Source organism: Dromiciops gliroides, chromosome 1 (assembly GCF_019393635.1).
Source record: "Dromiciops gliroides isolate mDroGli1 chromosome 1, mDroGli1.pri, whole genome shotgun sequence".
Classification (NCBI taxonomy): Eukaryota; Metazoa; Chordata; class Mammalia; order Microbiotheria; family Microbiotheriidae; genus Dromiciops; species Dromiciops gliroides.
Window position 1 is genome coordinate 191250504 of NC_057861.1, and position 60948 is coordinate 191311451.

At 37.9% G+C, this 60948-nt stretch overlaps 1 protein-coding gene and 1 pseudogene across 2 annotated transcripts; one reads left to right on the forward strand and one right to left on the reverse strand.

Moving 5' to 3' along the window:
- Positions 1-35778: 35778 nt before the first annotated feature.
- RBFA (ribosome binding factor A) lies at positions 35779-59834 on the reverse strand. 2 transcript variants are annotated; one of them, XM_043978924.1, is made up of 7 exons: positions 59503-59834; positions 56891-56933; positions 55742-55918; positions 54114-54226; positions 46191-46275; positions 42906-42976; positions 35779-36959 (listed from the first exon to the last, which is right to left on the reverse strand). In XM_043978924.1, the coding sequence occupies exons 1-7, from the start codon at positions 59745-59747 to the stop codon at positions 36524-36526; spliced, it is 1170 nt and encodes a 389-aa protein (XP_043834859.1). In that variant the 5' UTR covers positions 59748-59834; the 3' UTR covers positions 35779-36523. The 2 variants fall into 2 exon arrangements, with proteins under 2 accessions (XP_043834859.1, XP_043834860.1); XM_043978925.1 differs by lacking the exon at positions 59503-59834 and adding an exon at positions 58480-59487.
- Positions 49028-50464, forward strand: LOC122736593 (annotated as a pseudogene).
- Positions 59835-60948: the final 1114 nt, after the last annotated feature.

The following is a 60948-nucleotide window of genomic DNA, read 5'->3' on the forward strand; positions in this document are numbered from 1 at the left end:
ACTGAAATTACCAAATACCTTAGGAGTAAGAAAACTTAAAGATTTTCAGCATAAGTTAATAAATTGACAGAGAAAACAGCAAGAGCAGAAGGAAATTTGGCTTCCAAATCTAGTGAATGAGTTCAGGGTGACTATGGATAAAATTGCAAAACAAAGAAAAATGATCTAATATTTGATGAGATAGAGTATCCTGTAGAATTTGAAGAGAGCATGGAACCTCAACATGCAATTCTCAAATGGTTTAAAAAATAAGAATTGTGGGAGAAGAATATATGGTCTTCACAGCAGAAATAATTGGAAAAATAGAAAAACTCATCTGTCACCAAAGAAATGAAAGAGAAGACAACTGATTGGGAAGGCAAATACACAGAAGTAAAGGACAATCCAGATGAAGAGAAACAGAAAGCCATAACATTCTCTATTCAAGAAAAAACATGTTCATCTTAAAGACAGGATGAGTAGAGACAACTTCAGAATTAAACATCTCCCAAAAGAATATGATAAGTCAAAAAACCCAGCATAGTATATTGTAAGAAATGATACAAGAAAAATGCCCAGAACTTCTTAACACAGAAAACAGAATATTAACAAACAAAAGATTATTTAGATCACCTCAGGGGATATTGAAAATTAGAAGAGATTAAATAAACTAGAAAGAATCAACAATGATAAATAAAACTAAAAGTTGATGATTTAAAAGGACAAATAAAATGGATAAACTTTTGGCTAATCTGATTAAAAAGAAGAGAGCAGAAAATCAATCAATAAAATAGCAAATAAGCAAGGTGAAATCATGGCAAAACAAGGAAAAATAAAAAGAACAATCAGAACTTTCATGCATACTTATTATATATTAACAAAACTGAGAACACAAAAGAAATGAAGGAATACCTTCAAAAATGAGAAATACACAGAATGTCAGAAGAGCAGATAAAGATCTTAAATAATCCAATCTTAGAAATGGAACTAGCAGTAAAATAACTACCCAAGGGGGAAAAAACCCTACTAGCCCTGCTGGATTTACAGGAGAATTTTATCAAATTTTAAAAGAACAATTTCCATCTTCTTTGTTGAAGTCTCTACAAAACACTTTGTTCTAGGGAATAGCTTGCTAGAAGGAAGAGGGATGCTGGGGGGAACTATGATAATGTAAAAAACAAAAGATAGTGATGAAAACCTTCTGAAAAAAAATCAAGTCTAATTCCTGTAGCTTTAACTGATCATTTGCTCTCATACTCCCCTACACATTGCACTGTGAACTTCAGAAATGATAGGCTTGTTTGACAATTATACACCAGTACTGAATACAGAATAAAATTAGATAAAAAATTATTTCTTTCATGACCCAGGTTAAAGTAGGTCATGAAAGCCTGAAGCCTGAGATATGACATGTTTGTAGGCAGTAGGAAAGGAATAAGTAGATAGGAAGATATTGAAGATTAGTGAGAATAGGGATGATAGAGGGGGCAATCTACTGGAGAGGAAGAGATGAAATAGCATCACTTGTGCATAAAGAGGGGTTTGCTTTGGCAAGGAGAAGGTGCACCTTATGTAAAACAGGAGTAAAGGAGGACACAGGAGAAAAATATATCAAGATGATATGAGATGAGGATGGGAGAAAAGGAAGCTTTTGGCAAATGGCCTCAATTTTTTTCAGCAAAATATGAGTCAAAGTTCTTAGTTGAGAAGTTAGGGGTAAAGATAACCATGGGAATTTTGAAAAGGAATTAAAAGTTTGGAAAATACACCAAGGAGAGTGGGACTGTGAATCAATTAGGGAGCTATAGGATTGCCTTGAGGATCCAGTTGAGATTATGTAACATATATTTGTAGTGAACACAGCTTTGTGATTTTTTTCCAGCTTGTTCAGCAGCATGTGAGTCAGAACAAAGGCATGCAGATGGTGGGAGTAATACAAGGCTGAGGCTTGGCAAAGCAAGATCAATAATAGGATAAAGGATCAGGAACTCAAAAGAAAAGTACAGTGTAAAGTTGAATTGGTTCACCAAGAAGTCAAGATAGGGAAGTTCACCTCTCTTGATGTTCCTCAATCATTCTTATCACTTTTTACTTCTCTATCATAAATAATTTGCTCATTAACTACTGCCCCCCTTTCACCCATCCTTGGAACTTTCAATCCCTCGCCCTTGGGACAGTATTAGAAAATTCCCACAAAATGAACTAGGCAAATTCCCATGATGGTAGGCTACTAGGCAAAGGTTTTCAATTATCTCTGTTCCCATCCCTTCTCTTCTCTTCCTTTCCTTAGTTTATCCCATAAAGAAATCAGGCAAATGCCTGATTATCCTTTGGGGATCGTCAGATCTTTTGAAAGCTGCTAACTAAACTTTGTGTACCTCACTTTGAAACACTGAGCAGGGTGTGTGTGTGTGTGTGTGTGTGTGTGTGTGTGTCTTGTTCTTTCCATTTACATTGTTGTAGTCATTGTCTATACTATTTTCTTGGCTATTCTCACTTCATTCTGCATCAGTTCATGTAGATCTTTCCAGGCTTCTTTGTATTCATCACATTCATCATTTCTTCCACACAGTAATATTCCATTATAGTCACATATCACAGTTTGTTCAGTCATTCCCCAAACAATGAGCATCTACTTTGTTTCCTAATGCTGCTATAAATAGTTGGTATATATTGGGACTTTGTTCTTATCACTGGCTTCCTTGGTGGTATAAGCCCAGTAATAGAATCTCTAGTTCAAAGACAAAGTGTAGTTTAGTCACTTTATTTGCATATTTCTGAATTGCCTTCTTTTTTTTTTGCGGGGCAATGAGGATTAAGTGACTTGCCCAGGGTCACATAGCTAGTAAGTGTCAAGTGTCTGAGACCAGATTTGAACTCAGGTCCTCCTGAATCCAGGGCCACTGTGCCACCTAGCTGCCCCCCTGAATTGCTTTTCAAAGATGCTTGTACCAGTTCCCAATAAGTTTGATATTATTATCAAATAATATATAAAAGGTATACTCATTATATTCACCCTCTAATAGCACCCATGGCAGAAGAAAAGAAGCCTTTTTTTTTAGTATTGCCATTGGTGACTTATACAGAGATGAATACCATGGTACATAAGTAAGAAAATGAAAGCAAGTCAGCATCTTGTATGAGGATTTTGTATGGTTCCCATTTTATTGCAATAATGGAACACTGATTGGCACATCTGCATTTCTTTGTATGTTGGCATAACAACCAGTTCATCACAACGTCTTGGAGCCCCATCCCCACTTTAATTTCTCAGTGGCTTTGGTTTTGGTTTCTTTTTCACAATATGTGAGTCCAGAAGTTGATCACCAGTGCAAAGTACCTTCTTATAAAATTACTCTTATTGTAGGGAGAGAGGCTACTCTGTTGTCCTAGGCAGTATTTGATCTGTAACCTGCAATGAAAAGAAATAGATCACACTGCAAAGATGAAACCCAGTTTTTTAGGCAGGCAGGATCAAATGAATGGCATCCAATAAATTAACATGCCTAGCAACATCTGCAGCTTCCTGCCTTCGTCACCTGACTCCATTCCTTCAATCAGGCTGCTGTTGGAGGCAGGGAAGGCTGTTTCTCAATTGCTTGTATGATATCCTCATCTAAGAGACTGTGCTGGGCTTGATATGTCCACAGAGAGAACTGCAGCATCCACATTGCAGATGGTAAAAGCAATGTTCTTCCTCAAAACAATTCACAAGGAAGGTAATTCTTCTCCCTGGAGAGATGTCACATGCTCCATTATTTTAGCTGACCAGATTATACTGCCATGGTTATTTAAGAATAAAAGTTTTTTATTGGTTGATGACACTCAGAGAAGGGAAATTTCTATCACGTTTGCACAAAACTTCTCCATGCTAGAGTTTAACTAACTTTGCGCTTATTTTTAAATCTTTCTATTCCCGTTCAAGAGCATTTCTGATTAAATGTGCTCCTATTACACTTCTGTTAGTCATCCAGTGTATTGAGACGTGTTCCATCGGTATAGTAGTCAGGAGAGATGTGGGTTTGAAACTGTGCTCTAAAGCTTGCTGTGTGACCCTGGACAAGTCATGCAACCTCCCAAAGCCTCAGTTTCTTCATCCAGAAAATAGGGATGATAATAATAATTCGTGATGAAATAATGAGATTTAGCAGATACTCAAAGACCCACCTGGAGATTAATCTAGACTGATTGAATCAAGTGAGAGTGATTAACTGCTGATTAGCCTACTTCAAGTTAACTGGATTGTAATCACACCTTGAGAACACCTTCAGAACCAATGGATTTGGATGATGCCAACCAATCAGCTTGAAGCAGTGTGTAGGGAACCACCTCTGTTCCAGACCTATAAAAAGCTTCCACAAATCAGCTTGCTAGAGAGTTCGTGATTGAAGCAGGCTTGTGGCAGAGGACTTGAGGAAGAACCAGACCAGGCTGGAACTCTGGGCTAAATAGGCTTTTTTCTTAACTTTCTGAACTCCATGAGAATATCTGTATGCTTTAATAAATGTTTAATGCCCAAGGACTGGTGCTAAAGCTTCTAATTTAAGGCAGCCACAATTTAGATTTTAAACATCACAAATTATACTATCTATCTCAAAGACTGATTGTAAGAAAAAGTGTGTTGTAAACCTATGAGGGCTCTATAAGACATCAGCATCATCATTAGTTTACAGTAGCCAGAGTGAAATTTTGTATGGACTTCATGTGGATCAGGGATCCCTTTTTAATTATGAAGAAAGATTTGCAATTTTTTTCCTGTTCTCAAGGTGTCTGCCTTTCCTGCACCATTATCTCTGTGGTCGTCCCTATCCTCAATTATATTCAGTCAGTAATCATGCAGTTCCAATACTTGATGCCTTTCTAACTTAAGCTTCAAAAAACCCTGCTGTTGTTCTTTGACTGCTTGATGTATTGAAATTTATTGGGGAGTTACTTGCTTTTTTTATACACTGGGAATAACAGTCACCACTAATAGGTAGGCAGTTCCCTCCTTGCCATATTGTAGAAGGCAGTACTTGTACTATCAGCCTATGAAAGGCCCAAATCCTGTGCAGCAAAGCTTCTTAAATTGTGGGTATTGACCCCATATGGAGTTTCATAACTGAATGAGGGGGTCATGAAAAATTTGGCAACAGCAAAAGTTTATGTATACCTGTTTTTATACCTGTATACCTGGGGTCATGTAAAAATTTCTTGGGCGAAAAGGGGTAATGAGTGGAAAAAGTTTAAGAAGCCCTGCTGTATGGCACTGATTTTATTTACTGGCTTTGTAGTGGAAGCATGCCACCTATTCCAAGCTGGGCTTTTCCATGTAGGATTCTGTTTCCCTGGAACAAGTCTCTAGTACTTCTTGTCTCTACTCCCTTCTGAAATCAGGCAGCCATGTGCCATTGCCCACTGCCCACCTCCGCCACTGTTTGTAAATCTCCATCAATGATGAACCCATAGTCTCTCAAGGCAGCCCATCCCATGTTTGGACAGCTCTGATGGTTAAAAACCTTTTCTTGACATCAAAACTCCATGTTCTTCTTTGTAATTTCCATCCATCGTTCCAGATTCAACCTCTTGGGGCCAAACAGAACATCCCTCTTCCATGTAACTTAAAGTACTTAAAGATAGTTATCAATTTCCCCTTGAGTCTTCCCTTCTGGAATCTATACATCCTTAATTCCTTCAACCATTTCCCCTATGACATGCACTTGAGGCTTTACACTATCCTGGTTGCCCTCCTCTGAATGCTTTCCAGCTTATTTATGTCCTTAAATGGTGACACTTGGAAGTGCTCACAATACTCCAGTTGTGATCTAAGTAGGGCAGAATTCAGTGGTACCATCATTCAACTTATTCCTTAGAAGCTGGGCCTCTCAAAACGATCCAAGGTTACATTAGAATTGGGTTTTTTTGGCTGGCACACCACACTACTGACTTACATTGAGTTTTCAGTCTGCTAAGACCCTCAAGGTCTCTTTCAGACAAATAGCTATTTACACATGCCTGCCCCATCCTGAATTTCTGAGATTGACTTCATATTGATATCTATTAAATTTCACCTTATTAGATTCAGTTCATTCTCTAGTCTTTTAAAATCTTTTTGGATCCTGGTTTTGTTTTAGTATGTTTGTTATATCTCCCAACGGTGTTCCATCTGAAAATTTGGTGAACATGTCAGATATGCCAAGTCATTTACATAATGGTAAATAGCACAGGATGAATTACAGATTCTGGGTATATTCACACAACTCATTTTATCAACAAGTATTTATTAAATGACTACTATGTGCCAGGCCTTGTATGCTGAGGAAACATGGTCAAAAATGAAACAGTTCTGTTTTCAAAAAGGTTACGTTCTATAGAAAGAAGGAAAAAAGAAAAGATGGGAGGAAGAGAAAAAGGAAAGGGAAAGGAAGAGAAAGGAAGGGAAGGGAAGGGAAGGGAAGACCAGGCAAGGTAAGGCAAGGCAAAGTATTTATTAAGCACCTAATCTATGCCAGGCAGAATGTTAGATGCTTAGGAAATAGTAAAAAATTAAATAGTCCTGTCTTCAAGGAGCTTACTTCCATAGGGCGTAACAATATATGCACATATAAGTGTAAGAACTTCTAGCAAGGCATTAGCTGATCACAAAACACCTGGGGAATTATAGTTCTTCCCTGCTTGGGAAGAGAGGAAATTAATGTAAGATCAGACTCAAACAGGAAAGCAGAGCTTTTTCATGTACAGCTTTTAGTGGGAGTTTTGAGGAACTCTAAGGAGAGAACAAAAAGAAGAGATGGGAGAGGAACCAGTCACCCCATGATAGCAGTGTGACCATGGCAACCAATGTTTGTGCTATCTGCAGTCCCCTTCTTTAAGACTAAAAGAGATGACCTCTAAATGGACAAGCAGAGTGGTGTATGGCTATTTTTAATCATAGGCACTCACTTGCGAGAAAAGTCAAATATAAGGAATGAATGGTAGTTCTTTACCCTGCCTACCCTGTCCTTGCCTTACTTTTATAACACTCCATTAGATTAGAAGTTTCCAGAGGGCAGAGAGTAACTATCTTTTGCCTCTATTTGTATCCCCATTACTTAGCACAATGCCTGGCTCATAGTAAGCATAACTGTTTATTGATTGATTCACTGATTGCTTATCCTGACCCTCACTGACGAGAAGGCCAGATGGGTTAGATTTTATCCCTCCCCCAAAATTCTCTGGTCCCCTTAAGCAGGGTTGGGGTCAAATCTAACCTAACTGGTCTTCCACAGAGTAAGGATCAAGGCAGTCAGTGTTACATGTGGGGACTTGACTAGGATAAAATTGGAGTCCTTTTCTTTAGCAGAGACTCCTGAATAGAATCTGTAACTGGGACTTTTGATTTTAGAGATACTCTAGACTATGAGATCCAAGAGAATTTGACCTGCCCCCCCAAAAAAAATTTTTTTAGGCTATAAATGTACAGTTGATTTTTTTTCTGGTGTGTTCTCTCATAAGTCAGTTCCATTGGTGAAATTTTATAAACTTTTCATTTGTTGATTACTTCACTGATAGATAATAATACTTTTTCTATTATTGAATTCTATACGAGTATTGCTATATTGATAACTTATAGTAATGTTGTTTTGCATTAATCAGTACTATTACTAAATTTAATGTGAGCATTCTAGAACCACTAGATTGCTACAGTCAAGTAGAAATGTTCATATTGTTCTTTGGCATTTAAACAGACTTAGACTTCTTGTCTTTTGTGAAAGCAAAATGTCCTGCAACTTCTTAAGATAACAATCTTGTGCCTAAGATCCACAAATAGCTGACATTCTTTGCTACTTCTATAACTGAGTCCACTTGTCTTCTTGTTCCAGTGGGTAAGTTGGCAATTCCAAGGAAGAATTTCGGGTGCCCTTTGGGACAAGGGATCCAGGGGAAATTGCCTGGCTCTCTATGAGGATCACCTTTGCCAGAGGGACTTTTGGTGTGCCCTGTGTAGAAGGGGAGACTTTGGCAGATGCTAGGTGAATGGCTTTATGTACTGAGAGAATCATTTGAAGAATTTCCTCCCAGGACATTTTTCTCATTCAAGAATGAGTTGGCCCCAGGTCTCAACTCTCTATGGGGAGTGCTCCATGTAGTTTGGAAAGCTTAGTGTAGACCATGTTTCTTTTCAAGAAGGAAGCCAGTTCTGTCTTTGTTCTTTTCTTTTGCTTATGGATTGAGAAAGAGTAAGGCTAAGCAAGTAGAGATATTTGTTAAACTTCATAAAAATGCTTTCTTATTTGGTTGGTTTATTTGGGAAATTTTGTGAAATATTCTTTGCTTTGTGAATCTATAAAACTTTGTATTTGGGGATAATTGTGATTTTCATCTGTACATGTGGGATTGAAAATAATAATGTAACATTAGCTGTTTTGAGCCTTTACTTATTGCACTGGGGATGCAAGTTTTCCATTGCTTATGCCTTTCCAGAGACCACAGCAGAACTGTTCTTAATTTTTTGCTTGGAAGGAAAATTGCCTGGATAGCAAATTTCAAACAGGGGGAAATGTGTTAAAAGACTTTTGGAACATGCACAGATAGCCTGGTACCCTGTCCTACATGTAGCTAGGAGTAGCCTCCTTCCCCCTCCCCCCCACCCCAGGGGTGGCCTCCTTTGATCAGCTTCCTTTTTAAAAACTGATCAGACTGAGATAATCTATTTCCTGATGTGTCTAGAGGTAGTTAAATCAAATCATCTCACCCACTTAAAGTAAATGTGAACATGCTAATATATGTATCAAAAGCAGAAATCTTGATTATTCATGAGATGTGAACAAGGCCTGGACATCTCTCCAGGAGACAGGAATTCTACCCATACAAGTTAATGCAACTTGGTCTTGTCATCTGTTGCTTATATAAAACCACTGAGTTAGTTGAATTCAGAGAACAAAGAGGCTGACAGTAGAAAGAAGAATACAATCCAACTAAATTCTAGAGAAGGAATCAGTTGGAGGGTGAGGTGTATAATCCTGGACCACAGTCTTGATCTTGGTTCCCTCCCCATATCCTTGGCCAGAGAAGCCTCTTGAACTTTGAAGATTCCAGAGGAACTAGATTTTTTCCTTGACAGCTCGGTAATGTCTATAGAAGAATTGATGATAGTGTCAGCATTGGGAGCCAGGGACACACTGGATGTGATGCAGAAAGGAGATTCCAGGCTCTAAAAATAACCTAGCAAAAAAGCTACACCATACCTAAGGGAAACATGTTGAAGATTCCAGAAAAATTACTTCTGGGAACAATGTTTGCCCTTTGCCATTTGTTCTCTCTAAGCTTACTTTCCTCTGATTCTGTAGATACTGGTGGGAGAGTATGTCACAAATTTGGGGGATGAGGTTTTGTATCAACTCTTTGTACTTTACTACCCTAGTATCCATCCCTGTCTAAAAGCTAACTTTCTGGCTGATTAATTGATATCAACTGATAATCATGGAAGTAAGCACACTGGTAGGGGCTTTTGAGTTATAGCATTAGACAAACAATCCCCAAGACATTAGGAATAGCCCTAGAACCTTGAGGGGATGTAGTATTTGTACTCTGGGGATTCAACTCTTCCATGCAAATGGGAGTTGGGATAGTGGCTCCAGAGCATGTGTTATATGATCCATTCTAAAAATTTTTGGGTAATCAAGGTCAAGTTCACTGGCCCATAGTATAAGACTCCATTAGCTTCCCTTTTTTGAAAATTGGTATAACATTTGTTCTTCTCCAGTCCTTAGGTACCATTTTCATTTTCCACAATCTCCCTGATATCACAGACCTAGGCTCACACATTGACATTATGCACATTACCCTAAGATGCAGTTCATCTGAACCAAGTAACTTAAATTCAGCATTATCTTTGATATCACTTCCCTGTTAGCCATTTTTGCTCTGTCACTTCTAATGTAAAGGTCATTCTCCATGGCAGAGAAAACAGAGATAAAATTAAAATTTAGCAATTCTACCATCTCCCTGTTGTCAGCTATCATCATTTTATCCACCCCTATCAGTGATCTTTCTCTTTTTTGTTCTTCCTTTTTTGTCCCAATATAGTTTACAAAAACAAACAAACAAACAAACAAACAAAAAAACCAACAACAGCAAAACAGCACCCTTTTTGTTGTCCTTGGCTTTCCTTCATAGCTTCAGCTTATTTCAACACTAGTGACATAATATTTATGGGACTGTAACACAGTCTTTCATTTACCCTATTACATACCATTGTTTCAATATTTTTTACATTACTAATAGAAAATTTTGTTGATCAATGTACCCATCCAGCTTCCCAAAACAAAATAAGGAAGGAACTCATCTGTCTTCATCCATCTATGCATCACTGCATATGTGAGGCACAAGCCTGATGAGTCCAGAGCTGTTGCACAAAGGTGATGCTGAATCAACCTATTGTTGACTAGTCCCTAGTTGAGATCCCCATGCATTATGGGTATGTTATAAGAATCCCCTAGGGGATTTGTAGAGTAACCTTTGTAATGATTGGAATGACGCCACCTGCTGGAGACTTACTGTAGAAGAGTTCCACCCATAAAGCGAAGGTCTTTGAGGGCAAGACCAGGAGTCTTTTCTTTGGAAAAGGAAGTGATGCGGGCTAGTGGGAGGAGGAAGGAAGAGACTGGCTCTCAGTCTTGCTCTCTTTCCTGAGGACTCTGGTGGAGAGCGGAGCAAGAAATGTGCTCTCCCTTTAATAGATAGGAATCTAGGCCTTTCCTTCTCTCTTTACCAAATTCTTATTCTCCTTAATAAACGCTTAAAAATCTAACTCTTGCTAAAGCTTATAATTTATTGGCGACCACTCATTAGATATTTTAGACAGACTAGCTAGAATTTTAGCCCTTAACACCTTGAAAGAAGTTACCTCTGGAGCCAGCTAGTCTCAACATCTACATAATTAGTTGAACTCATACAGGAAAATATCCATTCCTAACATTAGTGAGGGTGACAATATCAAATGATTAGCAACCATTTTCACTAGCTAAACACAAACCCAGGAATCACTGAGTAGGTTTGATATTAGCCAATCAATGTGGCTGATACTGACATTAATCAGTTGGCCCTTTACTCATCACATAACATAAAATTTAGAGTATCATGATAGAGAGAAATATCACTGAATTAGTGAATATTGTGAATCTTCAGTAATAAATTATGGATTCTGTTAAAGGAAAAGATCAGTCTCTTGGTTTTAAGTAAACACATCACTGAAGTATTATAAGGGGATAAGTAAGAGAAATAGACTTGGAATCAAAAGTCCTGGATTTTCCTATTTGGTACCTGTGTTACCTACAAGTCATGTCATGTTCATGAACCTCTGTGCCCCCATCTGTAAAAGGAGGATAATAATTGCTGTCCTGCTGATTTCAATAGTTAACAAACATTTATTAAGTACCTACTGTATGGCAGGAACTGTGTTGAGCACTGTGGACACAAAAAGAGGCAAAAGGCAGTCCCTGTCCTCAAGGAGCTTACAATCAAATGGGGAGACAACAAGCGAACAAATATGTAAAAATAAGCTATATACAGGATAAATAGGAAATAATCAAGAGAGGGAAGGCATTAGAATTGAGAGGGGTTGGGGAAGGCTTTCTGTAGAAAGTAGAGTTTTAGTTGGGAATTGAAGGAAGCCCAGGAGATCAATAGACATTGCAGATGAGGGAGAGTTCCAGGAATGGGGGACAGCCAGAGAAAATGCTCAGACATGAGAGATGGAATGTCTTGTTCATGGGATAGCAAGGAGACCAGAGCCACTGGATCAATAGAGTTATAGTGAAGACTAAATAAGATAATTGAAAGTAACTTGTAAACTATGAAATGCTATGTCACCCTCAGTCCTCCATTATACCTGATGGAGATGATTTCCAAACATATTATATATGTGTATACATACACACACATCCATATACAAATAATTTATTATTACATATAACAATTTTATATACATATATGTACGTGTGTGTGTGTGTGTGTGTGTGTGTGTATGTCCAGGCCTGACATTTCTTCTGAGATCCAAACCAGAATTTCCAGGTGTTTTTAGACTATCTCCATCTGGATTGCCATTGGCACCTAAAATTCAAAGGGACTAAAATTAATATCTTATTCTCTAAACCTGCTCTTTCTTCTGACTTTATTGATTCTGCCTTTGATTCTGACCATAACTGCCACAACTGAAAATTTGGGTTTGTCCTTAATTCCCTCATATTCAGCTATTAAGTCCTTTGAATTCTTTTTTCTTTCTTTCTTTCTTTCTTTCTTTCTTTCTTTCTTTCTTTCTTTCTTTCTTTCTTTCTTTCTTTCTTTCTTTCTTTCTTTCTTTCTTTTTTTTGTAGGACAATGAGGGTTAAGTGACTTGCCCAGGGTCATACAGCTAGTAAGTGTCAAGTGTCTGAGACAGGATTTGAACTCAGGTCCTCCTGAATCCAGGGCTGGTGCTTTATCCACTGTGCTACCTAGATGTCCAAGTCCTCTGAATTCTAATCCTCTATCCTCTTTTTCATCCATTACTTCTCTATTCACATATATAACAGCCTACCACACATGGACTATTGCTATAGCATTCTAACAACTATTTCCATTCCTTCTTCCTCCTTGCTTATTTTATTTTTTATGCTGCTGCTATAGAAACTTTTGTTATGCATAGATCTCATCATATATCACATCTTGATCAAATATTTTGAGTAGCTCCCCATTGTCTCCCAAGCAAGGCAATTAAAAAGGTTCAAGACATAATTTCTGGGTAATTTAATCATTTTATTAAAAAGGCCAGCAAGATTATTAATAAAATAATGGTCATTTGGCCATCTCTCTTAGACCAAAGACAATCATGGGGGCCACGATGGCTTATATGTCCTTTTAGAAGAGGAATCTTTAAAAGGATAGACAATCAACTCTGATTGGCTAAAAATTAATGAGAGAATGAATATTACATTGAGGGGCTGGACCTGAATTTTGATTATGTTGTTTACTCCTATGTTTTCCCCAGCCTTGGGTAAATCCATTCAAAGAATTTATGCCTCACTGAATCCTAAACAGAACACAATGGCTACTCCATCTGGGTGGAGTCTGAACAAGAAAGGTTTTTTAAACTTAATAATATTTTATTTATTTTTCCAATTACATGTAAAGACAGTTTTCAACATTCATTATTTATTTATTTATTTGGGTTTTTTTAGTGAGGCAATTGGGGTTAAGTGACTTGCCCAGGGTCACACAGCTAGTAAGTGTTAAGTGTCTGAGGCCGGATTTGAACTCAGGTACTCCTGACTCCAGGGCTGGTGCTCTATCCACTGCACCACCTAGCTGCCCCTTTAACATTCATTTTTATAAGACTTTGGGTTCCAAATTTTTCTCCCTCCCTCCATTCCCCCCACCAAGACGGCAAGCAATTTGGTATAGGTTATACATGTACAATCATGTTAAACAAATTTCCACATAAATCATGTTGTGAAAGAAGAATCAGAACAAAAGGGAAAAACCATTAGAAAGAAAAAAAACACCACAACAAAATAGTATGATTCAATCTGCATTCAGATTCCACAGTTCTTTCCCTGAATATGGAGAGAATTTTCCATCATGAGTCTTTTGGAATTATCTTTGATCATTACATTGCTGAGATGGTCTAAGTCTATCATAGTAGATCATCACACAATGTTGCTGTTTCCATGTATAATGTTTTTCTGGTTCTACTCACTTCACTCAGTATCAGTTCATATAAGTCTTTCCAGGTTTTTCTTAAATCTGCCTGCTCATCATTTCTTATATCACAATAGTATTTCATTACATTCCTATACCACAACTTGTTCAGCCATTCCCCAATTGACAAGCATTCCCTCAATTTCCAATTCTTTGCCACCACAAAAAGAGCTGTTAGAAATACTTTTGTATATGTGGGTCTTTTTCCCTTTTTTATGATCTCTTTGGGATACAGACCTACCAGTGGTATTGCTGTACCAAAAGATATGCACAGTTTTATAGTCCTTTGGGCATAGTTCCAAATTTCAGAACAAGAAAGTTATTCTAATCTCATTATCAGTAATGTTCTTCAAGAGACTAAGCTTTTTAAAATCAGGACTTCAGAAAAAGGGGAAAACTCTGGATCTCCCCAAATCATTGGTTGTTAATAATCATTTCCCTCATTCCCCCATTTGATTCTATTGAGAGGTGTGGTCTTCTCAATGAATCACTAATTGCTATGGTAAACACTTCATCAAAGATTTCTAATTATGAGACATATGAGGGGAGAAAATGTAAGAGGAAAGGGAAAAATGGACAGGCCCTTTGACAAAATCAGGGGGGTTGGGCAATCCCTTTGATAAGTAGATCTTACAGATAAAATGTGCAAAGGGGAAAAGTACAACAGTAAAATAAAATTCTTATCCCTCTGGTTCTTTGGAAACATCTGATGCAGCCCCCTGGTTCAGGTGTAGTCTCAGAGCAGTTCATCTCTGGTTCACATCACTTGTAGATCTTCTCTGCCAAAAAATTCCTATACAATTGGTCTTCACATGATTTTAAATTTACTTTCCCAATAACCAAGTCAGATAATGAAAATTAGCTCAAAACGTATGTCTGTATTATTAGCAATTTATTTATTTATTTATTTTTAGTGAGGCAATTGGGGTTAAGTGACTTGCCCAGGGTCACACAGCTAGTAAGTGTTAAGTGTCTGAGGCCGGATTTGAACTCAGGTACTCCTAACTCCAGGGCCGGTGCTCTATCCACTGTGCCACCTAGCCGCCCCAGCAAATTAAATTTAGAACCTTTTAACCAGGGAATTTATAATTTTTAGTTAACCAAGTGTGTGTACATACACATACACACACAAACATACATACATACATACATACATACATACATATATATATGAAACTCAGATACAAACAGAAAATTAGAATTCAATCTTTATACTTGGCATTATTCATTCCCCGATTAGGAGGATGAAATTCTGCTAAGCAATTTTTTATTTTATATATTTTAAATATTTAAAATATAAAATATATAAAATAATATATAATATATAAAAATATATTTTAAATATTGCTAAGCAATAGAACACTTTTTGCAAGAAGGATGGACTCTAATATAAAAATGAATTCATTTAAAAGTTTCCAGATTGGGGCAGCTAGGTGGCGCAGTAGATAAAGCACTGGCCCTGGATTCAGGAGGACCTGAGTTCAAATCTGTCCTCAGATACTTGACACTTACTAACTAGTTTTGTGACCCTGGGCAAGTCACTTAACGCTCATTGCCCTGCAAAACAAACTAACAAACAAAAACAAAGCAAAACAACAACAACAACAAAAAGTTGCCAGATTAACTTAAATTATAACAAAACATTCTGGAATGGGGTATATAAATACACTGAATAATCAATTTTAAAACACTGCATATCAAGTAAGTTATTTACGATAAAACATTTTCGACTTCTAGTCATGTTCAAATGAATAACCCCTAACAAAAGTGAACCTCTTTAAGGCATTTACAAGATAAACCACAGGCCATTCTTCTTCTAAAATAACTAATTATACTGATAATCTTTCCTTAACACGTAACTGAGACAATTATGATATTCACTAAATAACAGAACTGTGGCCTAGTTTCACAGATCTTTGCATCATTTGTCTAATTATCTCCATACCATTGTGAGAAATTAAAGGACCTTAGTTTACACAGGATTATATAACTAATAACAGATGTCAAGGCTAAATGCTTAATCAGTTAGTTGGAAGATAGGAAGGACTAAAATTCCAGGTCAAAAAGCTCAAATATTATACCTGCATCTTATTATAGTAACTGACATGTGCTCCAGTATTAGCCTATAAGATAAAGACTTAATATCGTGTTCATGCTGATCATCTGACATGAATATAGACATTTGCCATAAAAGAAGAATAGGGACATAGGAGAAAGTGTTCTCTTATCTTGATGTCAATTACAGGGGAAAATTATATAGCTAGCCAATCGCAATGAGCCAGGCTTAAAGTCATCCAGTTGGGATATTTTCCATTCAAGAGGAAATTTCATATTGGGGAAATTGAGTCAGGAAAATCCTATCTTCACTAATGCCAAGAGTTGTTCTCCCAGCCTTTCCTATAAGAATTCCACCTGTAGTTCATATATGTAAACTCCATAGGGTTGCTGGCATCATCATAACGACCAGCCATGGCTCCAGAGGACTAGTGAAGAAATGTGTCAACCCACCTCCTGATGGAGAGATAAAAGTCAGAGTATAGAATGAATATTTGTATGTACATATGTATGTATGTATGTATGTATGTATGTATGTATGTATGTATATGTCGTCCTTCCTTCCTCTCTCCCTCTTTCTCTCCCTTTCTTTCTTTCTATTAGAATATATTGGGCAGCTAGGTGGTGCAGTGGATAAAGCATGGGCCCTAGATTCAGGAGGACCTGAGTTCAAATTCGGCCTCGGACACTTGACACTTAACTAGCTGTGTGACCTTGGGCAAGTCACTTAACCCCAATTGCCTCACCAAAAAAAAAAAAAAGAATATATCGTAAGAGGGTAGCTAGGTGGCACAGTGGATAAAGCACAGACCCTGGATTCAGGAAGACCTGAGTTCAAATCCGACCTCAGACACTTGACACTTACTAGTTGTGTGACCCTGGGCAAGTCACTTAACCCTCATTGCCCTGCCCCCCCCAAAAGAATATATCATAAAATATACATAGTAAATATTCTTTTACACTAGGAGGAAGATATATCAGCTCCACAATGAGAAAGATCCCAATTTAAAATGGGGGGAAATTCCCCAAAGTCACTGACTGGGATGGAAAACTGGAACTCAAGAATATGTTGAGTTGCTGGTTTCCCTACATATCTTCCATTTCCTAAAGTTTTTTCTCTTTTCCCACATATCCCTAGCTGGCAAGAATTTGGAACCATATTGTTTGTTTCTCAAATGAAAAAATAAAAACTGTCTTTTCTCTCCAAAGTTCTCTAGGCAACTGTTTCCCTTATGTAAGTACATGACTTTCCAGGTTTGAAGCTCATTGTATATATACATTCTCTTAGTCTAAAGCTCAGGGGAGTTAATTTGCTTATCCATGGTCACAACACTGTGTCAATATGAGATCAGCATTCAGGTCTTCCTAACACCAAGTCCAGTACTCTATCCACTATAGCATACCTCTTTATTAGAGACAGCTGATGGCACAGAAGTTGGTTGCAGTATATACACTGGGCCCAGAGTCAAGAAGAACTGAGTTCAATTCTAGCTTTATATATTTAGTAGCTGTGTGACCCTGGGCAAGTCACTTAATCTCTGCCTCAGTTTCCTCAACTATAAAATGGGAATAGTAATAGTACCTATCTCACAGGGTTGTTATGAGGATCAATTGTATTAATATTTATAAAAAGTACTTAGCTGGAAGAAAGGGAAAGGGAGAGGCAGAATGGGGTAAAGTAACTCACATAACAGAAACAAGAAAAAGCTTATGGAGTGGAGGGGAAGATGGGAGAGATGTGGGGGAGTGAGTGAGCCTTACCCTCATCAGAACTGGCTCAAAGAGGGAATAACATATATACTCAAGTGGGTATAGTAATATATCTTTCCCTGTGGGAAAGTGGGAGGGGGAGGGGATAAGGGGGAAGAGGTGAAGGAAGGGAGGGCAAATTGGGGGAGGGGACAGTAAAAAGCAAAACACTTTTGAGGAGAGATAGGGTGAAAGAAGATAGAAAATAGAGTAAATATCAAGTGGAGGGAATAGGATGGAGGGTGACAGTTAACAATAGTAACTGTGAAAGAGATGATGAGCAGGACACTATCAGAAGGACTTAAGAAAAATGCAGGGGCAGCTAGGTGTGTAGTGGATAAAGCACCGGCCTTGGATTCAGGAGGACCTGAGTTCAAATTCAGCCTCAGACACTTGGCACTTGCTAGCTGTGTGACCCTGGGCAAGTCACTTAACTCCCATTGCCCTGCAAAAAAAAGAAAAAGAAAAAAGAAAAATGCAAACTATCTATAGAGAAAGAACTTGGTATCTGAATACAGATTGAAGTATAATTTTTTTTTAGTTCCTCTTTCTATTTTTGTTGTTTTTTTGCAATGCAATGGGGGTTAAGTGACTTGCCCAGGGTCACACAGCTAGTAAGTGTCAAGTGTCTGAGCCAGATTTGAACTCAGGTCCTCCTGAATCCAGGGCCAGTGCTTTATTCACTGCGCCACCTAGCTGCCCCCTAGTTCCTCTTTCTAAAGTTATTTTGTCTGTTTTCTTTCACAACCTGACTGAGGTAGAGATGTTTTGCATGACTGCACATGTATAACTTATATTAAATTGCCTGAATTCTTAGGGAGGGGTGGAAAGGGAGGGAGGAAGAGAATTTGGAACACAAAGTTTTTAAAAATCAATGTGAAATTTTGGTTTTTTACATATAACTTGGGGGAAATTGTAAATAAATTAATTCATATTTTAAAAAGTGCTTGGGACAGAGCCTGGCACATAATAGGAATTTCATAAATGCTAGTTCACTTAATCCTTCCCTCCCTTTCTTAAGTGCTTGCTAATTTTCTAACTCTGTGTTAGGCATTATGGCTAGGCAACCTAAACAGAAAACATGGTCCATGCCATCAAGATATTTTGCCTTATTTTCATTACTGAACAATATAAATATGATGAACTATAGGATTTGGGATTGTTAAGTACTGCCCAAGGAGAAGGAAAGTTATAAATTAGTGTTGTAAAAAGAAATAATTTACTCAGTGTGGTAAAAATTATTTGTGGTATAGGCAGCTTTTGAAGGACCTCCCCTTTTGGGGGAGAAAAGATTGAACACTCCCTGAAGGGAGGTTAGAGGGCACTTCTGAAATGCTAGCTCTGGAGTCACTTCCAGAACGCTAGTTCACACGCTCTGTATGGCAACTGTGGTCCTGGTGGCGTGTGCTAGTTCTTGGTCTGGCGGGCTGTTCAGGTGTTTGGTGACTTAATGATGGAAAACCCTGAATTCCTTTGAACTAGCTTAATAGAAAATGGTCTGAGGATTGCATAAGCTAAGTTTAGAGTTAAGAATATCTATCTGTATTTCTATTTTCTTATTTCCTTATCTTTGATTTTTATTAATTTCGCCTTTGTTGTTTAATTAACTTCCAAGTAATACAATCTGATCCTTTTGTGAACTAATGCTTAGAGGCTCCTTTCTTATTGGCCTGTGAGAAATATCTAAAAAGGGCAGTTCAGAGAGGAGGGTTAAACCTGAAAGGTCCCTCATATTTCCAGGACCCCAATATTAAGGTGAGTCACCCAAATAATGCTCCTTATATCAAATTTTGGCCCTCACACTCAGAGAACACTGACTGTATTCCTGTCAAAACATTTGAAGTTTGCATCCTCATGGAACTAGGTTCAAGCCTAGCCTCAGTAAGAAAACCACTTTAATTGGAGACCTCAAGCAGATACTAGATTAGATAACAACTTTTGAGGTTCTTTTCAGCTCTCAGAATAGATGATATACATACTCAAGTAGGTATAGTAATATATTTTTGCCCTGAGGAGAGGGGGGGAGGGAAAAAAGGTGGGGGGGGAGAAGGGAAGGAGGAAAGGGCAGATTGGGGGAGAGAGCAGTAAAAAGCAAAACACTTTCAAGGAAGATGAAGATGTTCTGCATTACTGCGCCAGTATGACATATTGAATTGCTTGATCTCATAGGGAGGGTTGAGGAGGGAGGGAGGAAGAACAATTTAGAACCAAGAATTAGCTCAGGGACCCTGATCTCATTGGAGTGGGCTCATGGAGGGGATAGCTTTCATACTCAATTGGGAGGAGCAATCTATTTAACCCTGCAGGAAAATAGGAGGGGAAGAAGATAAGGAAGGAAGGGTGAAAAAAGGGAGTGCAGAGTGAGGGAGAGGATAGTCAGAAGTAAAACACTTCTGAGGAGGAATAGATAAAAAGAAGATAGAGTAAATGTCACGGGAAGGGAGTGGAATGGAGGGAAATAGTTATGATGATTGATTATAATGGCAAACCGTATGGTACCTATTTTGCTGGGCTTTTATGAAGAAAATTCTCTGTCAAGCTTAAGGTAGGTACTATATACAGGTTATGATGAACAGGATACTATCAGAAAAACCTGGAAAGACCTACATGAACTGAAGTAGAGTGAAATGTACTGTATACAAAATAAGAGCAATAGTGGAGGATGATCTGCTGGGAAGCATGTGGTTATTTTCAGCAAGGCAATGATCCAATATAACCCTGAAGGACTTACGAAGATTGCAGCCCATCTGCAGAGAAAAAACTTGATAGTATCTGAAAACATATGGAAATACATTTAAAATTTTTTTTTCTTTTCCTCTTTGACAATTTCTTTCTTTTTTTTTTTTCAGTGAGGCAATTGGGGTTAAGTGACTTGCCCAGGGTCACACAGCTAGTAAGTATTAAGTGTCTGAGGCTGGATTTGAACTCAGGTACTCCTGACTCCAGGGCCGGTGCTCTATCCACTGTGCCACCTAGCTGCCCTTGACAATTTCTTAATCTGAAGGTTTGGGGGGGGGGTGTTACTGTTTTCTCTCACAACTAGCTAATATGGGAATTTTTCCATGACTACTCATGTATAACTTATTTTGAATTGCTTGAGTTCTTGTGGGTAGGGGGTGCGAATGGAGGGGGGGGGAGAGAAGTTGGAACACAAAGTTTTTTTTTTAATTGATGTTAAAATGTTGTTTTTACACATATTTTGGAAAATAAAATTCTATTCAAAGACAAAAAAAATTTTTAAAAAATGGGGGGGGTTCAACAAGACCTCTAAGATTTCTTTCATCTCTATGTATGGAATATGTATATTCTTGTTAGTGCTTTGCATTCCCAAGTCTGAAATATGGAAATATGACTCAGAATTTGATTCTTTCTCCATGAGATTATGAAATCCACTTTGAGTCATTTTCCAGTCAAAATATTCTTTCTAACCCTCATTAAGTCTTCCTTTCAGTGTTCTCTTTCCTCTACTACCCAGCAACAGTGACCCATCAGTATGCCATCTATATACAGCAGCAAAAGAGAAGTATAAGATGAGGAGGTGAAAAGTACCAGAAAGTGATCCCTAAGCCACAGTTTAGAGGCTACTTACCAGGCTGGGTAACAAGTGTCTTACACATTTCCCTTTCTATTCTTAAAGGCTACAATCATTCTAGACAACCTCATACAGAACTCATTCTGTGAGTTCAGTGATTCTTCTTTTTTCCTAGGTTGACCATGAGAAGCAGCCTACAGGGTTTTGGTGTACTGTCCCTTTAAAGACCTTTTCATGTGGAGCAGGTTGTGCTGGAAAAAAAAAAAAGAACTTTTGTGTAAAAGAAGAGTGAAATAAATCCATAAAGTATATAAAGATATTGCTACTGTTATGGATGAGTCTTTGATTCCAGAAAGGAAAAAAAGAACTTTGGTTTTTAATAAAAACAGCTAAAATGTATGTATGAAGAAATACAGCTTTCAGATATGACTTGAACATTTTTTGACAGAAAGTAGACTGTGGCAAAAAAGACTTAAATCACCTTGTAAAAGATGTAGGATAATTCATTATTTATAGATCAACAATTTAATTGGGTAAAAGGCCAGAAAAAGAACTTTTATTTATTAAAAACTAGAAAAACATGAGTACAAAGAAAGGAAGTTTCATGGACACAAAATGAGATGTTGGTCTGTGTTGGGATCTTTAGAATTGAACCCTCAGTTCATTTGCATATAATTATTTTATTACTTAAAGAGAATAAAATTTTCATCTTTTTTTTTTTTTTAGTGAGGCAATTGGGGTTAAGTGATTTGCCCAGGATCACACAGCTAGTAAGTGTGTGTTAAGTGTCTGAGGCCGGATTTGAACTCAGGTACTCCTGACTACTGGGCCGGTGCTCTATCCACTGCGCCACCTAGCTGCCCCGAGAATAAAATTTTAAAATGAGACATAACATAAACATTTGTAGGCTGAAACATGATTAATGACTGTTATTTCTTAAGGAAATTTGGTAAATTGTTATCTTTTAAATAAAGTAAGTTCATTGAGAGCCAGGAAGTTCTGATTTAACACTTAGAAGTGCAGGGGGATTGGAAAAAGAGTTTGAGACTAAAGAACATGACCAAAAGCAACTTTGTCAGAGCTATTTAAAGAGATCAATAGCAGAAACAGTCAGCCAACTAGAATAACTTTGAAATTCTAAAGAGTTCTTACCAGTGCAATGACCAATCTTGATTCTAGAAAACTACAACTATCATAGATGAACATTTTGATCCCTGAAACAAGAGGGAAAGAATTTTGATTAACAAAAGCTGATAAAAATATATGTATGAAGAAATGCAGCTTGTGGATAGTATGCACCTTATTCAAGACAGTATGTACATTATTTACAAAAAAGAAGGGAAAGAATCACATGAAAACTCTCTGTGTGAGAAAACTTGGTAAATAGCATAAAGCTAGAGTAGTAAACAAGTAAGCACAAAACAGTTTCACTGGAGAAAAAAAGAGAGAGAGACTAATTTAGCAGGGGCTCAAGGACCAAAAGACTAGAGAAAGGCATGAGGGATAGGGCAGTCATCAAGAAAACAAAAAAAAAACACAAGACTTTCCCAAAGCCAAATTGCAGAGTTTGATTCCCCTGCAGTTGTTTTGGATGGACTTGAATGACCTAAAGAAAATTAAATCTAGTTTTTAGTAGTGTTTCATGGTTCATAACATATCTGAACTTAAAGTCTTCTTCTAATCAGCTTTTCCCAATGCACCCCCATCCAGTCAAGCACAGATATTGTCCAGTTTCTTCTCTCAAGGCCCAAGTCATGGAAGAATTAGTTATCAGTGTGTGTGTAAGAAAAAGTGCATGTCTCCATGCTTGCATGATTCTCTTCCTCCCTTTCTAGGGCATGCTCTGGAGCCCCAGACCCCAAGAAAATATCAATCACACTTTAGGTTTTAAAAAACATTCATGGCGGGGCAGCTAGGTGGCTCAGTGGATAGAGTACCGGCCCTGGAGTCAGGAGGACCTGAGTTCAAATCCGACCTCAGACACTTAACACTTACTAGCTGTGTGACCCTGGGCAAGTCACTTAACCCCAATTGCCTCACTAAAATAAAAATTAAAATTAAAATTAAAATTAAATTAAAAAACATTCATGGGGCAGCTAGGTGGCGCAGTGGATAGAGCACCAGCCCTGGATTCAAGAGGACGTGAGTTCAAATTTGGCCTCAGACACTTGACACATACTAGCTGTGTGATCATGGGCTTCAATTGCCTCACCAAAAACCAACCAAACAAACAAACAAAAACCCCAAAAAGCCATTCATGTTCCTAAAGAAAACTACCCATCTCTTGACTAAGATATTTAAGGCTGAAGTATTTAAGAAAGGTAGGATTTGGGGGTGGCTAGATGGTGCAGTGGATAGAGCACCGGCCCTGGAGTCAGGAGTACCTGAGTTCAAATCCGGCCTCAGACACTTAACACTTACTAGCTGCGTGACCCTGGGCAAGTCACTTAACCCCAATTGCCTCACTAAAAAAAAAAGAAAGAAAAGAAATGTAGGATTTGGCTTTTAAGTCAAAATTATCATGAGTTTCTAACCCTGAAAAGTGAAGGTTCATTTTATAGAAGCAGGTTATTAAAATAAACTTGAGTGTATCTGATATTTGTATACAATTCTTGAGTTTTAGGAATGTCCTGAGTTGCCAACAAATGTGATGTTAACTTCCACTTCCTAGATTTAATTGGATTTTCTGTTGCTAAAAGTATATGGTGTCTGGCACTGAAGTACAATTAACAGTATATCCACATTTCAGATTACTTACTTTATGTTTTTGTTTGTGGAAAATTTTAAATCTTAAACTCATTTCCCCTGTTGCTCAATATTCTCCTGCTCTTGCCAAATACACATAGACATGTTATTCTAGCATGCATTCTGTGAATTTAATTAACTTCAGTATTAGACTGAGCAACACATAATTACAAAGGTAAATTTAGTGCTCCCATGAAAGTACATTTCAAAGACTGGTGTAATAATATCCTTTCTAATGAAGAAAACACATTCCAACACATGTTTTATAGTAAAAAACTTAATTATTTGAGGTAAAACTATATGACAAACAGAGATACACTCCAAATGTGGATTCCTTCCTCTCAAACCTCTCTCCCAACTCTATGTCACAACAAGGGTATATCCCTCCTTCCTCTCCTTCAGGTGAGGCAAACAGAATGTGGAAGCTACACAGAGCTTCGACTGGAATGACACCTATGACCCTCCCAGGTGACCTGGTCCTTTTTACTGAGGGCAGAGAAGAAGCCGAGCCCCGTTTCACCAACAAAGGCATCACTACTTACGACATCAATACTGTTGCCTTTTCAGTCACTCCTTTAAGACCCAGCTCTGAGGGGACCAGAGCACATCCCGTTCTCTACAATCACAACCAGCTTAGTTAAAATGACATTTTGTTCCCAACAAATCTCTTAGAAATTGCTTGGAATTACTCTGCTTGAAATTCTCCCTCCACAATCTTCACCTTCTGCTTATCATCAAAAACCCAACTTAAATGCTACCTCTTCCTTCCTCCCTTCTCACCTCCCAGTTTGCTTTATTTTCCCCAAAATCATCTTGTATCTATTTTCCATCCAATTTCTATAAGCCTATTGTGCATGTCTCTCTCCCCTAACTAGACTGTATCCTTCTCGAGGGCAGGGACTCTAGCATAGTGACTAGCAGAGATTAGGTGCTTTACAAATGCTTGTTTGTTTGATTAATGAATGAAGATGTATTCATTCATAGAATACTAGTTAGAAGGGAACCTCAGGGAAGCTAGGTGGCACATTGAATAGAGCACCAGCCCTGGATTCAGGAGGACCTGAGTTCAAATCCGACCTCAAAACACGATATTTACTAGCTGTGTGACCCGGGGCAAGTCACTTAACCCCAATTGCCTCACCAAAAAAAAAAAAAAGAAAAGAAAAGAAAAAAGAAGGGAACCTCAACCCTCCCCCCCCCCACCAGCTTAACCTTTATCTCAATAAGAATCCTTTATCACACCCAACAAATTATTAGAGGTGAGCCTAACCCCAGCACTCCCTTAGTTCAGGTTCAGTGTTGGGATAAAATGAAACACCGTCTCCTTGAACAATTAATAAAAGGAGATTTACTTTGCTCTAACATAACAAGGATACTGTGTCACTTGGCTTCTTTGGACATGTCCCCTTCATTTCCACATAGAAACTCAGCTGGTCATGAGGGCAGAGTACAGCAGTCATCAGGAGAAGGTGTGGTAACTTGTATGGTCTTCAGAAATCTGTCAAGTCTGAGGGACTGGACTCCCAAATAGGTGGGATTTTTTTATGCTCCTAGCTGGCCGGGAAGTTGTGTCAAAAGAGGCAGGAGTCAATCATGTTCTTTTTGTTTTGTTTCGTTTTTTTCAATCAAGTTCTAGGGATTGCTTTGTTACCTTTTAGGGGAAACTGATTCCTGACACAGGAGGGAAAGGGGGAAAGTATGAGCCTTACCTATGTTGTAGGGAAATGAGGATAAAATATTAGGCCTATAGCACAAGTGGTCATACATTAGAACCATCCCTAATCTATAGTCATACAATTGTTGAATTAGAAAGGATCTCAGACTACTTTATTACTTCCAAACTCAAGCCACCAGTAACACTTAGTATAGTGCAATTCAGCTTTGGGTCTTCAATATTATTCTCTTTAGGAAAGAGAAAAAGAATACTATTTCTTTCCTTTGTTCTTACTGTGTTTTTGTTTGTTTGTTTTTTGAGGGGCAATGAGGGTCAAGTGACTTACCCAGGGACACATAGCTAGTAAGTATCAAGTGTCTGAGGCTGGATTTTAACTCAGGTTCTCCTGAATTCAGGGCCAATGCTTTATCCACTGCACCACCTAGTTGCCCCTGTTCTTATTGTTATAGATAAACTCACACTTTAAATGGTCAGTAGGAAGTAGCCTACTTGGGAAAAAAATATGGGATGTATTCAATTAATTCTCACAACCTTTAATAGTCTATCTTTCTGTTTACACACTTGGATGCAGCTGTGTTTTCTGGTTTTCTCCCTTGGCTTTTTAAATGAAGGAACTTAATGCCTGCAACCTATAACCAATTCTTCCAATGCTACTGTGTAAGTTGGTTTGGGGTAATTTATCTATTCCTCCAAATCATCCATGCTACTACTCACCTCCACATAATAACAAAGGCTGGATTACATTGATGTTTGAAGGATTCGCTCCCCTTACTTTTGTTCTACTCTTTGGAAATAATTGATATCTACATATTGCTGAATTTTCAGATGAATATGAATCTCATAGAGGTTGAAAATTACTTTGACCAGGGGAAATAAAAAGTGATACATGAGGGGCAGCTAGGTGGTGCAGTGGATAAAACACTGGCCCTGGATTCAGGAGGACCTGAATTCAAATCCAGCTTCAGACACTTGATACTTACTAGCTGTGTGACCCTGGGCAAGTCACTTAACCCTCGTTGCCCCGCTTCCCCCCCCCAAAGTGATACATGATTCTCAAGTAATTTTTGACATTTTTCCTCTCTGATTAAATTGTAACCTTCTACAAAAAGGTAGTGAATTTGACATTACGCACTTGGTATAAGGGAGAACCTTTAAAAAAAAATAGTTTTGTTCAGTAATGGAGAGTGTTCAATTTAATCTACTGTTGAATGAACTTCACTGGCTTTTTTTGTTGTTGTTTGTTTCTGTTTTTATTGTTTTTGCTTTGACCACAGCAATGTTCTGGTGATTTATATTCTTTCCGCAGTTTAATGTCCATTGACAGGGAAGTTTCATCTTCTTTCTCTAGTGTGCTTTCTGAGTTTCCCAAAAGATACAGCCAATGCTTTCTTTCATCAGGATTAATACAGAAAAGGGCAGATTTAACCTTAAAAAGGAGGCAGGTTTGTTAATAAAATAGAGGTCAATGTCTCAGACTGGGACTATTTTCAGTCATTCTTATCTCTTTGTAGCTCTAAGTCCCTAAAGCCTTGCAATTGAGATCAAGAGATTATATCTACATACCACTTGCCCTTAGCTAGGAACAGTCCCTCTTATCCCCCTCCTTCATATATCTGGACATCTGGGGGTGGGGGAGGGTGCTATTAGTAAAGTAGGCTATTATACCAAATCCTGTCTCAGCAGGAGAGATCCTATGTTTGTTTCTCCCCAATCTATTCACCTGGGAATGTTTAGCACAGAGGTTCCCTGTGGAACTGGGGCAACTCTACTGCCTGTTAAGAGACTAACAGACATTCTCATAGTATTTCTGTCTTTGGGACTTGAGAGCTAAAGTGGCAGGAGATTTCCTGTGGCCCCTGGGGAACACAAGATCAGGCACAAAGATAACATAATGAAATCATGAAATACTGTCTAGTTTCTCCTCCTTCGACCTCACATAAATCCTTTGCTTTCACCTCTATTTGTCATTTTCATTTGTGTCCTAGATCTAGAATTGGAAGACACTTAGAGGTCATTTAATCCAATCCCTCAGGGCAGCTAGGTGGTGCAGTGGATAAAGCACCAGCCCTGGACTCAGGAGGACCTGAGTTCAAATCCAGCCTCAGACAGTTGATACTTACTAGCTCTGTGACCTTGGGCAAGTTACTTAACCCTCATTGCCCTGCCCCCCCCCAAAAAAAAATCCAATCCCTCTCTTCTCCCTCCCCTTCATTTTACAGATGAAGAAACTGAGACATGTAGAGGTTAAGTAACTCATTAAAGGTTACAAGACATAATGGCAAAGCCAGAATTAGAAATCAGATCTTATGACTACACATCTGTATCTTTTGCCCCTCAAATCTGTACCATTTTGACAGGTACTGTGTATTACTTATTTGGCATCCTTCAGAAGCAAATACAGAGCTCTGTAACCTTACAAATCCTTAAATGCTTACTAAATTGCTTAACTGAACAAGAATAAGACAGGGATAGGACCAGTGATTTCACTGGCACAGGACACTCTCAGATGAGTACACTCTCTCTACCAATGTAAGGTGAAACCTTCTCTTCAAATCAGTTTGAGAGTGTTGATTAGGACACTGAGGTTAAATGACTTACCCAGGGTCACTCAGCCAATATATTCTGAATCAGGACTTGACCCCAGTTATTCCTGGCTTCAGAGCTAGATCTCTCTCCACAACATGAGGACACCTCTCAAATGAATATGCACCCTTATGAATTCAGATCACAGTTACTTGGGAATTGGGCATACTGACAGGTAATTGAGCCTGCGCCTGCCTGGAGCAATGAAGAAGACACACTCACTTCCAGTGCTCATAAAACCCAGTGTTACAACTCCCCAAGCTGTCTCCCCTTATCTGGAAAAGTATCAGCATTATTAAATTCAATTACTTTTATTCACTTGATTTTTTTTTTAATGCACAGTACTCTATGGGGTATAAGGAGAAAGTGAAGAGTGTGTCATGAAGTCAAACAACAGGGTGTCCACTTGACAAGACTGGGAATCTTTGAATTCAAATTACATTCATCTTTACTAAATGCTGAAGTGTGCAGGGGAATAAAGGGTATTTTATTCCCATTTCTTAGAAACAGTAAGAAACGATGCTTTTATATCACCCAGTAATTATATTGCAGCTCCATTTTTAGAAAAAGACCAAGTTTTGTCCAGCTGTGTCACAAGCATCTGAACTGCGAAGACTCCCCAAACATGAAAGGCAAGAATGCCATTCATTCTTCCAGCTTCAAAAGTATTAGCAGTGTGAAACCTAAAGGAAGAAAGGAGCTACACTGAGAACTTGACAAGCATTTCTATGAATGTGTTATTCATGAAGTAATGCCATTCAAGGGAAATTAAATTGCATTTTCATTCACAGGGTTCCACTTAACTCTTTTAATTCTAAAAGTTACAGGCAAAGTAAAAACATGACATGATACTGTGCAATCAATACCTTGAAAATTCCTTAGACACAGCTAAACAACAAAACAATATAGTTTAAAGCAAGCAAAGGCCACCAAGGGGGGACTTAATTTGTAAAGGTACATAACACTACAGCTTTCCTCCATCTCCACCCACCCCCAATTTTGGGAGAGCAGAACAATGAAAAGAACACATTTAATTGTATTACTTTCCTATTGTTGAAATATCCTTGTATCCCTGGTATAAATCCTAGTTGGTTATAATAAATGATTTCTTGGTTATTTCTTATTTCTTGGTATTCTGTTTGACAGAATTTTATTTAAATTTTTTCATTCAACTTTAATTAATAATATCGGCCTATACTTTTCTTTCTGTGTTTTATATTTCCCTGGTTTAGGTATTAAGACTACATCTCAGGGGCAGCTAGATGGCGCAGTGGATAGAGCATTGGCCCTGGAGTCAGGAGTACCTGAGTTCAAATCCGGCCTCAGACACTTAACACTTACTAGCTGTGTGACCCTGGGCAAGTCACTTAACCCCAATTGCCTCACTAAAAAAAAAAAAAAAAAAGACTACATCTCAGAGCAGCTAGGTGGCACAGTGGATAGAGTACTGGCCCTGGAGTCAGAAGGACCTGAGTTCAAATCCAGCCTCAGACACTTCACACTTATTGGCTGTGTGACTCTGGGCAAGTCACTTAACCCTCATTGCCCTGCCCCCCCGCCCTGCCAAAAAGACCATGTCTCATAAAAGGATTCTGGTAGGGTGTTTTCTGAAATTTTGAGAATAATTTGCAAAATAGTGATACTAATTGTTCTTTTTGTGTGTGTGTGAGAGGTATTTGGGGTTAAGTGACTTGCCCAGGGTCACACAGCTAATAAGTGTTAAGTGTCTGAGGTCAGATTTGAACTCAGGTACTCCTGACTCCAGGGCTGGTGCTCTATCCACTGCACCACCTAGCTGCCCCAAATAATGAGTTTTTGTTCCAAAAGCTTTGATCTTTGGGTTTATCAAATACTAGATTACTATGGTCATTTACTATAGTGTAATTCATACTTATTCTATTCCACTGATCCACCACTCTATTTCTTAGCCAGTAGAAGATTGTTGTGATAATCACTACTTTATAAAACAGTTTGAGATTTGGTACATTTTCTCCCATCGATTCCCTTGATATCCTTGAGCTTTTGTTTTTCCAGATGAATTGTAATTATTTTTTCTAGATTTATAAAATAATTTTTGATAGTTTGATATGACAATGAATAAATAGATTTAGATAGGATTGTCATTTTTATTATGTTGGCTCAGTCTACCCATAAGCAATTAATATTTTTCCAATTGCTTAGATCTGACTTTATTTGTATGAGAAGTGTTTTATAGTTGTGCTTATATAGTTCTTAGGTTTGTCTTGGCAGGTAGACTCCCAAGTATTTTATGTTGTCTATAGTTATTTTAAATAGAGCTTCTCTTTCTATATCTTGCTGCTGGATTTTGTTGGTAAAATATAGAAATGCTGGTGATTTATATGGGTTTATTTTGTATTCTGCAACTTTGCCGAAGTTAATAATTTCAAGTAGTTTTTTAGTTGATTCTCTAGAATTTTCTAAACATCATATCATCTGCAAAGAGTGATAGTTTTGTTTCCTCATTGCCTATTCTAATTCCTTTAATTTCTTTTTCTTCTCTTATTACTGTAGCTAACATTTCCAGTACAATATTAAATAATAGAGGTGACAATGGACATCCTTGCTTCACCCCTGATTGTATTGGAAAGGCTTTTAACTTATCACCATTACAGACAATGCTTTCTGATGGTTTTAGATAAATATTACTTGTTATTTTAAGGTACTCTCCATTTATTCCTATGCTCTCTAGATTTTTTTTTTTAAAGGAATGGGTGCTATTTTTTGTCAAAGGATTTTTCTGCATCTATTGAGATAATCATATCATTTCTTTGGTTTTGTTATTGATATGGTCAATTATGCTGATAGTTTTCCTAATATTGAACCAGTCCTGCATTATTGGTATAAATCCTACCTGGTCATAATGTATGATCCTTGTGATAAATTGCTATACTCTCTTTGCTAATATTTTTTTCTGTTTAGAATTTTATTTTCCAAATTACATGTAAAATCAAATTTTGACATCAATTTTTAAAAATTTTGTGTTCCAACTTCTTCCTCCCTCCCTCCCTTCCCACCTCCCACCCAAAAGAACTCAAGCAATTCAATATAAGTTATACATGAGTAGTCATGGAAAACATCTCCACATTTTTGCTATTTTATTTACAATTTTTGCATCTCAATATTCATTAGAGAAATTGGTCTATAATTTTCTTTCTGTTTTGGCTCTTCCTGGTTTGAGTATCAGCATCATATTTGTATCATAAAAGGAATTTGGTAGGACTCCTTCTTCACCTGTTTTCCCAAATAGTTTATATAGTATTGAAATTAATTGTACTTTAAATGTTTGGTAGAATTTGCTTGTGAATCTATCTAGTCCTGGAGATTTTTTCTTAGGCAGTTCATTGATGGCCTTTTCAATTTCTTTTTCTAAGATTGGGTTAAGTTTTTTATTTGTTCTTTTGTTAACTGGGGTAATTATATTTTTGCATATATTCATCCATTTCATTTACATTGTCAAATTTATTGGCATATAGTTGGGCAAAATTGCTCCTAACAATTGTCTTAATTTCCTCTTCATTGATGATTAATTCACCCCTTTCATTTTATTTATTTATTCATTCATTCACTTATTTATCTATTGATTGATTGATTAATTGTGGAGCAATGAAGTTTAACTGACTTGTCCAGGGTCACACAGCTAGTAAGTGTCAAGGGTCTGAGGCCAGATTTGAACTCAGGTCCTCCTGAATCCAGGGCCAGTGCTTTATCTACCTAGTTGCCCCCATTTCTTTTCACAAATTTTTCATTTTCCTCTCTTATTTGATTTTAAAACTTCTTTTTGAGCTCTTCCAGTTCTTTTTAGGCCTGAGACCAATTCACATATTTCTTTGAGTCTTTGCATGTAGCCATTTTGACACTGTTGTTATCCTCTGAGGTTTTTTTTTTTTATTTTCCCTGTCACCATAGTAACTTTCTATTGTCAGATTCTCTTTTTTTAAAAAATTATTTTTATACCCTTTTTTGTGTCTTTTAATTTTATGTTAAAGTTGGGAACTGCTCCTGGGCTGAAAGGGGAACTGTCACAAGATTCTTGTGCTAGGGTTGAGGGTCCTCAGTACTGACTTGTCCCATGGCTTAGGGCTTCATTTTTCGCTTGCTGGGTCACATCCTGCTGTTGGCTTGCCCAGACACTGCCTTCGCTGGACTGTGTTCCTCTTTTTTCTGAGTAATACAGAACTTTCTTGCCAACCTTCTAAGTTGTCTTGGGCTAGAGAATTATTTCAGCCTGTTCTTTTGTTGATTCTGCCAGTCAGGATTCATTTTGAGGCATTATTTATAGTTGTTTGGAGGTGAATTTGAGTTCAGGAGAGGTGAATTTGAGAGTTCAAGAGAGTTACTGTCTTACTCTGCCATCTTGGCTCTGCCCTCCTACTGGATGATATAGTCACCTCTATATTCCCCCATATAATCCAAGAATCCACAGAAATACTGGAGTCATTTAGAGATCCAGGGATCAAGCTGTGGTACATTGAGTGTGAAGTACAGAAATCAGAACACAAGTAGCTACCCATGGAACTTTTAGGGCAGGTCCAACACTCACTGTCCAGATGAACTGTATGAATCTTCATCTTGAGTTAACTGTCAGGTGGGTAGTATACTTTATCTTCAATACTCTGAAATTGTCACATTCCCAATTCTTCCACTTATAGGCTGCATGAATTACATTGGTTCTGAAGTCATTCAAAGTTGCTTTTCTTTATAATGTTATTGTATAAACGGTTCTCCTGGTTCTACTCACTTTACTTTGCATCAATTCATAGAGGTCTTTCTAGTTTTCCCTGAAACTGTCCATTTAGTAATTTCTTATGGCACAACTGCATTATACTTATATGCCATGATTTGTTTAGTCATTCCCCAATGGACACTTTTAGTTTCTAGTTTTTTTCTACCACAAACATTTTTGTACATATGGATCCTTTTCCTTTTTTTTTTTTTTAAATATATAGGCATAGTAGTGGCATCAATAGGTCAATGAGTACGCATAATTTAGTCCTTTTTTGGGCAGTTTCAAATTGTTTTCTGGAATAATATGGAATAATTCAGAGTGGTCAATAAGCACTTATTAAATGTGTACTATGTGCCAAGCACTGTGCTATATGCTAGTGGTACAAAAAGATGATCTCTGTCCTCAAGGGACTTACAATCTAATTGGGTAGACAAGCATGTATGTTATGTTGTTATGTATGTATATGTGTGTATGTATGAAAGGAGAGAGAAAGAGAGCACTATACTACAGGATAAATAGGAAATAAATGAGAGGGAAGGTACCATAATTAAAAAGGGTTGGGGGGGGGCGCTAGGTGGTGCACTGGATAAAGCACTGGCCCTGGATTCAGGAGGACCTGAGTTCAAATACAGCCTCAGACACTTGACACTTACTAGCTATGTGGCCCTGGGCAAGTCATTTAATCCTCATTGCCCCTCTCCCAAAAAAGGGCGGGGGTGGGGGGGTGGTGGTAAAGGCTCTAGTAAAAGGAACAGAACATTAGTGTGCCTGTTTTCTCAGTTCTCTCCTACCCCCACTCCATGTCATTTTCAGTTATTGTCATCTTTACCAAATTGCTGGGTGTAAAACAGAACTAGAGTTTCTTTGATATGTATTTCTTGGATTATTAGTGCTTCAGAGCATTTTTTCATATGGTTGTTGATAGTTTGGATTTATTACTTTAAAAACAGTTCATATCCTTTAATAGCTATTGGAGAATGGCTTAGTTTTACAAATTTGAATCAGTTCCTTTTATATCTTGGTTATTACATTTTTATCAGAAAAACTTGCTGCAAAAAAAATTACCCCCCTTATGTTTCTCTTCTAATTTTAACTTCTTTTTAACTTTAACTTGTTTAAACTTTTTCTTTTTTTTAAACTCTTCTAATTTAAACTTTAAGTTTTTTGCTTTCTATATATTAAACTTAAATGAGAGCTCACCCAACCACTGTTTGAATTTACACAGTGACAGGGAACTCACTACCTACAAGGGTCACCCATTCTATTTTTTAAATTGCTTTGTTATAAAATCCTCCTTATATTGAGTTTAAATGATCTATTAATTTCTACTCATAGGTTCTAGTTTTTCCCTTTGGGGCCCAACAGAATAAATTTAATCCTTCTGCAATAACCCTTTAAATATGTGAAGAAAACTATGCTAAGCCTGAATTTCCCCTTCCTGAGGCTACTCTCAATTCCTTGAAGCAAGTCAACTAATGGTCTTAAGCTCCCTTACCCAGTTCATATTTCTTTGAATATGCTCTTGCATATGTAAGTTTGATATACAGAACATAATATTCCAAAGCCATCTGACCAGAAAAGGACAGAACTATGATTCACTTTGATTCATATTGAATTTGTGATCCACAAAACCCTCAGAATTGTTTAGTGTTTTTTTTTTTTTAACTTTGATCTGTTTTGTATCCAGGTCTCACTGAATTTTTGCAGTTGGGTTTTTTTCCACTTATGTGCAGCAATTATTTACTATCATATATAACTTTATAAGATTTGGTCTATTATTTTAATGTAAAGATCTTTTTGGAACCCAATTATGTCAAATGCAAAGTTATAACTTGTAGTTTACCACCTATGCTTATTCAAGACATTGATTTAAAAAAAATGTTCAACAGGGCCAAATGAAAAGTAACAAATGCATCATGCCACTAGAGATCTTTTGTCATATTCTACCAAACTAAACAACACAAAACTGAGAAGCATTTGTTATAAACTCTGTATTTCTTCTAGCACCAATTAGTGTTCTACTTTACAATTGTTGATTAACAAATCTTTGTTGACTAGAATCCATTAATTAACATTCTTTGGGTGCAACTGTGTTGACAGGTTGTAATCCACCTAAAAGTACAGTCAAAAGAATCATCCAACCTACTTTCCTATCTGTTCTTACTCCAATTTTATTATACTTAGCCATTGTAACGATTGGAATGACGCCACCTGCTGGAGACTTACTGTAGAAGAGTTCCGCCCATGAAGCGAAGGTCTTTGAGGGCAAGACCAGGAGTCTTTTCTTTGGCGTCAGGAAGTGACGCGGGCTAGTGGGAGGAGGAAGGAAGAGACTGGCGCTCGGTCTCGCTCTCTTTCCTGAGGATACTGGTGGAGAGTGGAGCTAGAAATGTGCTCTCCCTTTAATAGATAGAAATCTAGGCCTTTCTCTCTCTCTTTACCAAATTCTTATTCTCCTTAATAAATGCTTAAAAGTCTAACTCTTGCTAAAGCTTATAATTTATTGGTGACCACTCATTAGATATTTTAGACAGTTTAGCTAGAATTTTAGCCCTTAACACCATAACAATGGTTTAATTTCATGTATTTGATTTCATTACTTTTCTTATGAATCAAAAACCCTAAATATATGAAGTGTGGCTATAAAGGAAAAGTGTTAGATCCCACGACTTCTACTAAAGTTATGCACAAAGTCTCTTCAATGCAATGCATATTATCATCAATAATTCATCTTATTAAATGCAAAGTTAAGCTAATGCGAAAATTTGAAGAGTTAGCCAGTAGAAATTTAGAGAATGTTTAAGTCTAAACTCACAGTATAGACAATGTCTAAACTCATAAAATGTAATAGATAATTTTACAACTTATTCTAAAGTTTTAGGGTAATGATGTAGTATTAATGAGAGATTATTTTCAGAGCACATGATTTAAAATAACAAGATACTTCTCAGAAACAGATGAACAGAAATAAAGTGGTCTTGAGAAACTACCAAACTGTGCACTCAGTCTCTTTTATACTACGAGACATATTTTATTATCAATTAAGCCCAATTTACAACTAGTGACCTAAATTGAGTGTGACATAAATCCAAATGCCCCCATAAGTTTCTTTTGCAGCAAGAGAATTTGCCTATCCCTCTTTCCCACTGACAAAAGTTAACAGAATTTTCTCTCTGACAGTTTCAGCAGATACATTAACTTACCCTGGACAGTTCAATTGAGAAGTATGCTTAAAATATCCTCTATGATCAAAGGTCTTAGGTTTGAAGGAGCTTTAGAGATCTAATCCAACTCCTTCATTTTACAACTGAGGAAACTGAGGCCCAGAGGCTCAAGGTCACAAAGAACTATGTTCCAGTTTATCATTGTTTCCACTGTAACTCATCTTTGGCTCCATCTGTCTATAATACCATCTGCTTCTTTAAAGTTCTTGTATCAGTAAGAAACCTTCTTACCAGTGCTAGGGTTCGTTCTGGGGAATACCCTCTGCATAGCACTACACATAACTAGGTGCTGGAACATATTTTCCAATTACAATGATTAAGAAATAACCAATTTATTTTCTTGACAAAATAATTCTCATTCTCCCCTGAAATTTTAATTTACTTGCCATTTTGAAAAAGGCAAAATATACTTTTAGTTTCCAAAATAGGAGTATAATAATGTGCATAATGATATCAAAGGAATAGCTTTTTAGGACCAGTTTAATGTTAAATAACAAACCAAACCAAATTTTTTCAAAGAAAAACTATGAGAAAAGTTAACACTTCTTAAGTTTATTTTCTCCAGGACCTGTAGTTAATGAACTTTGTTCCTTACAAACACCATTATCCTCTAATTTCTCTAAAGCTTCATGCAGTTCATACTCTGGTTTATGTTCTTCAAAAAATGTATCATCCTTGTCCAGCTGATTATCACAATATCTGTCAAGAAGATATTCCTGGGGTGTAATGTCATCATCCTTGGGACGCTTTGCCTTCTTCATTTTCTTCTTCATTTGCTTCTGCAGCATAGATATCTGTTCCTGCTCTTGCTCTGCACTCTGAATGCTGACACTCTCATGCCCCTTCCCTTTGCTTCTTTTGTACTCCATTATCTGCTTGTGCAGTGCCTCGTGGTCAATTCCAAAGAGACTTGGCTGAACGGTGGATCCTGACACATTAGATGATATAGAGTCTACTGGAGCTTTAAGTTCACTGTGAATTTAAGAGAAAAAGGGGGAATCATCTATCAACAGCTTAATAAAATCACTTTAAATATTTCCACATTAAACATACTCTTTATATTAACCTATTTATGCACATACCTTCATAAGACACTACTTAGGATTAGGAGAACCAAAATATAGCAAGAAAGCTCACATTTTTTATGCTATTACTCTTGCTTCAGAGTTAATCAGCTTGAGCACTTTATGATTATACATGTGATTTTGTTGAGCACAATTTCTCCAGAGCCACTCAATATCTCATTAAATACACTCCAAATGAATTTGTGCACTTATACATGCCAGATGAATCAAGTGAATTGAACAAACAGAACTACCCATTCATGTAAGGGTACTCAACCAAGAGTGGCTAAGAAAAAAAAGAGAGACAATGTTGTCTTCCCTGCCAAAGCCATTAAGCCCTCGACTATATGGACAAAACATGAAAGAAAATTGACTATTAAAAAAGCTAATGATGTAGCTCATCTAATAGAATTGAGACTTTACTGGAAAAAAAAAAAAGAAAAAGCACTGGGCAATAATTGTAATGGTTGTTTTCCATGTGGTTCGATGTGATTAGATTCTTTTTTTTTTGCTGAAAAGATCATTTCTTAGTAGTCTGAGGGAAAGAGCTCAACAGAGCCACTCATATATGCATGTGGTATGACAGAAAGGATAAAGAGAAGACAGCCCCAATCCCAAAGCGTGCACACAGTCCCTTTTACACTAGAAGATATACCTCCTGTTCTTCCATGCATAGGGAGGGGACTATACAAGCATGGAACAACGTAAATACTGTTAGACTTGGTTGATATGTTGATTAGTTTTGCAGAACTCAATTCCTAATTTCTTTGTTATCAGGATAGGTTATTCAGGAGGAAAGAGGAAGAGGACATATTTAGAAATAAAGTAAAAACAGAAGCTATTAATACACATTTAAAAAAAAACCTGGTTGCAGATCTCTGTAGCAACTGGTTTAATATTTTATCATTTGGTAGTCGTGAACTGTATTGCAGCGAGTAAGTAACATACCATGGAAAACCAACTGCTATTGTTTTATTTTTTGGCAAGAAAGTACCATATATTACAAGAGTATATGAAAGTCAGTATCACCAATGTTTTTGAATTGATTAGAAAGCATTCTGTCTTTATTCAGAATACACACTATCACTGAGCTCAAATGTTGCTGTTAAAAATATCAGCCTTAGCCACAAGATCCGTAGGAGGCTACTTGTAAGGTAAAGTGCTATTTCTCTTTAGCTGGGAAAGTCCAGAACAAAGGAAGGAATGGGTACCTCATTCCTTGTCCTAGAGATCATTGTTAACAACCTCTGAGATATAGATGTGAGAAAGGGAAATTTTCTGGAATAAGGGCTGCCATGTTAAGGGTATGACCTTTTTAAGGACTCCCTAAAGAAAGGAAGAAGAGGGAGGCCCTGCTGTTGTTGAGTTGTGGGTGCCTTATCCTAGGTTCCCCACAGTGCTTCCTCTGTGCCTCAGTTTCCTTCTGACCCTGGACCTTCCCTCAAGCACCCTAGAACATGACTCTACCCCTGCAAGTCTCCTGTTCCCCTTAGTGAATTCCTCTCACAGTGTCCATTTTGGGGAGAGGCCTAGGCCAGGCTCCTTTCATTCATCTCCTGGCTTTGCTTCTGACTTCCTGGACTTTGTAGCCACATCATCATACCCTTATATGCAGATACATCCCCTCTCCCTCCAATCCACCCTTTCTACTTCCCCCAACCCTTGTCTTTCATATGCCTTTTTATGTGTTGTCTTCCTCTATGAGAATGCGGGTTCCTTGAAGGCAGAAACCATTCTTCTTTTTTGCTTGTATCTATATCCCTAGAGCTTAGCACAATACCTGGCACACAGTCAGTAAGCAGACAGCAAATGCTTGTTGACTGACAATTCCTCACTTGCATTATATATTAAGCTTCTGCCTACTCTCCCCACCCCACCCTCTAAGGACGTGTGAAGGGAATACTTTGTAACTACTATTCCTGCCAGCGATGTGAATAAATGCCTTTTCTAAAAGCTTAAATTTTCACTGACTTTGATGCGACAGCCAGAACACTTTATTTGGAGGCAAAAGGCCTGTGGCTCAAATCCTGACCTTTGACTTACTACCTACATGTCTGGGCCCCGTATTTCTTTCCTGGTAAAATGAGGAAGTTGGACTAGACAAGTGGCTTCTGAGGACCCTTTCCAGCTCCAGATTTATGACCTAACCACTCAGGCTTCTGTTGGTGTGGGTACTACCTGTACCAAAACTGGTTAAAACCTCTCTATACCTTAGTTTCTGTAGCCCAAGAGAGCAGAAACTTTGTGGGCCAATCCTCTGCTGTTGAGCTTTTCAACACAAGTACCCACACATTACGATACTAAGATGTCCTCCATGTTCCCCTTACGGATGAAGGATGAGTTAATAAAACTGGGAATTAAATAAGACCAAAATTCTTCTCTAGTAGCTGATATTGGTCATTACTCTTAAGAAAAAGTGGCTATTGGAAGGACTGGCTATTAAACTTGACTTTCAAATACAAGACTCAAGAGAAACAAAAAAAAGGTAAACAGGAAAGAGAAATCATAAAAGATTCAATAAGGTCAGACTGCTTGCACTCCTACATGAAAATATACATAGACAGAGGGCACAGGTGTGAGCTGAAGATGATGAAATGATTAACTAAAAAAACTACAATTAAGGAGTGAGAAAGAAGAATGCACTGGGAGAAGGGGAAAGAGAGAGTTTAAAAGGCCGAAAAGAGATTTTATAGTGGAGGGGGAAACAAAGGAAGTAGAGGGGTACATGGGGGAGAAAGAGTGTGTGAACCTTACTCAATAAAATTGACTCAAAGAAGGAATAACACACACTCAGAAATCTCTTACCATACAGGAAAGTAGGAGGAGAGGGGGATAAGAGAAGGAGTGAGGGGAGGAGAGAGAGGACTGATAGAAAGGAGGTCTGATTGGAGGAGATAAAAGTCAGAAGCAAAACACTTTTGAGAATGGACAGGGTAAAAAGGGAGAGAGTAGGATAAATGGTGAAAATAGGATGGAAATACATGGTAATCATTACTGAAAAAAATTTTTTTACAGAAGTTTCTCTGATAAAGACCTCATTTCTCAAATATATAGAAAACTGAGTCAAATTTACAGGAACAAGACATTTTTCACTGATAAAATGCTCAAAGGATATGAACAGGCAGCTTTCAGACAAAGTAACCAAAGTGTGAGAAAATAATGGGTTTTGAGATTGATTGTATTGACTTTGCTGATTAACTCACTTGAAGCTGACTAGACTGAAATCATGCCTACCTGAGGGCCTGGCCCTCAGAGGGTGTGTTCTCTGAGCTCTGACCTCAGCACATTCTACTCATGGACTGCCCTCAAGTCCAGTGAACCAATAGATTTGGGTAATGCTGGCCAATTAGCTTGGAGCAGTGTGTAGGGACTGCCTCTCACCTGGACCCACAGGAAGCTTCCAGTCACAAAGGCATAGGGACTTCCCTTTTTGGCCTGAGACTCATAGGTGGCAGCACCTTTTCCTCCTCTATCCTAGCTAGGCTTTCCTAACTTTCTGAGCCATGTGCTATCTCTCTTTATTAATATATACTTTAATAAATGCTTAATGACCCCAAACTGGTGCTAAAGCTTCTAATTTATAAGTAGCAATATACTAGAAACCCCGGGGGCAGCTAGATGGCGCAGTGGATAGAGCACCGGCCCTGGAGTCAGGAGTACCTGAGTTCAAATCCGGCCTCAGACACTTAACACTTACTAGCTGTGTGACCCTGGGCAAGTCACTTAACCCCAACTGCCTCACTAAAAAAAAATATATACTAGAAACCCCAGCTAATTTTCCCCAAACTTGGGACAGAAGTAAAGCAACCACATATCAGGTTTTTTGGTTTTTTTGTGTGGGGCAATGAGGGTTAAGAGACTTGCTCAGGGTCACACAGCTAATAAGTGTCAAGTGTCTGAGGCTGGATTTGAACTCAGGTCCTCCTGAATCCAGGGCCAGTGCTTTATCCACTGCACCACCTAGCTGCCCCCCACATATCATTTTAAATGACACAAAAGCTATCTATAGTCATATGAAAAAATGCTATAAATCACTACTGATTAGTGCAAATGCAAATTAAAACAACTGAGCAACCACCACACACCTATCAGATTAGGAAAATGATAAATGTTGGAGGGAGTGTGAGAAAATTAAAATACTAACGCACTGTTGGTGAAGTGGTATACTGAGTCAACCATTCTGGGGAACAATTTGGAACTATGCCCAAATGGCTATAAAACAGCAATACCACTCCTAGATCTGTATCTCAAAGAAATAAACAAAAATATATACTAAAATACTTATAGCTCTTTTAGTTGTGGCAAAGAATTGGAAATTGAGGGTTGACCATCAACTGAGGAATGGCTGCACAAGTTGTATATGATTGTGATGAAATACTATTGTGCTATAAGCAATGACGAGGATCATTTCAGAAAAACCCAGAAAGACTGACATGAACTGATGCAAAGTTAAATGAACAGAACCAGGAGAGCATTGTACACAGTAATAACAGTACTGTGAATAACTTAGCTATTTTCAGAAACACAATGATCTATGACAATTCTGAAGGATTTATGATGAAAAATGCTGTCCATTATCAGAAAAATAACTTATGGAGCCTGAAGGCAGATTGGAGATACTCTTTCTTTACTTATTTTTTTTTTAATTTGTCTTTTTTTTCTTTCATAGCATGACTTACATGGAAATGTGTTTTGCATAATTACAAATGTTTAACCTATATCAAATTATTTGCTTTCTCAATGCAGGGAGGGAAGAATTTGGAACTCAAAATTTGAAAAAAAAAAGAATGTTAAAAATTATTTTTAACCATAATTGGGGAATAAAATATTAAATTTTTAAAAATGTATACCCATAGGTGCAGCTAGATGGCACAGTGGATAAAGCACCAGCCCTGGATTCAGGAGTACCTGAGTTCAAATCCAGCCTCAGACACTTAATACTTACTAGCTGTATGACCCTGGGCAAGTCACTTAGCCTCAAATGCCTCACCAAAAAAAAAAAAAGTATACCCATACTTGAAAATATTTTTTCATGGGTAACGATTTAAATTGTTTGCCATGTAAAGAAAAATTAGACAGATAATACATACAGAAATAAAAAAGAAAAAAGGTATTATTCACACCCAGCAAACTGGCAAAAATGACAAAAATGGCAAAAGTCAATGGTGGAGGAGTTATGGAAGAATAGGTATACTGATACATTGTTGATAGAGTCATAAAACAGTACAACCATTTTGGAAAGCAATCTGGAATAATGCGAATAAAATGCTAAAATGTTCATACCCTTTGAACCAGAGAATTCATTACTGGGCTTATAACCCAAGGAAGCAATCATTAAGAAAAAGGTATCTAGATATTCTAAAATATTTATAGCAGCACTTTTTGTGATTAAATAAGATTTGGAAACAAAGTGGATGCCTATCAATTGGGGAATGGCTAGACAAATTATGGTACATGAATGCAACAGAATATTACTGTGGTGTAAGAAATGTTGAATGTGATGAATGTGGAGAAGCACAGAAAGATCTATATGAACTGATGCAGAGTGTAGTAAGTAGAGCCAAGAAAACAATATACATAGTAACTATAACAACATAAATGGAAAGAATGCTACACCAACATATTAAAAGTAAATGTAGCAAAATTATCAAGATTATATAAAATTATAGAGATCATCAAGATCATAAAATATAAGTCTTGAAAAGTTTATACAATAGATATATGTGCTAACTGGGTTTTTTAAATTATGCTTCTGGTATAACAGAAAGTTATATCACGTGTTAGGAACATCACATACACATAAACGCAGCCTTCAATAGAGGCTAAGCATGAGAGGAAATATCAGGCTATTTACCTTGGTTCACTTTGTGTCAAATCTTTTTCATCAGGGGGTCCAAAGTCAGCAATTTCCAGTAACCTATTTACCTGGAAAATAAATTAAAATAGTTACCTACATTTTGATACCATCTACATTTATAAAGTTCTAGTGAAAAGAGCATTAGATTTATAATTAAGGGAGAACTGTGTTCAAGTATTGGCTTCAACACTTAAAAATTTATTGCTAATACATTTGAGACCATTCCACTTACTAGCTAAAGAAAAATCAAAGTGACTTTTTTACTTTGTGTTTTATTTAAAGGGAAGATCAAAGCAGAGGTACCTCTACTTGAGACAGAAAAAATGGACTCAAGTGCTAATCTTAAAACTTCCATTTACATGATTCTTTATATACCTCACAATATTCTGAGAACAGCCAGGCTTTTAAAACTATTTCCTTGAACCTTTGGCATAGAGTAGGCACTTATTAAATATTTGTTGATTATTTAGTATTTTCTCTGAAGTGCTGAACCATTTGGACTGATTTTATGTGCTGGATGATTCATTTCCCTAAGGATGTCTCTTGGGTGTTTAAAGTACTTTTGAAAAGTGCTCCAAATACTGCTATTAAATCTTCCTTTTCATAACATCTCCCAATGCTCTCTTGTGAGCTGAAAGGCTGCTTAACAGACTGTAAAAGAAGCAATGCAAATGAATGACTATGGAGGCATCAAAATGACTTTTATGCTAACACGCTCTGTAGCCTTGACCTAAAACTGAGAAATTTAGTTGATCTCAAGGAAGACAGATGGCAGACAATGACCACACATAAGTTATAAGGTAAAGTATTTTAGGGTGACAAAGGGCAAAAGGCAGATTGCTTTATGCCTCTGCACTAGTCTACTCACTGGTTCCTAATAAAAGCCTACGTCCCTTTTTACCACCTTTCTCCACCAGTTCCAAGTGATGTCCAAATCAAAATAACAGGATTTCACTTTAGAGCAAGCCAACTTAAGAGACATTTTTCATGAATTTATTGGTTCTAAAAGTAGACAGTGTCTGAATTAGATCAATATCTCAGCACTATTTATCAAATGTCAAACCAACAATAAAATTTCAGGTTTCAGGGCAGCTAGGTTGACACAGTGGATCAAGAACTGGTCCTGGATTCAGGAGGACCTGAGTTCAAATCCAGTCACAGACGCTTGACACTTACTAGCTGTGTGACCCTGGGCAAGTCACTTAACCCTCATTGCCCCCCCCCCCAAACCCCAAGAGAAACAAAAACTTTCAGGTTTCATTTCTTAGGAAAAGTACATTTCATCAAAGTTGTTCTCTCCAACTAATGTTTTTGTAATTTGACAATTACAGTTTTAAAAAATATATCTGGGGTGGCTAGGTGGCGTAGTGGATAGAGCACTGGCCCTGGAGTCAGGAGCACCTGAGTTCAAATCCAGCCTCAGACACTTAACACTTACTAGCTGTGTGACCCTGGGCAAGTCACTTAACCCCAACTGCCTCACCAAAAAAAAATATATATATATATATATGAGATTGATTTAATTTGCTATAATCAACTTCCACTAAAGACCTATTTGGATGCCATACCTTGACATGTTTGGAATGCAGCTGACTGAGTTCTCCAAATTTTGGCAGGTTCTATCAAGCTGAAAAAGCTTCAAATACAAGACTAGTAATGATAGTTCATGTGTCTGATGGATGATAACTAACCCAACAACTCTCAAGGATCATCTATTAAGTTATAAAGGAGTTGCAATCTGTTTAAGTGGAGGGAACACCCATACCAATGAAATCCTAGATCACTGATATATCCTTAGTCATAATCAATAGAGCATAGTATTAAATAACTAAGAGCCTAGATCGTTGCAAAACTAGAATGGGAAATTAAAAGTATTTGGTTACACTAAAAAGAGTTTGGGTTAGAGTCTTCATTTTTCAAGTGGAGAGGGAACAGCTAGGTGACACAATGGATAAAACACTGGCTCTGGATTCAGAAGGACCTAAGTTCAAATCCCACCTCAGACACTTGAGACTTACTAGGTGTGTGACCCTGGGCAAGTCACTTAACCCTCACTGCCCCGCAAAACAAACAAATCAAGTGGAGAAAGCTAGGCAGCTCTACCACCTGCATATTTTCCTTTTTAAAATTTAAATATTTCTGGGAAGGAAGTACCTAATTGTTACTATCTCTGTTTTACATATGAAGAAACCAAGAGTCAAAAAGATTAAGTGACTAGCTCAAAAGGAATAAGTGATATCCAAGATAAAATAAAGGACTTGAACAGAGATACTTTGAGTACAGCCTGAGGGTCTTTCCTGTCTTTGTATCTTAGTAGGCATTAGCTAAACACCAACAGACAGAAACAAGATACAAGAAAAGGAAAGGGAAGAAGGGATTGAGAGAAAAATAGGGTCAGGAGAAGAAAGGTTGAAGGTTCACAAAAGCAAAATCTGTCTACTTTATAATTATGCCAAAGGTCACATCACTGAAAATTATCTTGTCTGTCACTTTTAGCATAAGTCTCATAAACTGTCTACAGAAAAACTGGAATTTTCTACAGAGATCTGTAAAAAGTGAATCAGGATTGATCAGAAGATCTGCAAATTTTAAAAAGTAGATTGTTTCACCAATCATTATTGACAAGTTCAAATGTCATAGTGTAATGATGTGGGAGAAAAGGTTGCCGTTTCCCTTTTCCTATGGCTGAAGGGTAATTTCAGGAAAGAAGTAAATGTAAACAGAAGATGCCTCCAGTCCCCCACCATTCCTTACATAAACTGCAATGGCAGTACTCCTAGTCTCAACCCCAAGACAGTGTTTAATTCCTAGCAGATACTCAATGAAATAATAATAATAACTGGTTGAATGAATAAAAAGAGACTTTCAGAAAATAAAAACTAGATCTTCATTTAAGTGAAACAGTATAGACTTGGAATCAGAAGGAAATCGGGTAGTTACTAATTGTGTGACCCTAAGCAAGTCACTTAACCTCTCTGTGCCTCAGTTTCTTCATCTGAAAAATGAGAGGATTGTAGTCTATAAGGTCCCTTCCAAATTTTTGATCTAAAAAAAGTTGAGGATAATAATTTAATTGTCAATAAATTCAATTTCAAGTTCTTTCAACATGTTCATATCAGGTTTCTAGCTCCCTTTTAATTTAATTCCTTTTCCAAGGCAAAAATGAAAAAGTCACTCTTGGTACATTTTCCTAGCACGGGAAATAATACATCTGCAAAATAAAATTCACACCAACAATCTAATGTTATTTATATGTGGCATCATATAGTAAGTTTTACTTACCTCTGCTATTGCTGCACTTTCTTTATCACGAATAAATACTATTGGAGGAACATTTCTCAGGATCTGATGGGTAATCAAAAGATGCCTAAAAAGAACAGAAGGTCCAAAGAGTTACTCAGCTTTACCATGACATTTATAGGAGGGGTGTGATGATGTTAAAATAAAAACACATTATGACTTACAATCAGTGGCAAGCAGCTAGTTTAGAAATCTAACCTTCTAGAACTAAAATGTCAAGCTAAAAAAGTCTCCTGCAGGCCACTGTGACATGAGAAAAAAAGATTACATGGTAGAGTCATAATCACACTAGTTGGTTTTTTTTAAAATTAGGCCCCTTAAAATTATTTTTATAACAAAAACTCATACCTTCTATAATATTCTAAAGCTCTGAAAATGTTTTCCTTATAACAATTCTGAGGCATAATTAATGCAAGTATTATCCTCATTTTACAGATACAGAAACTGAAAATGAGAGAGGCAAAGCAACTAACACAGAGCAAGGAAATATCAAAGCCCACAGGCAAAACCATGGCTAACTGTTGATCAAGGGCTCTTTCTATTATGCCATTATAATATTGTGAATACTGTCCTGTATTAAGGAGAAAAGGAAGCAAGCATTTAATAAGCATCTATAAGTGCCAGGCACTGTGCTGAGTACTTTACAAATATCTTATTTTGATCCTCATAACAATCCTGCAAGATAGGTGCTTTGAAGAAACTTAAGCTGACAGAAGTTAAGTGACTTCCCCAGGGTGACACAAATAGTTTCTGAGGCAGGATTTGAGCTCAGGTTTTCCTATCCACTATACCACCTAGCAGTATAAAATTCTAAGCTTTCTCATCAACTGTGCCTTTAAATATGATATTAACAAGCTAAATATTTATTGGCAATGACTCTATAAAACTCAGCTTTAAAAACTTTATTCTTCAAAATTAAGTGAATGATACAGAATTCATTAGATCACAGAACTTAGAACTAAAAGGGAGCAGAGAAATATGAGGCTAAGAAAGATATGATTTGCTTAAGGTCATGTAGTCTTCTTTATGGCTCAACTCAGGTGACACATAATAGTAGCTAGCATTTATATATCTTCTACATGCCTTACTGTGTTGTTGTTTAGCCAGTTTTCAGTCATATTCAACTCTTCCTGACCCCATGTGGGGTCTTGTTGGCAAAAATACCCCAACTCTAGACTAAATCTTCACTAGTAACAGCCGAGAAACAACCCAAAACATCTAATATGTTGCCCACTTCTTGTAATGTTAACCATATTCTGTTCTACAGGTAAATTGGTTCTGTATGTATTCACCTAAATCTTCAATGGCTAATTATACTCAGGCCACTTTTGAGCGATCTTTCAACTTACTTTGTTGAAGTCACTATGCACACTGTTCTCTTGATTGTACTTATTTCATAATCCACCAGTTCATAAAACTTTCATGTTCCTCTGAATTCAACATATTCATCGTTTCTCACTGCCCATTGATATCAGATTCATATACCATAGTTTTTCAGAAATTCCTCATTCAGGAGGCAACCACTTTATTTTTAGTTTTTGCTACCATAAGAAGTGTTGCTATGAATATGTAGGAATATACTGGACCAGGGGCAGGTAGGTGGCGCAGTGGATAGAGCACCGGCCCTGGATTCAGGAGGACCTGAGTTCAAAGCTGACCTTAGACACTTGACACTTACTAGCTGTGTGACCCTGGGCAAGTCACTTAACCCTCATTGCCCTGGGAAGAAAAGGAATATATTGGACCCTGTTTTCTATCACTGACTTCCTTGGAGTATATGTCCAATAACAGAATTGCTGGGTCAAAGGAAAAGAATATTCTGGATAAGTGAATTATCTCAAGAATTAATAAAATAGGGGGCAGCTAGGTGGTACAGTGGATAAAGCACCGGCCCTGGATTCAGGAGGACCTGAGTTCAAATTTGGATTCAGACACTTGACACTTACTAGCTATGTGACCCTGGGCAAGTCACTTAAGTCTCATTACCCCACACACAAAAAAAAGAATAAGATAAACTATATTACTGAAAAATCTTCTAAAATATTTATTAGATAAATAAGACCCAGAAGCAACTTCACAGAAGCTTGTGTTCCATAAGCCCATAATCACAAACTACTAGGGTAAGAACTCCCTATTTGACAAGAATTGGTAAGAAAACTAGAGAGCTGTCTGGAAGAAATGAAGTTTAGTGCAACATCTTACACCATGTGAAATAATAAGTTCCAAAAGGAAGCAAGAGCTACATATGTTACACAATATTTAAAAGAATAAAGTGAGTAGAAAAAAGAGGTATTTTGCACAAGCATGGCTAGAAGAAAAATTCTCAAAGGACAAAAGTAATCAAAGAATAAAATAATTTTATTACATAATTTTTAAAGGTTTGCATTTAAAAAAGTAAACTGTGAAACTTAAAAGTTTGATAAAATTGTCTCTGAAAAAGGGAAGTGATACCAACATATAATCACTAATAATAGCTAACATTTATATAGTTTTAAAGTTTGCAAAGCACTTCATACATATCTTGAAACTCAACAAACATGAGCTATTATGATCTCTATTTTACAAATAAGGAAAATGAGGTTTCTATTTAAGTTTATTATTAAGTTTATTCTATTTAAGGTTCTATTTAAGAAGAGCCATTCCCTAATAGGTAAGTCGCCAAAGGATAGGATCAGGTTGTTTTCAAAAGAAGAAATTCAATCTATCAACAATCATATGAAAGAATGATCCAAATCATTAATAAGAAAAATTGGAGGGGGGCCAGGCAGTAGAAGCCCTAGCTAATAACCCCTGGCTCTGGCCAGGAGTAGGAGCAGGAGATGGCAACAGCAGGGGTGGCAGTGGAGGGAGAAAGTGGCAGCAGCAGTTGGGGATGAGTGTACCAAGGCTGTGAGCACTACTTTGAATGCTTCCTCAAGGTTCTTCACCATGTCAAATTTACATCTGCCACTTATGCCATGATAGCAACGAAGTTTATTACCTGGATCATTTTCAAGTGAAAGAAGTGTGAAAAGTATGGAACAGTTCAGAATGCCCAACACACTTATGAAGAATGTAGCACTGTGTTTAGAGTATTATTACAATATATGCCACCTATTCAACAAAGATAAGAAGCAATACCATTATGAGAAGTATGAAATTTGTAGGATTGGTCTGAAGGAAGAATTTTTTCACTGTATGAAATGTAATCTATGGGAAAAGGACCCACATGTACAAAAATATTTATAGCTGCTCTTTTTGTGGTGGCAAAAAATTGGAAATTGAGGAGATGTCCATCAACTGGAGAAGGGCTGAACAAGTTGTGGTATATGAATGTAATGGAATACTATTGTGCTATAAGAAATGATGAGCAGATTTCAGAAAAACCTGGAAAGACTTACATGAACTGATGCTAAGCGAAGTAAACAAAACCAAGAGATCATTGTACACAGTAACAACAACATTGTATGATGATCAAGTGGGATAGACTTAGCTCTTCTCAGCAATACAATGATCCAAGGTAATTCCAAAAGACTCATGATGGAAAATGCTTTCCACATCCAGAAAAAGAATTATGGAATTTGGATTGAAGCATGCTATTTTCACTTTTGTTGGGTTTTTTTGTTTGTTTTTTCTTTCTTGTAGTTTTTTCCCTTTTGTTCTGATTCTTCTCTCACAACATGACTAATATGGAAATATGTTAAACATGATTGTAATGTATAACCTATATCAGATTGCTTGCTGGCTTCAAGAGGGGGAAGGGAAGGAAGGGGAAAAATTTGGAACTCAAAATCTTACAAAAATTAATGTTAAAAACTAGCTTTACATGTAATTGGAAAATAAAATACTATTTAAGAAAAAAAAAAGAAAGAAATTTAACCTATGTCTAAGATCCTTGAGTCTACAAGGGCATCACAAGTGCTTTGAGAATGTCTCCAGGCAGAACTGTCTCATACATTTGAAGGACATTCATACATCCCATGTAGTTGCTCTTGTGGGCATCTTCTACACCGAACATGTTATGAAGAAATGTTAAAAGAAGGCTACAAAATGTGGAAATTCTCTGTAATGATTATAGTGCCTGCTCTGCAGTTCAGTTCCCCATATTAGGAATGAAGTATAAGAGCTGGGGGCCCTATAATACTACCCAAGATGGAGAATGTGGAATTCCTCTAGAACAGTAGTGACCAGGCTCTCTAGACTACATAGGGCTGCCTCAGAAGACTCACCATTGTTTTTGAAATAAGAGACATTTCTTAGTGTCCCACTGCTATGCTGTCACAAACATTATTGTGACATTTATGGTCAAGTCACAACATAAACTTCCACTGTAGGGACTCAGTGATTAAGCTCTTAAAAGAATTGTCATAATTTTTACTGTTGTGCAAAAACTGAAGCTTCCCCATTGAGTGGAAATTCCTTCAATGTTATTTAGGATCCAGATGACATTCTGCTTTGAAACTGATGTTCATTAGAATGTATAATTTCATTGCATTTCCTCTTAAGCAAAGCTATGTATCCAGAATCTATAAATAGTTCTTAATAGAAATGTGCTTAACATTAAAACTTTATCTTCTTTTTTTTTTAGGCAATTGGGGTTAAGTGACTTGCCCAGGGGCACACAGCTAGTAAGTGTTAAGTGTCTGAGGCCGCAATTTGAACTCAGGTCCTCCTGACTCTAGGGCCGGTGCTCTTTCCACTGTACCACCTAGCTGCCCCTAAAACTTTATCTTAAGGGCTATATTGAAAGACTAGGGTTTATCTTATTGTCCAAATAAACTTTAGAATTTTATAAAACAGTCCCTTTTGAATGCCATAAATGTGTATTTTAATGTAAGATTGTTTTTTTTGTTTTGTTTTGTTTTGTTTTTTAGTGAGGCAATTGGGGTTAAGTGACTTGCCCAGGGTCACACAGCTAGTAAGTGTCAAATGTCTGAGGCCGGATTTGAACTCAGGTCCTCCTGACTCCAGGGCCGGTGCTCTATCCACTGCGCCACCTAGCTGCCCCTATCCCTACTCTTAAGGTGCTTAAATTATAACAGGGGAGACAATACGAAAATACATACAGCATAAACAAAGTTAATAAATACAAGTATGTACAAAGTAGTGTGGGAAAGAGAAGAAGAGATCAGGAAAGGTTTCCTATAGAAGATAGTGCTTGGGGGCGGCTAGGTGGCGCAGTGGATAAAGCACCAGCCCTGGATTCAAGAGTTCCTGAGTTCAAATCCGGCCTCAGACACTTGACACTTACTGGCTGTGTGACCCTGGGCAAGTCACTTAACCCCCAATGCCCCACAAAAAAAAAAAGAAAAAAAAGAAGATAGTGCTTAAGCTATGTCTTCAAGGAAGGGGGCTACTCTATGAAGGGGTTCTAGGGGAAAAAACTTTATTCCAGGCATGGAGGATGGCCCCTGCAAAGGCAGGGAAATGGAAAATGAAGTCTTATGTGTGAGAGAGAAAAGGTTAGCATAGCTATATTACAGAGAGCAGGAGAGGGATACTAGAAATAAGACTGGAAAGACAACTCTCTTATCATTTTATTACTGTCCATGGGTTTTTCTTGGCAAAGATAATGGAGTTGTTTGCCATTTCCTTCTCCACCGGAAACCCTAAAAGATAAAGTGCTGCACTCAAAATGCCAGCAAATTTGGAAAAAACAACAGTAGCCACTGTACTGGAAAAGATCAATTTACATCCTAGTCCTAAAGAATGGCAATGCCACTGCCAGCAAGGTTATATTTAGGATTCTGCAAGCTAGACTTCAGCAATATGTGAATCAAGGATTACCAGAAGAGCAGGCTGGTTTTCAAAGAGGTAGAGTAACTAGAGACCAAACTGCCAACATTCACTGCATTATAGAGAAAGCAAAGGAGTTCCTGAAAAATACCTACTTCTGCTTCATCGACTAAACTAAAGCCTTTGACACTATGGATCACAACAAAATATGGCAAGAACTCAAAGAGATAGGAGTATCAGATCAATGTACTTGTCTCCTGAGGAATCTGTATGCGGGCCAAGAAGCAACAGTTAGAAATAAACACCGAGCAACTGATTGGTTTAAGATCAGAAATGGAATGTGACAAAGCTATATATTGTCCCTTTATTTATTTAACTTATTTGCAAAATATATCATGTGAAATGCCAGGCTGGATAAATCAGAAGCCGGAATTAAGGTTGCCAAGAGAAATATCAACAATCTCAACTATGCAGACAATATCACTCTGATGGCAAAAAGTGAGGAGAAATTAAGAAGCCTCTTGATGAGGGAAAAAGAAGAGCGTGTAAAAGTTGGCTTGAATCTTTACAAAAAAACTAAGAGCTTGGCAACTGGTCCCATCACTTTACTTCCTGGCAAACAGAGGGAGAAGAAATGGAAGCAGTGTCAGACTTTACATTCTTGGGCTCAAAGATCATGGCAGATGGTGGCTGCAGCCGTAAAATTAAAAGATGCTTAAAAACAGAGGCATCACCTTGCCAACAAAAGTTGATATAGTCAAAGTTGTGGGTTTTGTAGTAGCAATGTATATTTGTGAAAGCTGGACTATAAGGAAAACTGAGCACTGAAGAACTGACACTTTCAAATTCTGGACAACAAAGAGATCAAATCAGTAAACACTTAAATTAATTCTGAAGGTGAAACATAAAACTTTGGCTACATAATAAAAAGATGGGACTCACTGGAAATGAATCTGATGTTGGGAAAGACTGAAGGTAAAAGGAGAAGGGGGGGGCAGAAGATGGACAAGTATTATGGATACAAAGAACAGAAATTTGGACAGACCTTGAAAGACAGAAGGGCCTGGCATGCTATGGTTCATAAGGTCATAAATACTAGACACGACTGAACAACTGAACAAAACAACGTGTTGATATATATCATTTTGTTTAGCCATATTATGTTATTGATTGTTACGCAAAAATGTTCTACTGGAGTCAATGGAAAGTGATAATGCATGAAACGATCAATAAAACATTTTAGAAAATAAGTTAGTAAAATATAAATGGTCATTAATTCATTTATTATTATAGAGAATATAATTTAACTTTTCTGGGATTGATGTTCCAGGGTTTTGTAATACTTTCAAACCATCATTATATATACAGCAATTTTCATAGCATTTTAGTACAGATAAAGAAGATTGGGCAAAATCATATGCTTCCCTATGGGCAGCAAGGTGGCACAGTGGATAGAGTGCTGGACCTGGAGGTAGGCAGACTGAAGTTAAATCCAGCCTCAGACATATACTAGCTGTGCTACCCTGGGCAAATCACTTAACAATGTTGGCCTATGTTTCCTTATCTGTACAATGGGCTGGAGAAGGAAATGGCAAACTACTCTACTATATTTGCCAAGAAAACCCCAAATGGGATTATGAAAAGTCAGACACAACTGAGACAACTTAACAATAACAGTGTGCTTATCTTAGGATGTTGCTTACAAGTTACTTTAAAAAAAATTAAATCCTTTACCTTTATGTAAGTTTATATTCTTGAAATTTGCTCCTTTCACCTTAAAGTACAGTGTAAATAAGGGAATTTTTGATTAACTGAAGTCTACAGCTAGTTGGGTTGAACAAGACCCTATTTAATCTAAACTCTGTTTCTTCCTCAAACCAAATACAGTAGGTTCTTATAAAATGTTTAACTGAACTGAATTCCAGTTAATAAGGCTTTATTTGTGTACTTTAAGCCTAAGGAAAACAAATTTTTGAAACCATTAAATAGAAAGTACTTTCTTTGAAATGCCAAAATATGCTATGAATTTTCTAGAAAATGATCCAACATTTTCCATAAAAGGGAATGTAACTAATGAGGAAAAATCTATGATTATTTAACTACAAACAAAATACTGGGATGTTTTAGAAAAGCTTTAATACAGGATGAAAACTATAATGCAGAATAACTTAGAAAACAAAATGGTAGCACCTGAAACGTGAAGCACTCTTCTGTAAAACTGCTTCTATGTGATCATTCTGCTCAGCACAGAGGGATGTCTTCCAATACACACGACAAACTGAGAAATCTGGAGCAAGAGATACCTGAAACACCACCATTCCACCCCCAACAACAACAAAAAAAATCATTTAATCGGGCATTGGTTCTCCTGAGTCTTGTGTATCCAAAAAACTCTTTCAGTGAATAAGTAACAAAAACTAGTATGTAACTGTTCCCAACTTAACAAACGCCCCAACTCTTCGTGCTCAATGCCTTATTCCCAGGGGTCCCACTCTCCTAGAGTACAAATAATTCAATTATTGCTATGGGACTAAGAGTAGAGATGATGAAATAAACAAAGCCTCAACATTGTCATAGAAGCTCAAGAACTGGAAGGGTCTTCAGACTCCATTTAGTGCAAGCTATTTCTGAACAAGAATCCCATTTATAATAGATGTGACAAGTAGTCAGACAAATGGTCTCCTCCAAAAGAAAATTCCTTGAGGGCAGGGATCACCTTGTTTTGGTCTATGTAGCCCCAGGGCCTCTGAGTGCTTCAAATATAGTAAACAAACAAAAAATGTTTGTTGGTTGTTGGTCTGGTCATCATTCAGAACCACTTCTTCTCATATTCAAAGAACTACAGAATTGGAAAGGACCTAAGAAATCATCTAAAACGGTCACTACTATGTTTCTACAAACTACCTAATTACCTTCATGTTCAGCAACCACGACACTTAGTACACTCACCCCAAGGTTACTCAACCTAGTAAGGGGAAGAAAAAAACCACCATGCAGACCTTTCCTTTCCAATGTTCTTCCTGCTATGGTGAAATTCACTTTAAAAAGATGACAGAAAATTACTTTTATCGTTGTTCAGTTGTCTTCAGTCCTGTCTGACTCTTCTCCACCCTATTTGGGGTTTTCTTGACAAAGATACTGGAGTGGTTTGCCATTTCCTTTTCTAGTTCATTTTTTTTTAAAGAACATTTTATTTAGATCTGTTTTTGTTTTTGGGGGGGATTTTTTGCCGGGCAATGAGGGTTAAGTGACTTGCCCAGGGTCACACAGCTAATAAGTGTCGTGTCTAAAGCCGGATTTGAACTGGGGTCCTCCTGAATCCAGGGCTGGTGATTTATCCACTGTGCCACCTAGCTGCCCCCCCTCCAGTTCCTTTTACAGATGAGGAACTGAGGCATCAGGGTTAAGTGACTTGCCAAAGCTTTTACAGCTATTAAGTGTCTGAGGTCAAATTCGAACTCAGGTCTTCTTGAATCCAGGCCTGGCATTCTATCCACTGTACCATCTAGCTGCCCACAGGAAATACTTTACGAGTTAAAAAAAATAATAAAAACTGACCTACTCACCTCATTCTCACAACATTTTCTGGCATTCTATTCCTCTACTTATACATTTGGTTGCACCTACACATTCTAATTTTCTCTTTTAGCTTTTTAAAATGAAAAGTTTTAATGCTATCCCCACAAATTACAATTAATTTTTGTTCATGAAATGGTAACTGTCAATGTGAGAGGAGAGGACTCCTAATGCATAATCTATGTGAGTCCTGAAACTTCCAACAGTACAACTTTTCAGAAGTTGTGACCATTATGGTTTACCTTAGAAAATTCCACATTCAGATCATAGACATCTTGATTCACTTCAGAGGTACATATCAAATCTGACAGTGCTTGATAAAGAATGCCATCCAGGGCCCTCTTTCGTATGCTGTCTTCTTTCTTAGTCTTCTTTGAAGTATGTTTCATTAGGCTATTCCAGCTGGATGGATTGTGCATCTTCAGAGAGAAAAAGAATACACAAGTTAAAAAATGACTAACATCTTGGTACATTCAATTCCTTGTTCAAATGGCATCTGGCCAAATCCATTAATGTAAAATAGCCCACAAAAGCAGTCTGAGTTGTTTTGGCTTTCAGTGAAAAAATGTTGTTTATTTTATAGGTGTCTTTTGGTTCTAATATAGAAGATAAAAGCACTCACCAATACTGTGTGTTTACTTTTTTTTTTTTTTAAGTGAGGCAACTGGGGTTAAGTGACTTGTCCAAGGTCACAAAGCTAGTAAGTGTCAAGTGTCTGAGGCCTGATTTGAACTCAGGTCCTCCTGACTCCAAGGCCAGTGTTCTATCCACTGTGCCACCTAGCTACCCCAGAAATCAAATGTAGGGATTCTTTTTTGGGGGGGGGCAATTAGGGTTAAGTGACTTGCCCAGGGTCATACAGCTAGTAAGTGTTAAGTGTCTGAGACAGGATTTGAACTCAGATCTTCCTGAATCCAAGGCTGGTGTCTTATCCACTGTACCACCTAGCTCACCCTGTATGTTTACTTTTACATGAATATCTATCTGAAAGCCTAAAATTCATCAGTAGTCTACATAGTGTGTCCATTAATAGTATTTGAAGCAGCTATAAATTGAATCAGTCACATTCCCTTAATCTGTAACTAGAAAGATTTCAGAAAATAGTGCAAGTAAATAATCCTGTGCTCTCAGCAGAAAGAGCAAATTTTCATTTTCCATTTGCAGTATATGACAACTAACCCTACTTATATAAAGATGCTCTTATCTTATAAAAGAGGCAAGTGGGTAATATAGTGATTATTGGCAACCTCTTTAGAACCTTATTCTAATAAATACATCTTCTATCTGAGTCAGCAGAGGAATGAGAATGATACACTTACAAACGTGTCCAGGCTAATGTGGCTAAAGGTTCTAGGGCTCAAATTGTACCATCACCACCACTTTTTACTTACAATGTGAGGTCCCAGGGAAGGGCTTTCATACCAGAACTTCTTTCTGTGGGGAAAACAGAAAGATTACATTTGCTTTCATGGTAACTTGAAGAAAATAGTTATGACTATCTAACTAGACTCTTGAGAAGTCTGGACACCACAGCCATATAAACTAAAGCACTAAACTTAGACATGATGTTACTAAGGATCTAATTAAAAATAAGTTACAAAGTAGTGGTTAGAGAAAATGACGTCAATTGAAGTCTCAACAATTTTAAGTTGTTTCCGTTTAACAGTACAAAGACAGGAAAAAAATTATCAAAAACCTTTCTTCCAAATTACCCGAAAGTATCTGGGCTCTAGTCATAAAAACTTTAAAAGTTAGTGGCATTAGTAGTTCTTTGGCAATCAAGTTTTTTTTTTTTCAATGCAGCTGTTTACCTTTTTATCATTAATTAAAAGTCAAATAAACCTAAAATATTCGTGGCCATGTTTGATACCTTACTATTAGGATCTACAGAATGTTAACTTTAAAATGACATGGATTTCTTACTTGATTCTGCAAAGCTATTCTCCTGAAAAATGAGTGGGGATAGTATCCAACAGTACCAATGTAAATACAGTAAATATCTTGTTACCCTAGAAACAGTTTCACAATATTAACAAAACTGACACAACTGCTACTTCTAGGAAGCTGGTACTAAATGGGTAGCAAGAGCCATATTTGGGAGATAGGACAACTTAAGACACTGATTTATCCCAAACCACCAACTGACCATAAAGCGGCTCCTACCTATACCTCATGCCCACCCAGAAGTAGACATACTCAACTGTTCTCTCCTAGATATAAGGTTTTGATTTGCAGCTTGACCAACCCTATAAACTTCCCAAGTGCTGCATTTAACATAAATGTTTTAATTAAGCACCTAGGTTTCCCCATGCCACACAAATACTCATTTTAAATGTCCAAGAAACATGTAGTTTAGAAACAACTAGTACATAATTTTTATGTCCTATCAATTACACTTTGGATGACTTGAAGTACTAAAGACAAAATCTGTCTTCCTTCACACTGGTCCTTAAATGCTGAAACCTTGAAAGCAGAAATGCCATATCCTTGGGGGGGAAGAGGGAGGAGTGAAAAATTCCTAACTGCTTAGGAGAGGCCAATGTTTATAGCGTAGAGTAGAGGTTCTCAGCATTTCTGGTCTCAGGACCTCTTTACACTGTTAAAAATTGAGGAGTTCTCTCCCAAAGAACTTTTGTTTACATGGAGTATAAGTCTACTGATATTTACTGTATTAAAAATTATAACATCTTAGTAAATTATGAAAATAATTCTGAATTCTTAGAGACCCTGAAAGGGTCTCAAGACCCACTCAGAGGTCCCCAGACCAGAAGTTGAGAACTACTGGTTTAAAGTGTTAGGTTATTCTTTTATTAATCTCATATAGTACTTAAGTCATAGTTTAGAGGGATACTAGAATCCCAGCACAGTTATAAACCCCCAGGTTAATGTACCAATAGTGCCTACTGAACTTTTGCAACTGTAAACAAACTTTTCCATTTTTATAGAAGTATTCAAAATTCAACGCTTCCCACTTTATTACCCAGAATTTTCCATGGTCTTCTTTTGAGGACCTGACAAATCATTATCAGGAATACTCTTCATAAAACAAGAGGGCCGGAGAAGATAATCTCTAATGGCTCTTTCCAGCTCTGAGTCCATAAAACTTAAAAGGAGCAGAGTGCTCAACCACCCAAGCACTGTCTGGAGCATTTTCCTTCCTTTTCTTGTGCTAGTACAACATAAGCGAATAAAAGCTGGCTGTCACTGCTACTGGGGCACAATAACGCAGGGTGGAAAGTGTATAACACGTGGAATCGGAGACTATTCATTTCAACCTCAAGTTTCTCTACCTGTGGGGCCCTGGTCAAGTTCCTTAACTTCCTCTGGGCCTCGGTTTTCCTATCTGTAAAGCGGGGGTGCAGGGGGACAGGGGTTGGGGGAATTGGACTAGATGGCCTCGAGGCTTGCTTGCAGCTCTAAACGGAAGAGCCTGAGATTTGGGGGAGTCAAGCAGCTAGGAGCTGATGAGTCTTAAAACTATCGAGAGGGGCAGCTAGGTGGCGCAGTGAATAGAGCACCGGCCCTGGATTCAGGAGGACCTAAGTTCAAATTTGACCTCAGACACTTAAAACTTACTAGCTGTGTGACCCTGGGCAAGTCACTTAACCCCAAATGCCCCACCAAAACAACCACAACAACAAAACTATCGGGAGATGGAGCTCCAAAGTAACTCCAACCCCAACAGTCCGTGGACGTCACATCACCCCTTTGGAAAAACGGTGACAGCGCGCGTTTCCGCGGCGCTTTAAAGTTTGCAAAGCGGTTTGCGTAGATCATCCCGATGGGAAGGCAGGCGCTGTTACTGTTATTGCTGTTATTATAACCCCCCATTTCACAGATGAGTTCGTCCATAATCGACAAGCCCTGAAGGGGCCCTGGAGGAAACTGAGGCTGCGGGAGAGGGAGGGACTTGCCCTGGATCCCTCGGCCATTAGGAACTGAGGGTGAGCGCTCTACCACCGCGCCACCGAGCTGCTTCCTTCCCCGTCCTAAGCCCATTTACTTGGTTTTCGAAGCAAATTTCTTGAGCAAATTCTTATTGCCGCAGACGGCGGACGACCCATGCAGGCCCCGGCGCTGGGGGCGGTCCTGAGGGAGGCTGGGCACGGCGGTGTCGCCGCTTCCGCCAGCCGCCGGGCTCAGCCGCAGGCTCCCGGCTCCGGCCGCCACGGCCACGCTCCCTCTCCAAACGGCCAGTTCCGACCCACTCCGAGAGAAGCAGCGGGATCGGCCCAACGCGACCCACATAGCTGCGGTAGCTCGTGCAGGCCTTACAGACAGACGCGCCCGCTACGAACCGGGCCCAGAGAAGTCCCGGAAGTTCCGGCCGCGCGACCGGAGCTCCCCCACGCGGCGATTGGCCGCGGCGCTCCAGCCCAGCGGCTGGTGGCCCCGCCCACTGCTCTGGTGACGTCACCCGCCTCGTGAATTGGCAGAGAACGTGGTGTTAATCCTCCTACCTCCGAGGCCGTTTTCCTAAACATAGCGCCTTTTTTTCCCTTTAAAACTCCGTTCCTCCAACTTGTTAATGAGAATCGGATTCCCAGAGTCTTAATGTAAAGAAGAGACTACACCAAATGTAAACAGATCAAAAACTTTTATTCTGCTAGGAACTGCAAAGTTGTTAAAAACCTCCACGGTGAAGGCAACTCCTCCCCTAATGCCTTCGTGACATCTCGGAGTTGTTTCCTCGGCCACGGCCGCCATCCTGGTGCACCACCTCATGCCTGGGCTATCGCGTGCAATATAGCCTGCTGGTTGGGCTGCATGCCACGAATCTTTTTCTATTCATCCTTCACTCAGCTGCCTGTCAAATTGATCTCCCTAAAGCGCAGATCTGACCATGCATGGTACATCCACCTACACACGCTCAATAAGCTCCAGTGGCTCCCTATTACCTCCCTGATCTTGTTACATCCATCCACACAATTCTCAACTCCAGCAGCTGACAATCACATCGAGGATCAAATGCAAAATCTGTCTGGCTTTCAAAGTACTTTGTAACTTGGGCTCCTCCTACTTTGCCAGCCTTTTTATACCTTTACACCCTTTTCCCTACGTCATACTCGGGCTCGGTGATACTAGGCTCCTGGATGTGCCTTACACAGGACACTCCACCTTCAGACTCCTACTCAGAGCGTTTCCTCGGCTGCCTCACGTGTCTGTAACTCTGCCTCCTCATCCACGTATCTGGTTTCCCTGGCTTCCTTCAAATCTCAATTACAATCCATTACCTTCTGCAAGAAGCCTTCTCTAAGGAAACAAAACTATCACTCTTTGCAGATGATATGATGGTATACTTAAGGAATCCTCGAGAATCAAGTCAAAAATTACTTGAAACAATTAACAACTTTAGCAAAGTAGCAGGATATAAAATAAATCCACATAAATCATCAGCATTTCTATACATGACCAACAAAGTCCAGCAGCAAGAGATAGAAAGAGAAAT

What these genes read in the sequence shown, in the direction of transcription:
- RBFA (XM_043978924.1), bottom strand. Translation starts at nt 59,747, where the DNA reads ATGTGGGTCGCGTTGGGCCGATCCCGCTGCTTCTCTCGGAGTGGGTCG. An exon ending in TGAATGTGGAATTTTCTAAG is followed by an intron (nt 54,227 to 55,741) that starts GTAAACCATAAT and finishes GTGGTGTTTCAG; the next exon opens with GTATCTCTTGCTCCAGATTT. An exon ending in AAAGTGCAGCAATAGCAGAG is followed by an intron (nt 42,977 to 46,190) that starts GTAAGTAAAACT and finishes TTTATTTTCCAG; the next exon opens with GTAAATAGGTTACTGGAAAT.